Here is a 60,948-nt window from a genome sequence, read left to right as displayed (position 1 = left end):
TTCACACTCATATTCATACCTATGGACAATTTAGAGTCGCCAATTAACCTAACATACATGTTTCTGGAATGTGGGAGGAAACCGGAGTACAACAGCACGCACGGGGAGAACATGCAAACTCCACATAGAGATTCACTCTCTTTCTCTATAAGTAAAAAAGTTATAAATTAAATCGTCCTGCAAATAACTCCTGCTAACTTAACATTAAATAACATGAAAATGCATAATATAATTATATAAGTACTACATCTTGTATAAAACACACAAAAGAAGCACACTTTTTCGATAAGTAAACTATATCTGAATATTTTTACATCCGGTCACGCCCACCAGCACTGGCACGCCTATCCAAGTCTGTTGTCATAAAGAAAAGATGGCGTCTGTGTCAGAAATGTACGATGTCGGCTGGGAAGGTAAGGCAAATGATAGTTGTTTCTGAAGTATTATTTGATGGTCAGTGGTTAGATGTTTATTACAGTACGCTGTTGTAAAATAGTACAAGACTGTCGTTTGTTTTATGATTTAAAGTGACAATGTGGGAAGAAGTTAGCCGCTCGTAACAGCACGGCTAGCATTAAGTGTTGTGATGCTTATGGTTGCTTATTCGAGATTATAGCGATAGCACATTAAGGTTGCTAGCTATAGTATTATATTGTGAGTATGAGTGAGTATGTAAGGGGATACATCGGGTTCTGATGGGTGCAACTTACCGTTTTCAGTCATGTTACCCTAGTTTTTTAGCGACTGCTATTGCTATCGTTAGCCCTTAGCCGCATAGTAGTGATGGTTTACCCTGCAAATATTAAATTAACATTGCGTCAAAAGTTGAGTGGTAATGTCTTTGCTAAGAATATGTGAAGTTTTTGCGTTAGTAAAATGCTTAAACGGTATTCATAACGCAAATAAATGCAGTCATTGGAACCGGATGTGTTCCCCCCGTCTACAAGTTAGCAATGAATTCCATTCACGCACATGCACTTCCTTTTATTAGATCAGTCTTTATTGCAATCGTGCATGCCTCCAGCTGTCCAAATCCGTGCAATGTTTACTGATAGATGCTGCTAATTCTTGTCGCTTTATTGCTGAACGACTGACTACTTACGTCCATAGAGATGAGAGACAAGCTTCGAAAATGGAGAGACGAAAACTGCAGAAACAGTGAGCAAATAGTGGATGTTGGTGGGGAACTCATCAGCGAACATTCATCAAAACTGGGGGACGACAGTAAGTGCATTTCTTAAGTAATTGTGCATCAGAAATTGTAAGCTAGATGCCAACTGAGATAGACTTGTATAGTTTGTTGTGTTGTTAACTGTTTGTAAACTGTATTGTTAACATAGAGAAATGCAATTCCGTGGGGGCCACTGTGATATATGTGATATAAGTATTTTTACATTTTGTAAAAAGGCTTTAAAGATGTGTGTGACACATTTTTAAAGCCTTTTTACAAAATTAAAAACATTTATTTGTACAATAAAAAATGAGCTGCAGGCCGCAAATGGCTTCCAGGCCGCGCTTTGGACACTCATGGTGTAGCGAGTAGTTTGGAAATTGTACTTGTGGAACTTGTGTGGTAAATTAAACTGAATGTGTTTGCATTTTTAGGACCGTAACCAGCCTCTGTTACACATACAGTAGGTAACACGGCTGTTGTTGCCACATCAGGTCCATAACACACTAGCTGACTTTTATGCAATCTGATAATTATATATTTGGTAGGGGTGTAATGGTGCTTGAATACATTTTTCGATACATTGCCTTCGGTTCAGTACAGCGGCGTACCAATTTCCCATGCGACAGTTGCATTCTAAGCAACTCAAGTCGAGACTCATTTGAAATAGGAGGAATTGCTGAGTTGCAACCACCTGACCTAGAGGCAGATCACATCACTTCCGTTGAGCCGATGTGGGTCATACAATAACTGTAACCGCATCCATTCCACACTCAGTATATTATACAATGTTTGGCAGATTAAAGCGAATAAGGGTGCATGTCGTTGAAGTTAATTGCTTTCCAGCTGAGTGTACATGGTGTGTTGCATGAAAACATGAAAACAATGGTTAAAAACAAGGCAATCAAACGGCTCCGAAAGTTTATCTTCCACGTCAGGCATTATGAATGGCAGGTGAAAATAATGCGTCTAACTAAGCATGCATCGACCTATTGTGCCGATTTCCTTACTGTCACTGTCCCCTTTTGCTCTGCCAGACTGACAGCTAGCAACCGGGCCTAGAGCTAAAGCTAGCTGGAGCAAAGAGCCAGGCAGCGGCTCGCTGTTAGAACTTATGATCAGTGAAAACAGCAAAGCTACTGTAAATGTGGGTTTCAGGATGCCCGCTGATATCGTTGAAGTTTGGTATAAATAAAGGACGGGGGCCACGGCTGCAGGAGACACAGGGGTTCTCTTTAGCAGCCATCAAGAGACCTTCACAACACACACAACACACTTATGGCTTGCCACATCCTGTTTACTTGGGGTAACAAAATAAGGATGTCACAAACAGAAGCTTACACTTCTATGAGAAAAATTTGGGAGTTCATGGCATTGGATGACCAGCCAATTTCGGTCGCTGTGCACTTTATTTTTGATAAATCATGTCTGCAGTGTAACCTGTAACCACATTTTACAAACAATTTGGTTTGTTTGTAAAATGTGAAAAATAAAAGCCTAAAGGAACTGATATGATTACGTAGTTCGGACAGCAAATTTATAAACTTTTCATTCATATTTGAAAGAACTACCTCAAGGCCAGTTAAAACAAGTATGTATTGTTTCACTGGTATTGTTCAATGTTTGTCAAGAAAATAAGATTGGAACTTTGAAGGTATATTCTGTCACTTATTTAAAAATAATCTGTATCGGCCAAACTCGGAATCGGCAGGTCAGGCTTTTTAAGGATCGGTGGTTTTCCAGAAGATTGTAATGGTGCACCCCTACTTCTAACATGTCTCTCTGTTTTTACACCAAGTCAGGCTGCATTAATACATTCTTGTGTGTGCCCTCCATTGTTTTGCTGCACTGTTTTTCCAAGAGGGTGTTAATTGAATAATTCATTTGTTTTAAATAACAAGGCCTATCACAATAATTGATAAATCGATGAATCGAACGATAAAAAAACGTCCTTGATAAATTGACATGTGCACGTATGCGTGTGTGTTTCATCTGCTCCTCTCTCTGTGCCACACAGGCTGGGTGACAAGAGGGTTCATTCACTCTGCATCTGTCTGTGCGCATTAGTTCCATAGTGGAATGAACAGAGAGAGTGAGCCCTCATCTCATTCAACCTCTTTGTGGAGGCAGGGCTACTAGTGAGTGGCTGCAGAGGGTTAGCGGTTAGCCTCGTGAGACAGCATAGGCTAACATGAATGAAGGCGCAGAAGCAATGGTTCCTGAGGCGAATGCCACAGCCAACAGCCCCAGTGTGGGAATATTTCGGTTTTAAACAGAATGAATAAAGGAAGCGCATGAACACAGACGACCAACGCGGAAAGTTTTCTCAAGTTTTCTCAACAGTTTTCTTTTGTGAGGCAATTCTTTCTGCATTTGCTATTTTCATGATATTTCAACTTTGGGTTTAGTAAACATTTTGCTTATTGTTGGTCACTGCAAACGGTAGCGTGTACAGACTCCATTAGATGCAGCCATATATATGCAATATTTTCTCTCTGACCTTACATGACTTCTAGCTAGGAGTATGATTCGGTGCCCCCCACCCCCAGCTGGCGAGGACTATAGCCAGATTTCACATCACGTGCAATCCAGCCATACTAAACAGCATGCTGCTTTTTGCCTCCTGAATACAAAAGTGAAGGCTTCACAATCTACAGACAAGCAGCAACAGAATGAGGCAGCATTGAAGGCCTGGAAAGTACCCAGAAAAAACCAATGCAAATACTGGGAGAGCATGCAAACTCCTCACAGTAAGGTCAGAGCCGAGATTCCAACCCACCACCTTTAACTTTAAGACAGACGTACTAACCACATGCTCAAATGTGCTGCCCAATGTGGAAAGTTTATTTCAAAAATACTTTGGAGCGTTTGGTTTTACGTCATGGAAGGTTGCGTGAGTTCAATTATGTGCAGCATTTGGGTTAAGAAGTCTTGTGTTTTTATGGGAATTCTAGAGTTCAACATGTCGCATTTCATGTAATGTTGTATCAAGCAGGGCAGTGGAAAGCGTGTTAACACAGCATCTCTTGTCTGTCTCTCTCCTGCCCAGTATGGATAATTTATGAGCAGGTGATGATTGCTGCATTGGACTGCAGTCGGGACGACTTGGCTTTGGTAAGTTTTTATGGCGCTTCCTTCCACACCCAAGAAGAGCCTCAAAAGTAATCATTCTTGCTCTTACAGCCATTTTCACTTGTAGTAGCATCTTTGCCAAATGTGTAAATACAATTATTACTTTATCGTTTGGAAAAAATGATTAGTTTAGGGTCAGAATAAAAGGCTGTAGCACATGAGTACAGGTAAAATCTGCCAAAAAAAAAAAGACCATGGTTAATGAAATGGCTAATTTCCAATTAGTATGGATGTAATCATTCCTTTTGTTGGCACTGTTGTCGCAGTTGTCAGTTGACATATTACTCACGTGGAGGGTCACCGAATGTGGAGAGGTGATTGAGAAGGAGACCGGAGTTGAGGAAAAGTTGTAGAAAGAGTTACTCCACTGAACAACAAGCAACAACTACTTAACGTTTCAGTTGCTAACAACAATCACATGACCCAGAAACTGAAGTTTTTGGAAAAGTGTGACCTACCACTATGAAATAATAACGTAACATTACGAGTTAAAAAAAAAATATGTTTATGTTGTGAACTTCTTGGGCCACTTAATTGTATTTATTTCAATTTTGCTTTGTGTTTTTTAATTTTTATTTTATTCAGAAAATATATATTGTATTTTATTTTATTCAGAAAATATATATTGTATTGCGTCTTGAGTTGCAGGATTAGCCACAGTAGACTGCATTGAGAACTGCATTTTATTTATTTAGAAAGAATTCAGTTATTTTATTTTGAATACATATGTTCCACTTTCATCGTGTTATATTATATGGTTTAAAAATTACTCAATATTAAAAATTAACTTTCTTGAAGTTTGAGTTAATTTGTACTTGGTGTAGAAACCCTTGTTGGCGAGCACAGAGGTCAGATGTTTCTTGTAGTTGGTCACCGGGGCTACAAGCATCTCAGGAGGAATTTTGAACCACCCTTCTTTACAAATACTCTCCAAAGCCTGAAGGTTTTGACTCTGTCGCATAGCAACTCAAAAGTTTCAGCTCTCTCCACAGATTTGCAATGGGATTAAGGTCCGGAGACTGGTTAGGCCACTCCAGGATCTTAATATGCTTCTTCTTGTGCCACTCCTTTTGTTGCCTAGATCATATGTTGTGGGTCATTGTCATGGTGCAAGACCCATCTGTTACCTGTTAATTTTAGTTGACGGCGGGGGGGGGTTTCATTTAAGATGCTACGCTACATGCCATCATTCTTCAGCCCTTCAATGTAGTGAAATCTTCCTGTACTCTTAGCAGAGAAAAAGCCCCAAAGCAGAATGTGTCGAACTCAATTTTTGACAGAGGAAATGGTGTTCTTGTTGGTTGGTAAGAATCAAATTCTTACTTAAATCAGTCATATAAAAATTGATTTAGAACCTTTTTATTTAATGTTTTTTCCGATGTTTTTGTTGATATTCTGAAGTTGTCCGTTCACTTTATAAGTTTTAAAATAAACTTAGCCTAAAAATATAGAATGTTACAAAATCAACCGAGGATCAACTTATTTCTCCCACGGTATGTTCCAAAAAACCCAAATCAGTTTAAATTAATTAATTTAATTTATTGAATTAATTCTATATGTTTCACATTTTTTCATACCGTATCAATAACACCACAATAGGCGGATGCCTGATGAGATACACTATGGTAGTCTGCAACCATACGTTTTTAGTTTTCTATCACAAACAGCATGTGGGTGGGCTGCTTTAAAGACAAGGGGTAGAAGGGTTCCATTGGCACTCAACCTCACATCCATTCCAGCTGAAGACAAGTCTAGAAAACCAGGTCACCATGTCATCAACATCTATCAGTATAATGAAAGATGGAATCTGACCTTTTTGAAGTAAGAGTGACAAAAAACAGACCTAATAGAAAAGGCTAAATTTAGCCGGCCAGGCTCCCTATGGGGATGACAACCCTAGCTTGCATCCGTATGGGCTGTAAAGGGGGAAACCCTGTTTCCGTCACAGGAGCGAGTGGCTTCGGTCCCTGGTTGTATTTGGTTTAGGTTGACTGCCCAAGCCATCTCATCTTGTGTGATCTACAGTGATGCCTTCACTGCCGCAAGAATGAGCACTTGAGCATCCACAGCATGAAATGATTAGCCTGAAACTGCATCTTCAAGGCCGCCTGGTATTCTTATTCTGCGTCTGCAGACAACCATCAGATGCTGATTCTGTATATGTTATATTTTTACAACATTGATATTATCCAAGAACACCACCCAAAGTTAGAAGTCATTGTACTTGGGGATTTGAATGCCCACGATGAAGTTTGGTTTGGAACCAAAAAAACTGATATTCATGGGGAATATGCACAAGAGTTTGCTTTACCCGATAACCTCCACCAACTTGTAAATGACCCTACCAGATTAGGGAAAGATGGAAACGGCTCCAAACTGTACCTCTTCTTCACCACTTCTCCGGGCAACCATGTTATCACTGTCTGCGCTTGTCTTGGTTCATCTGACCACTGTGTTGGATACTTTGTGGATAACTACACGCTTCTATCCTTGAGCAAAGTTAGCAAGCTCAAAGTTTGGAACTGCGAGCCAACTGGGGTGGATTGCCTTCATACCTGGCTGATGCTGAGTGGACTGCTTTCTCAAAAGGGCAAAGTGCCAATGCAGCATGGACCTGTATGAAGAATAACATCCGCAATGCCATGGACTTCTTTATACCTTCAAAAACAACTATGCATCGGTACTCTGACAAATCCTGGTTCAATGATGAGTGCCATGTAGTAGTTCAAAAAAAAGCTGAAGGCCTATAAAAAGTGGCAGAAGGATCACACAAAGGATCTTGGATCTTGTACATGAAGTGAAACTTGGAATGCCAACGTGTACCATATGACGTGTTCGTACCCAGTTCTCACAGTAGTTAGAGTATAAATTCAAATATGCAAACAACAAGCAGTGGCGGAAACTTGTCAATAAATCTGTTACCGACAGTAATAAATCCTCTGCTGTTAACTAATAAGTGATGGTCAATCTCTCAGCGAGGCGAAAGACGAGGACAAGCTGCTGAACAACACCTTTTGCTGCTCATGCTCATCTTGATGACAGTGGCAAGTGTCCCTTGAGTTTACCACTAAAAACTAGTGAATCTCTCGGTACCTTGAAATTCTGGCCCAAAAATGTTCTCAGTAAACTACGTTCCCTTGACACTTCTAAGGCCAATGGTCCAGATGAGATCAGAGCAACAGTATTTAAAAAATGTGAACCGGGCTTGCTCCAAAACCTGACAAGATGTTCTAGATTTCTTTTGACACAAAGACCGTTTTTTCAGACTGGAAATCTGCCCATATGATTGCCGTACCAAAAAAGGAAACAAACAAGATCCTTCAAACTACAGGCCCATATCTCTGCTGCCCATAATTTCCAAAGTCACGGAAGGCCTCATTTGTGATCATACACGAAAACATCCAGACAAACAACAGCTTCTTTGCGAGACTCAGTATGGATTCTGTGAGAAGAGATCTACAATTGATATGCTTTCTTACATCACTCAGTGGTGGAATAATGTTCTCGACTCACAACAAGAAATTTGCGTTCTCGCATTAGATGTAAAGAAAGCTTTCGATCGTGTGTGGCACTGTGGCCTTCTGTCAAAACTGACGTCATTTGGCATTCAAGGAGACCTACATTGCTGGATTTCATCTTTCTTAGCTAATAGACAACAGCATGTTGTTCTAGATGGATTTGCTTCTTCAGCATCACCTCTATTTGCTGGCGTGCAACAAGGGAGTGTACTTGGCACGTTACTTTTCCTGATGTATATTGATGACCTGGCTTCACACTTAGAAAACGACCTCCACCAGTTTGCAGACAAGTCATCTCTTCATGTGACCATTAAAAACCCAAAGCTCAGAGACATACTGTATCTGTATAAAGCTTGCAGGGAGACTTTGATGGCATTGAAAAATGCGCTTCTGACTGGTGCATCACTTTCAATGCCAGCAAAACTGAAGAGATGATCATTAGCAGGAAACGAGAGCAGAATCACCCTTATGAAAATTAAGCTGATTCCAGCAAAAAGCATTACTGTCCTCGAGATCATCATTACCATCACCTTAACATGGACTCCTTGTATCAAAGTAGTTGTTAAGAAAACTGCTAAGAGATTATACATCCTGGGACGTACGAAAAAACCTCCTCCCTCTCTGAGCACAAATCACCATCTACAAGACATACTGTACATACGACCACTTATGTAGTACGCTTCTGCTATTTGGAGTGGAGCAGGCAGCACAGCACTTACACTATTAGGCTGCAGAGGACAGCCCTCGGATTACTAAAATCAAGGAACCACTCACAGCACGAATTCTTCCACTTGAACATAGGTGGAAAGTTGCATCCCTTTGCACTTTTCACAGACATGAAAAACTTCATGAAACCATCCATTGAAATAGCTTGAATCCTACCTGATTAAACAAAAAATGCACACATAACTCGATCTTCTGCAAGTAGTCACCCCTAGGTAGTCAATATTCCCAAGTCCAACACCCAGTGTCATCTTTCTTCCTACATCCCAAGAACAGTTAGGTTGTGGAACTCCCTCCCGCCAACCATGTTTCCAGAGACTCCTAACATGAACTGTTTCAAGTCAGCAGTTAATGCACATTTCTTTTTGAACAATATTATTCGTGAATGAAATACAAATCGGCTTTTTGTTTTGTGGCTATTTATGTATATTACATTTTAGGGCCACTTTTCAGCTATGTGATGGCACCACCAGGCCTTGAACCTCCTTAAAAAAAAAAAAACCCAAAAAACTTAAGATTTTTTTATTTTAGAGTAACTAACAGATTTAAGCAAACAGTTACTGCGGACAGCAGGAAAAATTCATTAAGTGGGCAACAGGGTAAAAAAAAATGCAAAGATGTATTTGGTTATACAGAAGTTATACAGCTTCTGATGAAAGCAAAATAGGCCTTTTCCTTTCCTTTTCCTTCTTTTTGTTGTGTGTGTGTGTGTGTGTGTGTGTGTGAGAGAGAGGGATAAAGTGGGTGAATGGAGCATAAAATAGTAGATGCTGCCAAATATAATTGGTGTCTCTCATCTGGCCACATCCTTGCAGACCTGTCTACAGGAACTGAGGAAGCAGTTTCCAGATAGCCACAGAGTGAAGCGATTATCGGGCATGAGGCTGGAAGCTTTGGAAAGGTAAGCACAGGACACCAAATTTGGGGAAAGAAGATGGGGCAAAAATAGCATCACTTTTGTGAATTGTACTTAAGGAGGCTCAAAATGAGAAGCAATTTCCAGATTATATGTCAAACAATAGTCCTGAGTGTGTGCATGTCCAAAAAGAGTTGGGAGTTGGGTGTGTTTATGTTGGAATACCCAGCATTCATTTACAGAATTGGGTAATGCAGAAAAAGCTTTGACGTTGGGTTGCCCTATATAGCCCTTGAGTCTGTGTAAGGGATTCCCGGGAAGGAAGTGGTAATATCCCACTGTTTTTGTTGGGGTCCCTCAGTAGCTGATTTCGTAACTTTCTTTCCTGTCCGGTTTTGGTCAAGCGAGTGTCTTGGCCCTGTAAATGTTTACATCACTCGTCACAAGTGTTTTCTCTTCCCACAATGATTTGTTTTATTTACAAGTATATGGAGTAACATTTAGCTCTCAAATTAAGTAGGCTGCACAGCGGAAGCTCATATGTAATAGACAAAGCTAAGTAGACTTGAGGACAGCTTCAAACAGTGCTTCCCAAATACCCCTCGACCTTTCCAAATCACAGTGGCTTTCTGCCTTGTGCATCTAAAATTTTCCAAAGTGTGGCTGAGCAATAAAGTGAGTGTGAGAGAGGCAGCAGTGCTGGAAGTGTGGTGGTACAGCGCTAATGGAAACCAGAGTTGCTTCTGTCTGTTGTAGTGTGTTGGGTGGGACACAGTCAGTTTACTGACTAGACCTTGCCTTTTGACAGCTAAAATTCAGGTTAAACTGTGAGAGAAAAATGTTTTAAAATGACCCTTGTGTACCTAAATATGACAAGTGAAGAGCACATGACTGCTTATCTTTCTAGTTTCGGTTACTGTACAATTTTGATGTTTTTAGCTTATAAAATTGGCCTTTAAACATAATTATGTTGGCTCAAGCCACCAGTATTGGGTGCTCAAGGTTGCTTGTGTTGTGGTATTATGCATAGTTCAAGACACAGACAACTTAACAACTTGGCTGCACATCTAAGCACATGTCAAAGCAGCAATCTGATCTTGTTTAAAGGTGACTCAAAGTGGATACAATCAAACACACTGAATATTCAAAACATAGAGCTTTGTTTGCCATGGATTTCATGACTCATTGTGAAATGATACAGACTCGCACAAGGTTGGCTGTATGACCAGCAAACTACATTTACATGAGTGTTTATTTCGCCCTTAAGATCACCACTGATTACTGTATAGCCTTACTGTAATCATAGAAACCTCCCATTCTGTATACAGAAACTTGATTATCTCGAGCTCCGTTGGATTTCTCCACCACCTTATTTTACAACATTGAAAAAAGAATTGTGTAAAAACAAAATATTTTGTCTTTTTCCTAAGGTACGATGAGGCCAACAAGCACTATGATGCCATTCTTCTAGAAGACCCCACAAATACGGTAAAGCAGATAACTTTTTTTGTTTTATTTACTTTTGTGTTGTACCCTGAATGCTATGAACATTTGAGCCATAAATGTTGATGTGTCACCCCTTTCCTCCTCACTGCTCGGTTCTTCCAATTGCCCACAAAACTAAATTTAAATGAGTTTGAGGGAGAGGTTTTGGTGAATAAAGTGATATTTGTGGTTTTATTTAGTAGAATGTGTTTGTTGGAAGATGTAAGAAGAGCTTTGAACTTTTGAAGGTGATTTTCTGAACGTTGGAGGTGTAAGTGATGAAGTCATAGTTAAACTGAAAAATCAAACCAAATGAGTAAGAGAGACATTCGAGGAGCCATCAAAATCAAACACATTCTTCAGGAATCCACATGAAAAATCAGCAACACTTTGTAAATCTTTAGGTGCAGTTAGATTATTCAGACTCATGACCATAGAACAGTCAAATGTTTTTTGTATGTAATAATGGACGCCAGTACAAGGTGGTCACGTGACAGTGTTTCAAAGCGGCAAAGGAGAAATCGGTCAGGCATATAACATTTCAGTTCATTATGAAAATCAAGCCTTGGTTCAAGGCATTGTTAAATAACTTTTGGTAAACACTACAGTATACCCTCCCATATACAGTGGAACCTTGGTTAGAGTCATTAATTTGTTCCTGAAGGTCCAACTCAAACCGAAACAAACGTTAACCGAATACATTTTTCCCCTAAGAAATAATCAAAATCAATTTTTTTATTTAGAAGTAGTTTTTTTTTTTTTTTTTTTTTTTTTTTTTTTTTTTTTTTTACAGTGCCTGGCTTCGGGAGTTTTTTTTTTTTTTTTTTTTTTTTTTTTTTTAAGTATTTCACCTGCCTTTGAAAATATCCTTTCACGAGGCAGAGATGAGGTGGGTGCATAGCACACACGACACGTGTAATAAACCGAAATCCACAAAATGTGAGATGACAGGAGACGTCCATTGCCTTTTGCAGACGCTTTCAATTTTGCAATGCCTGCCAAATCTGCAAACCACTTCCTGAGGCGGTCATGTGGTACAGCCGACCAGTGACGCTCATCATTTCGGGCTACTTCCTTAAATGAAGCAAGCCTTGAAGCCTCAGCATATCTCATAACATTATGACCTTGAGCTGCAAATAACATTACTGACCCATAACTTTCGCTGCTAACAACCCTATTTTACAAAAGGTACAACAGTACCTTTTCCACGCCTCCCCTAATGTAGCCATGGGGGGAAACACTGAAGCGGTCTTGTCAGTTCTTCCTTGACACTTGTGCATAGGCGGTTGCTCTGTCAAGCCATTGGGAATGGAACAAAACATTGGTTCTCTCTTTTGTGGGGTGTTCACTGTAAACCTTTTTCCTATCATCCTTGTCCCATGTGACAGGGTGTAGTGACTGAGGGTGGGGCAGTGATTAGCCTCACCATTGAGTCAACTGTCTTAAGGCAAGGGGTATCTCACGCATTTTTTCCTGCATGTTCAAGAATCAGCAGGGAATAGGCCTTTTTAGAAATTGGAAAATTGGTGACCGCAAGGAAGACTTGCAAAGCATGCCAGCAGAGATTGGAAACTAAGCTGTTGTAATTACAGGCTGTGGAGTAGATGTGGTACCCATTAACCAAAATTGTGGAATCAACAAAAATTGCAGAAGTTTTTTTTCTTTTCCTTTTTGCCATGGTGGTGTCCAAAAATGTTTAAAACTCATTGCTTTGCTTAAACCTCAATTGTCTACAAAGGTAGATATATTTTTGCTCAAAATAATTTACCTTTCTTCGAGTACATATTATGATGGCTTCAGCCTTTGTGTTGTATACCAATCCTTCATTCATCTAGCTTTTTATTTGATGCATTTTCATCACTTTTTTTACACCACAAAAATAGATACTCGGCGTTCCACCCTTGTAGACATAGCAGTAATAGTCAAGGCAGGTTGTTGCCGATCATATAGCCAACCTGGATAATAAGTCATCCACTCCTCAAACCTTAGGTCTCCACAGAGCACTAATTAAAAAATGACAACAGCGGTCCCACTGCTAGTTTTCAAAATTAATTTAAATAGAGGAGACAGGGAAGTGGTTTGAAATTGCCTTTCATTTAATTTCATTCAATAAACTGCTGCTTTTTCAGCTTCCAACTTATATGTCTTCCTTTCAAACCCAAGTGGTTCTTTATCTTGGAAGGAAAAAAGGCTGTCATGATACCAGGATCACACGTATACAATTTAGCATTGTGCCAAATTGCACCTGCATGCCATTTATTCTGAAATAAGTATAAATTCCACAGTCTTTCCAAATTTGAAATGTACATAGTGTAATTTCATTTGATAATGTAATAGTTTCCATTGACATTGGTGCAAAGATATGTTATGATATGGGCACAATGTTTTATGCTTGTTCTCATAGACCGGGTCAGTAATAATGGGATCAGTTTTGCAATGAAAAGTGTCATGTTTTTGGCTGCCCATTTATATAGCAGCAGGAGACACTTTGAAAATAGCAGATGTGCATGTGTGTAGGCACGTTGAGTGTTCACCCGAACATTATTCTAGTTTTGTGTTCTTATAGCACTTCTCTTCCAACATGTAGATTTATTACATTGTTACCATGTCTGGCACAGTTGCATTACTTATGAAAGCCCCCATTCACATGTTTTGTATAGTGTGTTTCACACTGGAGGACAAGCAGTCAGTGTGCATGTATGCAATGTGTCATTGCCAACTACTGGCCTGGCATGCATGTTACAGGTTTGGTAGCTTTAAAAACTTAAAAGAACGTTATTGCATTTATTATATATGCCCTAATGTTATGTACATATGCCCTAAAATATTGCTGCTCTGTTGTGGGATGAGTGGAGACTGCAGTGCCCCCCCTGCAGGTCCCTGTCCCATCTTGATGGAAAAGTGGATTCCTTTTGTTGACATGTCAGAAAGAGGCCTAAATTTACAGCCCCCTTGACATGACTCATAGATTTCTCCCAATGGCTTTGCCAATGAGTGCAGGAGAGGAAGCCCCACTCAATCAAGTGCCAGTCCATAAATAAAGCTGTGGCGACGCAGTGCTGTTCTAATGGAGCAGCAGCGTCTTGTTAACGTTTTCACTCCCTTACCATGAGGAGGAGAATAAGGGGAGTACAACATGGAAAGTCAGAGCAGTGGAAGTAATACTTGATTGAGAACCTAATCCACCTTAAGGTTTCAACATGAAAATGAAGCGAAAAGCAGTTTTCAGCTAATATAAGTTGGGCTGGTGAAATCCTAGATGCATGCAGTGCCAGTAGGAAGGCAGGCATTGGGGTTTAGGAGAGTATGCAGTTTTCCCAAATGATTCTGGGATGACTCACCACTTTATCTTGGCCTGTGAGCTCATTTATTGGACATTGCCACTATCTCCTCTAATGTCTTGGCTGGCTTCTTCATTTAAAATGCTCTGGTAATGGAATAAATAAATTTTACAACGTTAATCTGTTGTTTGTGGCTTTTCCCATTTATCTTCATGTCTGTTGTTGTAATGCACCGAATTGCTGATTTTGTTTTTCGCTTTAATTTATAATTCTGTAAATATTGAAAGTTGCTGTACAAAGAAAGGGGACGTGTAATGTAAACATGCGGTATACAATCAGTTACTCTTTTTCTCACCCCTTCAGACACACACTTCACTTCAGTTCACTTCCCAAATTGTGTTTGCTGTCTACTCTTCAGGCTGCAAGAAAACGCAAAATCTCTATACTGAAGGCCCAGGGGAAGAGCACTGAAGCCATCCGGGAGCTCAATGAGTATTTAGAGCAGTACGTATCCGTATCTCCATTTGCACAGCTTTTATTTTAATTGCCGTAAAACTTCATTTATAAAGCAATTTAACGACAAACATTAGAGATCAGTAATATATAAAAACAAACAGCATAATAATCTATGGCAAAAACCGAAAGTAAAACAGATTTTAACCCACCTTACACAATGCCTGAAAACAACTTCTTACTTTATAAAGAATTGGAAGACACTTATAATATATGTATACCATATACGTTTAGAATGTAACTAAATACCATGTTTTGATTATGTTTTTGATTCTTACTAAATACTTTCTGTATACAAATATTTTTTACATTTATGGAGAATGCAGCAATGCAGTGATTTGTACATGGGCAAACTGGTCTCCTTTTAACATCAGTGTGTGTATATATCTGTTATTAATAAAGCTTGTGCATGTTGGGACATGGCCCTATTCAGATTAGGTTAACTACAGTTTGCATGACAATGTGTAGTATTGTCCTATTTTCCTTAATATTTTAATGCATCTGTTCATGTAAACATAGGTAGTTATATGCTTGATGAACTTGTGTATAATAAATATAACGTGTATAATAAAGGGATCATTTTGTGTCAACAGGTTTGTTGGGGACCAAGAAGCATGGCATGAGTTGTCAGAACTATACATAAATGAACATGAGTAAGTGCATTTTCATTATTAATGCAAAACAGATTTTTAATAATTACTTTCAATGTGTTACAATTTCACAATTGAATCTCATTATGTAACAAGCAAAAGCAAGATAATATCAGGGATTCTGTCAACCGCAGCTGACCTAAGTTGTGGTGTCAAACCCTTCCTACTCTTTAACACAAACCACTCAGCTGTCCCCACCTCTCACCAAAAAGATATACGCCACCCGGATTAGCAGAATCGTGGCGACATAAGCCATTGTCCACATAACTTTCGACATAACAGAAAGTAGCGAAGTCTGGTGCATTTGGGGGTGTGGACTCTAGAGGCAACCTGTGAAGCTCTAATGAACTCTTGACGCCCAAGAGAGTAACAAGTATACATGACAATTTGGAGTTGAACTCACTTTTGATGCCAGCGGGTTAAGACATTAATGGCTGTGTAAGTTATTATGAGGGGACAGTAAATGTACACCTATACCGGTACAAGCTGTACGCTGACTACTTTCCATTGTATCTGTCATTTTTTCAGTGTTGTCCAATGAAAAGAAATTTTATCATATATTTAATATCTACTATAATATAATACAATTGTATCTCACTTATACAACAGCAAAAGTAGCAGGTACTGTGTATCTGATCATCCCTAACTTGCATAATTTAAGTAAATTAATAGACTCAAAATAGCCCACAAATTGGGCAGGCAGATGTGCGTGCGTCTTTATGATATAAAAGCGATTTCTGTAAAAACTGCGATTCCCCTCTCAGCTAGGGGTTTAAATCGAGCTCTGTCCATGTTTATCACGTAAGGGAAGTGTAATAGGATCCCCTATGTATGAGAGCAGAAAGATGCTCTGCCCCTCTACTGACATCTTTGTTACCAAGGTGAGTGCCTAGACAGACACTGAAGTGGCATCTAAAATTTGCTTGTGTGCGCTCATGCTAGCTCTATAGTGTCTCGGTTGCTCTGGTGTTAAGGCAGTGGCAGCAGGAATGCGCAGAACAGTGAGGAGGCTACTTATTGGATATTTCATGCTTTTGTGTGAGAGGCTTTATTGCTGTAGTAGCCAGAGGAAATCCAGGGGTGATCGGATTATCTCCCAGCATATCCCAACACTTCTAATATCGCACTATTCACTCCCACAGCTCCTTGTCTCCAGGCGTGTCAATTTCTTTTTCATTGTTTTCTTTATTGCCATGTTAAAACTTCATGTTTCCCCTCCCCCTCTTCCGCATCAGCATCATCACTTTTTTCCAGACGGAAAGAGAGCGCACTTGCTGTGAAATTCTCAGGAGAGGGTGGTGCACTTTTTTTCCCCCAAGAAAAAAACGAGCCTAATGAAGATGTAAGGCTGGAGAAATAAAGCCTCCTCCTGCAACACAGTGGGACTTAAACATAGACCAATCACTTTTTTTGTTTTGTGACATTAGCAGGGTTGGATCAGACATTGTTATAAATGTAATTATCAGCATGGTTGTAAAGTATAAAAAGTTTATCAAGTAAATTAGTGATAGTAATTTTTGTTTCAAACACGCAACACAATCTGAAGATATTAACAGTCAAAATTTGGGCATGAAAGTGAGGCAGCATGGTATTAATGACTTTACTAACCTCCAAAAGAAAGTAAATATTATAGTGGCTACGGACTTGCTCTACCTGTGGTAGCACATGCACTTCAGAGCAGCCATGGAGAGTAGCTTGGAGATGGTTAGGTTAGATGGCTTAGAGAAAAGTGAAGAGGTAAGAGGTCTGGCCCGGTTTCAAGATTCTTGTTGGAGCTAATGGAACACTGTTGCAGGCCAGGGCCACTGCACGCGCACATCTGAAAGTCTTTATGGAGAGGAAGTGGTAATTGTAAGCAGCCCCCAATTTTCTGAGCCCTCAGATCTCCTCCTCTTTGGAACCCCCTCCCCTGTTTATTTCTTTCATTCTCTTTCCCCACCTTTCTTTCCCTCCTATTCTGTTCTTTCAGCCACTTGCTGTGGGAGGCTTGAAATAGACTTCTTCATGTTGTGGCAGTTGAAGCTGGGCGGCATAACCTCGAAACTGTTAGAGAGTTGGACATTTCTAGTTTAAATTTTTTCTATGGGAAACATTTTTTTGAAATCCAAACAAATCTGAGGCCAACCAGCACCCAGCAACATATTGGGTTCAGAGATTGGCACCTAATATCTTAGATGTGCAATAATGTGTACATTATCTGTCAAATCAGCACTCAATTACACAGAGCTACGGAAACATCATGACTGTTTTTTTCCCCCCCGGTCCAAATTAAATAGAAATTGTCTCAAAAGAAAGCACGAAACAATCAAGGAAAATGTCAGCGTGAGACCATTTTTAACTTGAAAGTACCTTCCGAGTGATTGTTTTTAGTGAATAGACGGGGTGTCTATACACAGATGCCGCTCTTGGTTATTGTTCTATATGTAAGATTTATTGTGAGTTAATGAGTTTCACTTGTCCAGGGCAAGTGAAAGAAAAAATCTATTAAAGGTAGGGAGTCAGCATTAGTGTGACATCATCACTTAGCTGTCTGCTGAGAAGTGATGTCATTTGAGTACCAGCACGGTGTCTCAGCTGGGACTGTAATGCTGACTTCAGGAAAATAACTATACATTAGAGACTAAAAACACACACAGACATGACTGAGCCTCCCTTGTTGGCCTATCACCACATTAGATTGGCTTGTAACTGGTAAATTAAACAATATAATATAGATCATTTCTGTGTAAAGATAACCTTGCTCACAGTTTTCACTTCACTACGCTATTTCACAACTCACAAATCTAATAAATGACATACCCACAGCTGTATCAATTCTGACTCTTTTTGTTTTTCTTTTCACAGCTATGGAAAAGCTGCATTTTGTCTTGAGGAGCTGATGATGACCAATCCTCACAATCACTTGTATTGTGAGCAGTATGCTGAGGTAGTTATCCATCTAAACTTCATCTAGCATTGCATAGGAAGTAATACATAAGAGTGACACCCACACTTAATTTCGGGTCATTGCTTATGCAGATGTCATACGGTCATTACTTACTACTCGTACACACACAGCTTATGGGCTATGTTTAATTGTTCCTCACACAGGTGAAGTACACTCAGGGAGGGCTGGAAAACTTGGAGCTGTCAAGAAAGTATTTTGCCCAGGCTCTCAGGCTGAACAACAGAAACATGAGAGCATTGTTTGGTCTGTACATGGTGAGTATTGCTTTGCATGATGAGAAATGGGGAGAGAAAGCGAGAGAGAAGAAACACAAATATACATTCTTTAGTCCTAAAGTTTGTCATTGTTGAGGCTAGCCACTAAGTGTGGCAAGTTCAAGTCTAGGTACAGTTGTGTGTGCATGTGTTTTTAGGGGGGAAGGAGGGGCTCTCAGACAGGTTAAAATCATTGCTGACTCAGGTGGTGAACTCAGGCAGTGGAAAGTCTTCCCCACTGGAGCTCTTTATTTAAGTAATAATACCCCTTTGCTGGGACCATTTTTATGATAATGACTTAAAAAATATAGTACTCACACAGTGAAAGGAAGATCAGCAGCACAGAACATCTAGCCAGCATTTTGTCCCAAGCAAATGATCCAACCAGGTGCCACTTAGATTGTAGTCTTGGCTGAACAGCACTCTTATTTAATTTGTTGAAAACCAGACTGTGTTGCAATGCATCATCTGTAAGTGAGACCTGACATAAGAACACAAACGACAGGGAGCTTGGCATTAAAGGTGCAGAGGAGAAGCAGGTCTAACACAGAGAGCTCATGTTTCCTCTTTGCGGCACTGGCATTTTTCATACAATCACCTAAACACCGTAAAACAGCTCACCCTCTGAAACTGCTCTGAAGGGTAAGCAGCGAGTATAAAAGGAGAAAAAGTAGGATCACATGGAAACATTTGTTTCCATTAATTTATATTTACATGGCAATAGAGCAGACCTTACATGATTCCGTCATCATCTGGTAACACTTAAGTCTTGTAGTCAGTAAATATTTTAAGTGGTATTTAATTCTCAGCTGATGATGGATTTGATACTGTTGTATTTTGTCTGCAAGTCTTGTGCCACATCTTGACAGGTGCAAAAAGGTCAGTGAAAGTGCAGGGAACTTTCACCGGCTTTCACCAACCTAGACATTTCCACAGACAAACTGGCAGCACTGACCACAGTTGGGCTGCGGGTAAGTTATTTACAAGTGTGGGGATTCCCCTCCATAACAGTGCACTTTGTCATGCAGGGATAACCTGTCTGGGTTGACATAATCTAAACTGTGGTTACTCTTGAGTTATAACGAAATAGGAATGGAGGAATGCTTACTAAAAGATCCAGACATTTAAAGAAAATAAGTGTAAAAAAGGACACTGACAGGTGTGGAGTTAAGGTTTCAGCGTTCTGGTTGGGATGACTTTAAACTGCAGACGAGTAGATGATGGCAGGAACATAGGAAAGGCATGGTATCTGTGGTTAGGAGGGGACATACTTTATCAGGCCAAGTGTAGTGTGACTGTGTTTCACACGTTGCTTCGTTGATTTTTTTTTTTTTTTAACCAGAGACATTTAAAGCTTGTATCATCAGGCAAGGCTTGCTCCCCCCTGTTTCATTTGAAGTGTGGTAGATAGAGGGCAAGGACATAACTGTTGCCCAGCATATCTTACTTCCACATGTATTACTCTTTGATCGTGTTTGAATAGAACGACACATTATCTTCCTGTGCTTTTTCATCTAGTCTGCAAGTCACATTGCTGCAAGCCCAAAGGTTAGTGCCAAGGTGAAGAAGGACAACATAAAGTATGCTGCTTGGGCTGCCACTCAAATAAACAGAGCATATAAGGTGAGTGATATCACAAGTGTTCATTGTATTTGAATGGTTAATCACTTCATCCTATTGCTTTTGTCCTATTGATATTTTCAGTTCTGTGTGGCGCTGAAAACATTGTTTTGTTGTTGTTAAAACATCACCATCACTCAAATTATTTTGAGTTTTTTGTTGCTGTTGGCTTTTATGAGGCATGTTTATACAATACCCTCAGCTTTTAAAAATTAGTCAAATTTGCATTTAATTAATAAAAAACTCAATACATTTACTTTTGCCGACTTAGTCATGATCAAAGTTGTGCTCACTGACTTTGAACTGAAATGAGTGGATACATGGAAGTGAAGTATGTAGAGAGAACATAATCCAGGGGGATTATTTTCTGCAAAGTATGCACATTTGACTTCATCCTCTAGTTGGAGTTTGTTGGCTCACTACAACATAATTGTATTGTTTTCTGGGTAGTTGATTGCAGATGAACAGTATTAGAATAGTTTGTGTCTCCAAGTATGCTTGGATGCTTGCAGTTTCACAAGCATCTTATTTGTACATGATAGAATAGCCCCACTGTTGTGATAAATAATAGGAAACAATGTGCTCGAAGAGTGTTTTCTTCAGCTTTTTTGGTTCTGAGAGATAAATGTTAAATTTGACTTCTTAATTAAAAGCAGAATTTGTTCAATAATTGATGTGACTGAGGCTTTTTGAAACCGCAAGTACAAAAAACAGTTGACAGCGTGATATATAATACTCCAATATTTTTGAGAAATACAAACTAATTTTTTAAAAAACAATGTTTTGACCATGGGCAATTGCAGCATTTTCTTGAAGGAACACGATTTGAGAGGTGTTCTCGTTCACAATGTGTTTTGTTTACATTTCCTTATTTGGGCTTGCACAGCTGGGATTTATACAGTAGGTGCTTGCGATCCCTTCTCCACATGTGTAATTTAGGATGTGTGTGTTTTTTCATGGCTGTGTCAGACAACTTAAATGACAAGGTGTAAGGTTGCCTTCTTTATTTTTTTCTTCCTTACCTCCCATTAAATGACTTCAGTGCTCTTTTAAAAAGGAGCAATGCTGTGGGCCTCTGTTAGACAGCTGCAGGCTGCTGTGGGTACGTGCTGACTGATTGATGGCTTCTTTAAAGCGTTGCTTGTGTCAGTCGTCCACATTTATTAGACTTCGGTACCTGGTGATTGACATACCTCAGTGTGAGGTGGGAAGGTGGGCAGGTGAGTGCAAGTGGGAGTGGACGTCGGCAAGAGGTCATGCTGGCTGGGGCCCATTTATTAAAAGGAAAAAAGTAATTAGCGGTGGGGTCAGTTGACACGTTAAAGACCTGTAGACACGTGGATTGTTGTGGCTGCATTTAAAGAAGCCTGGCCATGCCCCTCCCCCCTACTGCAACTCTTCAAACTAGCTAATACAGTTTGTACTTCCAGGCAGCAGCTTTTTAGATTTTCTTAATAGTAGTGATGTCTTGATATTTGGTAAGGACAAACCTACAGATACAGTTGTCACAAGGGATGCCCCGATCTGATCTTCAGGATCTGGATCGGCTGCCGATCCACTGTATTTGTGACGATCGGATAATATCGGCTTCGGCCACGAGATCGGGCCAATCCGGTTGCTGTATCACATTCCTAACTCTGAGCCACACTCCAACATGGTAGGTGCAGTAATACGCCACCTGCAAGAAGAAGAAAACGCATTACATTAATTACATTGATAATGTGATTGGAATTGCACCTGTGACTCCATCTTCCGCCATCACGAGCACGTGCATTACAGTTTGTTGAAGATTTTGTAGCTATATGTGCTGAGGCTGACATACCAGTTAGCAGCTCCATCTTTTCTCAATTGCTGGACAAAATGGGCCAATGTTGTATTGCATCAATAAATGTAAGGATTTTTCACTAACCCAAATAGCACACACTCTATGCTGGTAAAATAAGTGGAAAAGGTAAAAAACTGAATTCTAAAAAATTTACATGGAAAAAACAGAATTTGCTAAAAACTTCAAACGGATTTCATAGGGCCCTAATAGAGTTAGTTAAAAAAAAAAAGCAATATAATCTAAATCACACCACAAATTAATCTATAATCATGTCAAATTATTAGTCCTACCCTAAAAGTATTTTGCACGCCCATTTTTTCCAGTTTTATCTTTTATAGGATGGACTTTTATTTGATCTTTTATTGGATTAGGGACCTGACTCACAGAGGTTTGCAATACTTATACAGCAATACTTGGGTTTCATTATTTTTAATGCTTTGGAAAGCTATTTTCATAACCATATTCAATTCCACAAATTCACATTTGTAACAAAAGCTTATTATAAAAAAAAAACAAAAAAATAAGTCTGGATTGGATCAGCAAGACTATTAAAAAAAAAAAAAAAATCGTATCGGAAGCCAAAACATGTGGATCGGGACATCCGTAGTTGTCACATAAGTCGTTCTTACCTCCACGTGTACACAAACTACAGTTAAATCTAAATTTATCATAGATATCAAAACTAATCTATTATCTCTATCGGCCTTCAGAAGCAGTAAGTTATCGTTATCAGTTTGTAAGAAAAATATTGTGCATCTCTACTTTTAAACAGACTTTTCAAGTAATTTAATTTGCAATAATTTCGCAATATGATAAAATGCAATGTTCGGATCGTAGGTGCCGTCTTGAGCAGGGGGACCTTGCGGGCACTGTAGAATCTCAGTTCATTACAACAAGTGAGAAAATGACATTTTATGCCAAATGTATTTAATATTATCTTGGTCATTCATTACATGTTGGGTGCGGATTAGATGATTTTTCCCAAATCGTTTGCTGCTACTGATGAGGTCCTCTGTCACGGACCATGAACTCAAACTGCGTCATGATACTATAATCAGATGCTCTCAATAGATGTTTTGTCTGCTCCGACTGCTGAACAGGGCAGAAGTTAATGTGGTGGTCACGCCTCAGGCTGAAGAGATAATTGACTACGGGACTACCTGGGGTAATAGCGCATTAGGCAGCAAGGCGATGAAATGCAATGATCATTATAGCTACACACCCTAAATCCAGCTGGATGAGTCACAGTCACTATATTTATATGCACCAAAACAGTCAGATTTCTGAAATAACTCTCTCGGTCTCAGCCAAACGCTAAACGCCATGTGCTTCCGAAACACTAGGGAACGATTTTGGTCATTTCAGCCTCTTTGGCTATGTGAGTTTCTCAAAGAGGAAAAGAATGCTACATGTTAATGGATAACTGTTACTGATAGAAGTCAGCAGGTCAAGTTGGTACCAGCTTTCTCTAGCTCAGACTCTACTGTGTATAAATGACATCTGCCTTGTCTGTTGTAGTTATGGTGCTCCTCAAGCATATAGAAAAATATCATTGACTCCTCTAAACTACAATAAAATACTCCTGTCTACAATACATTTGATGCTTCATATCCTTCAAAGCAAATGCTGCAACAGTAAATGTGCTGTTACTGAGTGGATGAAATAGGTTTGGATGGATCGTGTAGGAGACAGGTTTAGGTTGCTGTCTGCAGAGTTGTGGAAGCGCCGGTTACATGGGCATAGGGGGGCGGAAATTATAATGGGCGCTCGCTTGTAGCAAGGAGGAGAAGGAGCGAGGACAAGTGGGGAAGCCACACTGTTGTTGACTGCTATTAAACGCTATATTTTGCCATCATACTTATTATTTTAAAAGTTTTCCATCCTAGTCTCTACTGCAGTCGCTTAATACATGCATGAAATGCATTCTGGGCTTCAGCGTCTCCAAGTGTGTCTCACTACGAACCATGCTTCAAAATTGCTTTGACTGACTATATGAAAACAAACTTTCCGCTGCGCAGTTAAGTATTTTTAAGGCATTCATGTCAATGACGTCTATGGGAATTGTGAGTGTTTCCCATACGTTCATTCATTTGTGGTGGCATGGCACAAATAGATCTGCTGCACAAATAAATGTTCGCCCGTGCTCATATGCACTTCGTAACATACCTGGTCTGCTAGAGAATAAGTTTAGGGACTGTTAATATATTTAGCGAGTAATCAGATCCTCTACAGACTCTTTTTCAAAAAGGTGAATGGCAACAGATCGAGTGAAGTGGCCTCCTTCACAATCTGAAAGCACACATCGGTGGATCTGTCTTGTTTGACATTAAAAAAAACAACAACAACAAAAGTAGCAACGGAAGAAAATTTCATTTGTAGCTCTAAACCTATTTGGTTGGGTAACTTTTTGCATGATTATGTCAGTACGTAACAGTTCCTATTTGAACACAGCGTCTGTGTGTGTTCGTGTATGTGTGTGTTCATCGTCGGACAAATGTATCGTGTCTCTCGGGGCTCATCTCTCACCTTGGAAGACTGGCCGATTGTGCTCTCTTGCTCAGGAACACAATTTAATTGTCATTTAATCTCCATCTTGAATTAATCTGCTGTGTTCCACTTTGGGTCATGGTACTTTCATCAAGATTTCCTAGAAAGTCACACAGGGTGTTGACAGACTGTTTTTATCTATATATTCGGTACGAGAACCATCATTTGTCTTAGGAGTTGCTCTTAACTGTGCCTTAACCTTCTTGAGGTACCACCACTCGGTCAATATCAATAAAATGAGTTCAGCTCCACTTTGCAGTCAATGTTATTTAATGATGACTCTTGCACCCTTTTAAAGTTTTGTCATTTGAGCTCATGAGCTAACAATGTGTTTAATGACCTGTTGTGTCCAAATAGATTGAAAATATGAGCAAAAATTGCATCTGATCAGTCATTCAGAAAGATGTGTGTGACTCATAATAGTAGCCATTTTTCATTTAATTGGCCTGACCCTTTTGTTCTGTCCTGAGGTTAAGGAAGGCCCAAGGTGAAGGATGTCGACATTATCATTTGATATTTTTTGAGGATACGCCCCAGTCTGTTGCAAAGTTTAATTGGGTAGAGAAAAGTGTGCTCTTCTACAATATGTCCATATGTGTCTGTTTTTGGATTCTAATCTGGCGACATTTCCTGTGAAGGCCATCAGAGAGCAGTGTTGTGTGCTTGAGGTCACGGAAGAGCTTTGATCCTGCCTAAGAGCTCACACGCACAGACCTAAAATAGCACTTATGCAACAGTTAATTTCAACAGTTAGCTTTACGTCTTTGCTTATCAACTGATGTGTCTCATTTGTGCCTCTTTACCAATAAGGTTAAAGGTGGATGTTTCTGCTTTGGTGCTAGGTGTGTGGTTTGTGTGTGTGCGCTCTTGGGCGGCATGGCTCAGGTGGTAGAGTGGTCGTCTTCCAACCTGAAGGTTGTGGGTTTGATCCTCCGTCCTCGCGTGATCGTGTCGATACTGAACCCTCAGTTGCTCCTGATGCTGCGTCATCAGGTAAATGGGTAAATGTGCTAGCAGTGTCAAAGAGTGCCTTGGAGGTGGAAAAGCGCTATACAAGTGAAAGACCATTTACCATCACGATTGTGTAAGATCGATAGATACTTTTATTTTTCTCCAAGAGATATGCTTTGTTTTAGTATGAAAAGCCCTTCCTTCACTATTTTCTTTGGTGGAGAGAATTGTATTGATTTTACTCTTTTCCCCCCCTCCCTTCTTTCCCCCGTCCCATTGTCGTTCTCTCACAACTTTTCTGACATGCAGCTGGCTGGCCGTGGTTCCAAGGAGAACAAGTGTTCCTTAAAGGCAGTGGAGGAGATGCTGGAATCCATGCAGATCACCATGTCCTAGATACCTTCCGTCATTCTGTTGGTGACCACACACTAGCGCTATGACCTTTTTAAAGCTTAACTTTAATTATATATTTTTTTGTTTTGTTTTTTTGTGTGTCCTTTCAAGTTTGGAGCTGGCAGTTGACTGAAATTTATTTGGACAACGGAAGATTTCCCCCACTCATGTTGTATTTTTAGGGGCAACTTCCAAGTAGTTAAGACAAAGGCTATAACAACGTAAGCAGTAAAGATGGCAAGCTGTACAGTGAATGATATTTATACAGACGACCCTGATGGAAAAACTTGCCTTTTAGTCAAACTTGTCAAAATGTCTTAATAAAAGTTGAACTCATTACATTTTCTTCTTGGGTGTTTGCATTTGAGTTATTGTGGCTCTTGGTTTGGTTCCATATATTGAAAAGGTTCCAAGGGTGAGGCTTATTGATATTTAACCTATCCTGCTATCCTGGAGCAGGATTGGAAACATTGCATGAATAGGCTGCTGATTCCAAAATTTTTCCTTTCAATTATCCCAAGCGGCAGCTGAATCAACTTGAGCACACTGTATAACAGCTCTCATTTTATTTGGAATACTGCAGAGAACAGTCAGCCATGGATTGGAACGCGCAAATAAAACCTCGTTCTGGGAACATTCGCACTGTTCTTAGGTTCAGCCTTGTACACCCAGCTGTACATCGAAATGGGTCCAAATGTTCGATTGACCCCAATTATTTGTGACCATCAAGTCTGTAATCCAATAATGCCAGTCTTTCAATCTCGGAATCGAGTGTTGAACGTATGGTGCTGTAAGGCCAAAATGCCATTTGTCAAGTTTTAATACCTTTTGGGTCTTTGTTTGACCAGAAACACGATCATCAGAGTCAGGCTTACAGCACATGTAAAATCAAATGATCCCTGCTTGATATTGAGGCCATTCATTCAATTTTGTCAAAAGAGCTAAAAGTAGGGACGCTCCAATCAGGGTTTTATGCTGCCCATTCTGATACTGATCATCCGTGAGTGAAATTGCAAAGGGGAACCATAGTCACCTTCATTTAGACAAAAACATATTTTACTTGCTTTTTTAAGAGAACATACATTACTGGTGAAACTTACAGTAGATTAGATGCCTTCTTTAAAGAGACTTTGGATGTGAGAGCACATAGTTTGATGGTGTTCTACCAGGGCTTCCACGGGTGAGTGTCCAGCATTGGCTACATTAGCTGCTGTTTGACTGATGATCACATCGTGAGCCTCAAAGTCACCATACTCTGTCAAGTGTTTGTTCTTCCAATGCCGTCTTAAATGACAGCTTTTTAACGTGCTACCCTGGCGAGATATTTTTCGTGGCGTGTTTTGCAGGGTGCCACATTTATATCACTCACAAACGACAGGTAAGTACCACACGGCAGACATGATTATTGGGTTTGGCACGCATGCGCAGTGTGAAGGAAAGGAAAGTGGGCAGGAGACGTTTGCTACAGGCTACTGGCCCCGATAGTACGAGCCAGAGGTGATCGGCATTGAAAGACATTTTTCGTCATATGCCGATTATGTGCTTTTTCACGGAAATCGGACGACTTTGACCGGTGGCTGATCGATTGGTGCATCCCAAGTTAAACATTTGATTGGTCACCATGGGTGACGACAAACATACTGAGGCAATAGTGCCATCTGTAGTCTGAATGAAGATCTAATGAATGCAGGTGGAACCTTTCAGTGACGACTGAGTGATGCTGAAATATTCATTTGGAAGCGGGCTATTGCCGCCATACTTTTAACCCGCCATCAACACTCAATCAACAAACCAAACCTGGACAAACCCTCTTTTTGTCTGCAACGCTCCCTGAAGACAAACAGTTGTCTCAGAGGGAAAAGACTGTTTAGCAATCTCTCCATTGGGACAATAGTGTCATACCAAATATCAGATGCAGGCATGGAGAAAGAGACTTAAACCCTCTCAGCCATTGGCTGATTCTTTGTGTGTGAAGGAGTTTCACTGTTAGTGCTCCCTGTTATTTTGGATTCCCTGGGAGGTTTGCTCATCTTGTCCTTGGCTGCTCTTCAGTCCAATAGGATGTCTTGGAGCTGTGTGTTGGTGTCAAAGGTGATGACAGTGGTCAACATGAAGCTCAAAACTTCCAATTTTTGCAGTGCGACTTCACTTCCCTCTCCTCCTCTGCACAGGCTCCACGCTATCCATACAAGATCCATGATAGACATGTCCATGAGGATAATAAAGAGCGGGGGTGTCCAAAGCGGGGCTCTTGGTTGTTTTATTTTTTTATTGGCCCATGGCATATTAAAAAAATATAATTAAACAAGATTACAAAAAAATAGTAAAAATGAAAAAATCGGCAGTAATTTTAAAAAGATAATCTAAATATTAAGAGAAAAAGTTGTAATCTAATGAGAAATGATCATAACTTTGCAAGAATAATGTAAAATGAGGAAAAATAACATTAGCATAGTTGAAATATGAAAGACATTTTTTTTAAATTTAAATTTGTAATATGATAAACAACAAAGTTGTTTTTGGAAAATTAGCTTGTGAAAAAAGTTACAATGTTGCAAGAATAATAGAAGATAATATAGGAATGAAGTCATAATTAAACACAATTTACAATATGAAAGATTAAATTCTTGGAAAATAAAAAAAAAAAACAGAAATGGAAAAAAAACAGCTGTAATGTTAGGGGGGAAAGCCCTATTCTAACAAAAAAAAAGTCACAATTTTATGAGAATAAACTTGTAATATGAGGAAAATGTCATTTTATTAGCATAGAGTTGAAATATGAAAGAAAAAACAATGTGTTTATTAAAAGAGAAACAAACTAAACAAAATAAAGTTGTAATTTTTGGGAAATTAAGTTTTGGAAAAAGTTATAATATTGGAATAAAGTCCAAATATGGCAATAAAATCATATTACAAAATGAAAATGTATGGAGATTATTTAAGACGAAAGTTGAAATATTTGGGAAAATAAAAAAAACATGGGGGGAAAAGAAGTGAAGTTCAGACTAACACGTGTTTTCACCTACAGTATATGACAAAGCTGTTTTTCTTTAAATATATACAAATATAAGTTTTCATATCTACATGTGTTGGTTGACAACATATAAAAGTGGCCCTTGCATTCTTTTATTTTCAAAATGTGGCTCTCTGTGAAAAAAAAAAAAACGCCTGGACACCCCTGACATAGAGGGTACTTTGGCCTCCTTTAACATCTTCAAAACCTATGATCTGCTTCTATGACCATACTTATGATCTAACCAACTTTACTTGGAGAATTTGATTGTATAGAAATTCATATTTTCCAGAAGATGAATCTCGCAGACTTGGTGGTCTACTCAGTTACTTCTTCCACAAAAACAATATTTGGTCTTAAAACACAGCAGCAACTACTGGATAATTGACGATGAATTTTGATACTCTCATTCATCATCTTGTAAGGTTAGATTGTGAAAGCCTAAGTGGTTCTCATACTTTTCATCGAGTGCCATCATGAATTAATTCCATCAACCTTTCCCAAACTCAGGCTCAGGTTGCAAAATGTGTACCAGGTCACTTTTTAATGGGTCATCTTTGCGATCTTTGGGATCGTAAACTAGGCACACATTTTCTTAGCAAGGTGTTGTCATGTTTGTTTGTAATACTGCAATAATACATGTCAGTTTTGTTTTTATGCTTCACTATACAGGTGGTCCTACGTTCCTGGACTGTGATGCAAGTTGAGTTTTAGTGTAAGCGAGGACATATAAAACACAGTCATTGAAAGATTTAAATGAAACAGTAATACAATGAGAACAACTGCTTACTTTTATGCCTTTGGTTGTCTTATACACTGGAAGGGGCCTTGCATTGAAGGGAGAGATTTACCGACTGATGACGCCACACCAGGAGCAACTGGGGGTTCAGTATCTTGCTCAAGGATACTTTGACATGGTTATGAGAGGAGTGAACCCTCAACCTTTAGGATAGGAGACAACTAATCTACCACCTGAGCCATGCCGCCCCCGGGGTGCAGGATCACTTGGAGGACACGAAAATATTCTCCCAGGCTTGTCTAGAAGAGATTTCCTTCTAACAGCGCACACAATCCATGATTCTGATCATCAGCATTCAGGAATCTTTATCCTTAATGATGGTCACGACAGTCAAGTGGTTGGGACCAAGAGGGCCGACAATACTGGTGGTTGTTTCTTCTCTCTCAGAGCTTTTTATGATGTTCATTTTCACTTGCATGGTTATTATAGCTCTTGTTTTCTTTGGTGCACCGGTTAACTAATAAACTAACTTATTTGGTTAACTAATAAGCGATTCTTCCTTATCCTTCCTCAGTGTCACTGCGCAGGTACATACTGTAACTACTTCTCGAGTGAGGCTTTTACATTTATTTACGGGAAAATGAAACTTTGTAAGACGGAACGTCGCACATCGAGGACTACCTGTATTAATATATTTTGTAGGCGTGCAACGGTGCCTCGACTAATTCAGGTACCTCGATTCCAAAAAATAATCAAAGATTTTTTTCTGCCTTGAGAAACTGCTCACGTCACCAACACGCTTGCGTCACAAACGCAGAGGACGAAGAAGGAAGCGGATGTTTGAAGGCGCGGGAAGATTGAATAGAGGCAAGAGAAAGTGACAAGGCAACGAAGGACAAGGAAAGCAAAATGTAAAAAAAAACAGACAAAGATTGTGGCTGAACAGCAAGTGGAACACCGTGACATGTATCCGTTGTAACACGGCACAGCACATCATCTCCCGAATGGAGCGGAAGATCCGAGACAAGGTAATGTCAACATAGTGCAAATCGGTGAGATTAAGGTTAATGTATCTTACTAACATAACGTCAGCCATGTGGAGGGCTAGCTTTCTGTTAATTATTATTATTATTACGATGATAACGTGGCTTCATACAGTACAGTATTTATTTCATTTACAAAAACACAGCGCTGTGAGTTAAGAAGATGGAAAATAAAAATGTTTTTGGCTCACTAATCAGTAGCTGCTCAGACAATACTGTGCAATGGAACAAGGAAGTTCGTGTCTCACTCACTTAGTTGAGAGTAGTGTGTTCCATTACAGACGGTGTCCTCGTTTTACTTTGCAAAACACTGCAAAAACTCATGATCTTTGAAAGAATATTTGTCTTATTTCTACTCAGCCTGTCTTAGTTTAGGATTTATAAATGCACAGCAATCAACATAATGTAATATGTAATTTAGTCTTAGTAATGTCTTAGTAAAGTAATCACTATTTCTCTCCTTTTCCAGTAAACAGTTACAGTCCGGGATGGATAAATCTACAAAAGCACCAACATGTCGTCCATCAGACCCAAGAAAGTACAGGTTGTTCCTATGCACAATGTGAATTTAAGAAGTTATTTAATTACATTAAAAAATGTAACTAATTGGTCTTCCATTATTTAGTGAAATGTATTATTTTCTTTCTGTGTATATAGAATTGTTCTTTAACCAAGCAAAAATACGTTTTTTTTTCCGATTACTCAATTAATCAAAACAAACGTCAGTAGAATGCGCGATTACTAAAATATTCGATAGCTACAGCCCTAATACTTTATTATAAGGTTTCTTATAGTTTATTACTTTGGGTGGCAGGTAGGGATCGCGTGTGTAATCTTTGGTCTTGAGTGTATTAGATAATATGCATACATGTTTCAGTCCCATCACGTTAAGATCTTCGTTGTCAGTAAAGATTTGCAATGAGAAATGAAAATTGACAATTTAACAGCATCACATGGAGGTGATTTTTGACTACCTTATTTAGGTAACCTTTGTAACACTGATCCCTTCTTCATGTTTGCACAACCTTTGAGCGAATATAAATGCAAACCTTTTGATATTGGGAAAAATGTTTCACTCAAGGCAAGACAGGCTTGCTGAACCACAGTGCATGGTTGTTCAAGTTTGATTATGAAAGTGTAAACCATACGCAGGCATGCCATTGTGTCGGCCTGGGCTGCGCGGGGTAAACGTGATTGAGTGTGAGACTGAGTGTGGTCATGTCAACAATGTAAAGAATACGGAATTAAAAGAATTGGCGTCAAGCAGCGAATATACCCCTAAGCCTCTTGAACAAGAGGCTCCAGACTGTTGCAGTCTTCTCCTAGAAGATATTCAGCGGAAGTCTGTTAGGCCCTTTATAGTTGCTGCGCTGGCTCCGCAACTCGCGGCTTTCTGACAGAGTTCTTGGCCATGCATATGTCGGAGCTCTTCTGAGCTCCCATCTTGTCTGAGAACTTTGTCACTTTGTAGGACATGGTTCAAATCAGAGAAAGGCAAGTTGCTGGCTCCAAAACACAGCTGTTTCTTCCAGCCAAGGCTTCCCAAACCACAAATTCCCATCTCCGAGGGTCTTCTCAGCCAAAATGCTCAGCCTCATCCCACACTGCCTGGAGCCTAATTACAAAAGGAGGGAAACCAGAATTGGCTACTGATTGAGCTTCCTGGGTGAATGTTAATAGCAACCACAGAATGATATTTTATACCCCGAGAGGGATGCAACAGAAGATGGGACTATGAGGAAGTAGGGGAGGTTTGGGGTTGGAGACAAAATTTTACACGGCTGTGTGCATATGAACTATCTATAACATGTTTTGTTCCATAGCCACATGAAGACATCCCATATGATACATTTTTGCCAAGTATTGAGCAGTCATCTCATTGTGACTGCAAAAAATGCAGCTCAGATTCATTTACACTGCGTCTTCACTGGAGTGAACACTTGCTTCACTAGATTTGGATAAAGTACATTCCACACTGTCAGACATGGACTGCACCTAAAATGTTTCATGCAACGCTGTGTGTAAGTTAAATCTGAAACACAGTGGAACCCTTTTCTGTCAGTCAGCTGGTAAGAGGGTTGATGACAAAAACAAAATCGAAACGGAAAATAGTCATTGCTTGCACATTTACGTGTGACTTGTGACATAAAGAAAATGATCGATAAAGGATTTATGAACCTATTGCAGTTTGGGATCATTTTCCTCCATTTGGGCATATTTTTATTTTGATACTTCTGTTTTCACATATTTCATACTCTTATCTAATAGGACTTGTGAGATAATTTTGTTGTATGTCTTGACTACAATGACAATAAAGTTTTCGTATACAGTAATCCCTCTTTTATCACAGTTTATTGGTTCCAAACCCGACTGTGATAAGTGAATTTCCGCGAAGCAGGATTCCTTATTTATAAATGAAATATTTTCATAGTTAGAGCAAAGAAAACCATTTCCCTCTGGACATGAATTAACACCCCCATAGTCACCTTTACACTCAAAAGAATACATAATAAAAGTAAAAAAGTAAGACATAAATAAGACTCATGCTCTTGTGTGTTGCTAAATGTGCACCCTGGGGGAGCGGAGCGGCAGGCTGACAGGAAGTGGAGCTGGTGGTTCTGAGTTGAGTTTTAGCTTGGCGTGACTGTAAGAGTAGCCCGTGTTTTTATTAGGGGTTATTGTGTCTGTTGTGAGATAATTCAAACCTGCGACAGAAGCCTGTTATCCCAGCGATCAAGTCTGGTGTGTGTGTATCTTGCCGAACATTACAGTAACATTAATGACACCTAGTGACCAGTGTAGAATACTACATATCATTCACAGCATTATTGTATGTGTATTCTGAATACCTTATATCTGTATTTTAGTTCATTTAGACATTTTTATGCTTGGAAATACATCATTTAGGCAAAAACGGTGTTACATTTGCTTCAATATGCATATTTTGACTAATAATAGACCAAATTCAACCATGAAACAGCATGAACAGAACACAACCTACTTTGCACTGAACAGAAAGTAGTTGAAAGTGTTGTTGTTTCACACTGCTTAGTGATAGTAAGGAAGTTCTACTTAGTTCTGTAATAGTAGCAATATACAGTATAAACGGTGCATATTTACTCTATATTTTTGGAGTCATTTTAAGTTCTTTTGTGTTGACATGGATATTTCCTGATACAATTCTGTGTGGACGGATTTTGAAAACATTAAAAAAAGTTTTTGTGGTTTACGTGTGGACAGGGCCGAAGCTGCTTGCTTCAAGTACTCTTCAGTTGACAGATTATGCTAATAAGTCATTGTAGCTGCTTGCCAAGTGTTTTGTTCTCCATCTTTAATACATACGATACATAATCACATCCACATGGGGTTAGGCTTACCCTGTCTTTGACACCGTCCGAAAAGTGCTGCTCTTGTTAGCTACCAGCTTCTGCCATATTTCTCAGACATTGAAGTAGGTTCTTGGATTAAAGTTCGAAAAAGCTCGGTTTTCATATGCCCCCGTTTGTGTATGATTAGGTTTTTGACGAAAATCATTGTCACAAAAATGGCTCTTACACTGTCTCTTATCATGCGGCTAAATTAGTCGAGTGCCCAAACAAGGCATCTACGCATTGGTGACCCAGTCTCTGTGAGGAATCATGGACAGTAGTTCTTTAGAGTTGTGACACTTTAGACAGATTCCATGCATGCTGGAGCCTATCCCAGCTGACTTTGGGCGAGAGGCGGGGTACACCCTGGACTGGTCGCTCAGTCAATCACAAGGCACATATACTGTAGACAACCAAGCAATCATTCACACTCACATTCATACCAACAGTATGGACAATTTAGAAGGAACTCATAGCAAGCTACAATTTTTACCATGTACGCATTGCAATGATGATAATGTAAAGGTTCCTAGTTGGTTAGGTTGCACAGGGAATGGTTTAAAGGAGACACATGACAGAAAGTGAGCCAGGCAAGTGTGAGTAATGATGATCGTACCTGCTGCTGAAGTTTACAGTAAAGTTCATGTGAGCAGGTATACAGCCCTAACTGTCCACTCTTTAACGTTACATTTATAACGGTGTGTTTACTAGTCTTCAATGAAGGTGAAAGTCATTTAAAATTTTCATTTACTCATTTAATTTGTCATTTTGCTTTGTTTTCTGCGGGTCAAACTGTAATTATTCTCGATGAAATCTCTATGAAGTTTTGTGTTCATATTTTTGGGTGTCTGGAACGAATTAATGGCATTTACTGTACATTATTTCTTATTGGAAAAATGTATTCGTTTTTTGTATTTTACAGTTTTCGTTGGACCTTTTGGAATGAATTCATGACAAAAACTAAGGTTCCACTGTGCACAGTTCTTACATGTTAAGCTTTCCACCAACATTCCTAGATAAACAGTTTCAACCATCGATTCCTTTATTTAGGGCATCGCTAAATCAAAATCTTGTTAGAACCACAACAGACACAGTACATGCTTTCAGGATTTAAGTAATTACATAAAACAACCAATCACCCTGTTGCAGTATCTTGTCAGAATCTCTTATGCAGTGTCTGTATACATTCTCATACAATACAGTACATGCATTACATTTCCCTATCGGCACTCACATATTTTCACAGTTGACATGTTTCTTCCCCCACATGTTCCTTTATAGTTTATTCTCTCTCATTGCTTCTTTTATTAGGATACCATAGGAGGAATGTCTTTAGAACACATTCAATGATCACTGTGTTCTATTTTGAAATATCCTTCAACAGATCACGTCTAATCATGATCTGATATACCACCTAAATCAAGTTCGAATATGTGTTGTCGTTGTGGTGTTAGTTACTGTTAGAAAGCCCATAATTTACCATGTTTTGTGTTGTTTCTGCTCCACTGATCATGTTTAGATTTGGGCGTTGTTTTGTCCCACTGTGTTCGGCTGTCAGTGAATGCACCGCAGTAGTGTGATGTTGCGTCAGTTGAAACGTCTTTTTTATGACTTCTCCGACGCTGAACCGTTCCTCTCCTTCCTTGCGCCTCATACTTGTTTTCCCACTTTAATGCTGTGCTTGAATGCATAAAGGTGAGGTTTTAATTCAGTTGTTAGATCTGTGTGAGTTCTATTGTACACTTTTGTTTAGTGTAACTCTTGTGTTCATTAATGCTAACATTAGCATTCAAGCTAACTGTATGGCGATTTATCATATTAATAAGCATCATATTGACTTAATTTCCTTATTGAGTTCTGTATTTGATGTGCCTTTGGCTAATCATTATGTTTATGTATAATATTAGTTACATTCATTTACTGTTTATTTATTCAGTGACATTTTTGTATTCTTGTATATTGGTATAGTACCACAGCATAAAGCCTAATAAAGACCAAAGTTTACCAGTGCAGGCTGCCACTGATTGAAATAAATCCACCAAACAGAGGACAACTTGCCGTGTTCTTTGACTTGAACACACATTTATACCTTTGACCACTCCAAAACCAGTGCATCCTTGGAGACATCTCAACACCGTGAGAGCCCTCTCCGTTTCAGTTACCCATCACACCAGTCTGTACTGTAGTACTGTACGGGGTATCAACAGTCAGTGTCAACAACATCACAGCAGCAGAACAAAAATCAGGATCATATCTGATGTATCAAATTCTGCAAGGCCCAATAAAACTTCTCTTCGGCAACTGAGACTTCTGTGGTCCTGCTCAATACTCTTATTTGTCACTACCTGCTCCTATTAAGCTCCAACATACAGTATGGCAGTGCAACACAGACCTGCAAAAGATGTGTGTAAGTAATACAGTACAATACTAGTCAGAAGGGTTATGTTACGTTGTGGTGATTATTTGTCAATATCTGCTTATACCAATGGAAAACCTATCTAGCGTTGATGAAGATTAGTTTTGTTTTGGAGGCTAGCCTTACTATATATATATATATATATATATATATTTTTTTTTTTATTGTTGCCAGGCAGAATTCACAGGGCCCGAGCAATATTGTCTGAAATAAATAAATATCAATTTCATTAGGCTATTCAAGTCAGTAGCAGACTAGGGGAAGTCGGGAAGACACACACAAAGAACAAAAAACAAAACAAAATGGCCTGTACAGTGTCTTTTCTACCTTCAAAGTACTCAAAGCGCTTTGACACTGTGGCCACATTTACTTAACTGATGCCACAGAATCAGGACCAACTGGAGGTTCAGTATCTTGCCTAAGGATACTTCAACATGATCACGAACCAGCAGTCTTCAGGTTGGGAGACAACCGCTTTACAGCTTGACCCATGTCGCCCAAGAAAAGAAAGAAAATGATTCCAATACAGCACTATATGAATAAGAATAATACAAGCTGATTTACACACATTAAAACTCCATAATGAAATTGCTGTTTTGTATTAAACATGAAATAAAAACTAAAAAGAGTAACATAGCACTGCCCTTTAACTGGACTTTGACAGATCAATATTAAAACAATCAAGTTTAACACACTTCATTGCCAAAACCACTAAAAGAGGAAGGGCAATGAGGCTGAATTGTCTGGTACGGAGTCAAATGAGTGAGGGCTGAGCTGACTGCAATTTTCTTGCTTCTTTCTCTCAAGAATTAGCCAAGATTAATGGGCCCAACTCAGACCAACAGACCCAATCCCACAGACACCGCTATCATTCAAACCGACAGATCTATCAATGGCACTTTAGTACGACGTCGTTTGAATAAATAACACCCCCTTAAAGACACACTCAATCTCATTACACAGTTTTACTTTACCACCAGTGACGTCAATGTAGCAAAGGGTCCTTTAGGACGCAGAGAGGCCACAGTTCAGCCCAGTCTGTATGATGTAGACCTGAGGGTAGTGTAGTGAGGCACCTAGCTGACTTTAATGTAGATGGTTGTTTCTCTGTCATTGGACCATTCACAATAGCAAAATAGGTTGTGGTTTGCCTTTGGGCCTCAGTCAACTAACTCCAGGATGTCTGGACTTTCAAAGTCCCAGTGTAGCCTTGACAGGTGGAACCAAACAGACATAAAACCAGGTCCAGATGATGTGTCATACTGATATTTTGGAATATTGTTTTGGAATTGCACCTCCAATGTGGTTTGGGACAAAACAAGAACAAAGTTAATCCACATGTTTGCAAGGACAGCAAAGGTTTGAGAATTGGGATTTTCTGCAGCTTGCTGAATGCTGGAAACTGTGACACAGTGGACTGGTTGCAACAATTTCTATGTTTCTGTTGCATGAGCAGCTCTAAGCTGTCCTTTCCTTTAGTAAATCCTTAGGCTCAAGACGGGAAGTGTTTGTAGATCCAGCAGGATTTGAATGCTGCTTTGTTTACATTGACACCGCCAAGCCTCCCTGGGGACAATATAGTCTTACTTTCTCGGAATGGCATTTGATATTTAAGACACTCAACCATGGGGTCCAACCAAAAGACCAGTGTGTTTTATCTCCAAGTACTTGATCGACTGACAAAACCAAAGTCCACTGTTAACCTCAAATGCCCTTGGATGGAGACACTTTCAACAGAGGCTTGGCAGTCATTTTGCAAATGTTTAGAATAATGTGATCATTCTGGAGCTATGAGCAGATTGTTATTTCAAAAATCATGTTTGAAGAGCTACACTGAATGAAGCTATTGCCTTTGTGGTCGTGGCAGTGAAGTTTCATATCCTTACATCTACATGTGTCCTGATGTCAAATTTAATTGAATCATCTTGAGTATATAATGAATTTTTGGGTGTACAAAACCAGTCAGTGGCAATCAAAGTACTCATGATTGTGAGAATTTATCATTTATTGAAGATCTGTTATAGTAGGTAATTCAGGGTTGACATTGCAACATATATACTGTACATTCACTGTTACAGCTTTGGGTACACCTACACAACCGAACCACCGATCTACAGGATCAGGATTTGGGTGGATTGTCCCTTTTTTGCTCTGACTGCTTATTTTCTATGACGTGAGTTTAGAATAGAACGGGTATGTTTGGTCAAAAACTTTGCCATTTTTTATGACTGCCACAATCTCTGAGCATATACTGTAACTGGTTTTGTGCTTTGAGAGGGAAGAATAAACATAAATGAGTGTCAGTTCTGGGTGGACAGCACTGTCCACGTTTCTCTTCTTAGATCACCACTCTCACTTGTCTTGCTGTCCTGTCACTCCTCCACCATTGCCGGGAGCATCAAGCAAGCCGAGGGGACATATCTCTTTTCACCATAACTTTCACTTGTCCCATTGCCCTTTTTATCTATATCTATCACTCACTTCTATCTTCTGTCCCTGTGTTTGTCACTCTGTTCCGCCATGTCACTTGCTTTGCTTGTCTCCTCTTTCATCTGTCTCTTTTGTAGTTAAAGTTTCAATGTTAAGTGCCAATGCACAGATTTGATTGGCTGAGTAGCATCACGTGGGATGGTTTAATTCAGTCCAGTGGTCAGTGGATTTCCCGAGCTGCACTATCAGTACTGTTAAGTGTAAAAAAGATGCACCAGTTAAAATAGAAGCGCCCTTTCAAAACTTCTATCCATCCGTTTTCTATGCCGCTTATCCTCATTAGGGTTGCAGGGGTATGCTGGAGCCTATCCCAGCTGACTTCGGGTGACAGGCGGGGTACACCCTGGACTGGTCGCCAGCCAATCACAGGGCACATATAGACAAACAACCATTCACACTCACATTCATACCTATGGACAATTTAGAGTCTCCAATTAACCTAACATGCATGTTTTTGGAATGTGGGGGGAAACCGGAGTACCCGGAGAAAACCCAACAGCACGCACGGGAGAACATGCAAACTCCACACAGAGATGCTCAACGGGGATTACAACCCAGGTCTTCCCAATCTCCTGACTGTGACTGTGTGGCCAACATGCTAACCACTAGATTACCGTGCGGCCCCTTTCAAAAATTAAAATACTTAAATAATTTGTTCACCAAAGGTCTAGGTCCATATTGGAAAGTGTCTGGGTCAGACTTGGACCGCAGTCCGCCAGTTAGTAAAGTCTGCAGCTTAGAACATGGGTGTACATGGCCTGCAGTTTGTTCTTTTGTCGTTAGTTGATTTTCAGTAATATAATTATTAATTATTATTTATTATTAATTTATTATAAAGGAGATATCCGTCCATCCATCTTCTTCTGCTATCTGATGTCGGGTCATGGGAGCAGCAGCCTTAGCGGAAGAGCCCAGACTTCTCTCTCTCCCCGGCAGATACTAAGGTGTTCGCAGGCCAGGTGAGAGACATAGTCTTTCCAAAGTGTCCTAGGCCTTAACACAGGACGGGCAATATATAAAAAGACATATTATTAAATATTACACAAATGTACTTTGTCATCCATAAGACTAGGCTAAGATGTTGATCTATAGCTTGGTAGCATATACTGTATTGACCTACAGTACAATGGACTGGTTTTAGCATCTTTACTGCGCAATATGCATCCTTAAATTTTTCTGTATGTGACCCTCGATGGAGAAAGTTTGAACACCCCTACCTACCAAATAAACAGTTATAGATAGCATTTTAATACACCTGTGTTGGATATATCAGTATATACTGTACTGTATGTTTGTAAAGAAATGCAATCTTCACCAACTTCTTCAAACCTCTGACTAAACCAAGGCTTAGCGTAATCAGTCTCCTTGATGGATTAGGTTGAAATAGAGAGATTGCGGAGAGGGACCAATGGTAGAGAAAGAGAGACGTAAAGTATAAACTTGAATTTTGGGGAGGGATGGAAACACACAACATGCAGTCATGTATACTGTCATGCAGTTGTGATGGAGGTCCACTACGAAAAGGACAACAGTGATTGGCTTGGTATGAAGTTAGCACATCAGGAAGATTTGAGGGAATTGTTAAGTTAGTATTTCCATTCCATTACATAATACTAATAGTATATAAGGTCGGATAGACAGACCATCCTAAGAGTAACATCATTTGATAATAGAAACACTTTGTGGCTAATTCTTCTCTCACGTAGACAGAAGAACCTTCAAAAGTCACCTTGGATGTGATCTTACGGACAACAGCAGTTACTTGAAAGCATTCATGACGTAAGGCACTTTGGGGACACATTGCATCTTAAAAGAACTCCATGACATCACATACTGCGGTTGGTGAATGAAGCCCGTGGTGGAGAGAAGAGCTCGGCAAGTCTGGCCTTTTTTCGAGCCTGGTTCATCTGAACACTGACTAAACAGAGGTGCGTTGAGGTGGTCGAGTTTGAGAGACCTGTGAGGCGACAGGGGTATTGTGGTAGGAAGTTGCGGTGTACAGAGGGGCAGGCAAGGGGTTTGGGAAGCGTGGAGACCAATGAACACGGTCCACTGTTTAAACTTAAGAAACTGATAAATATGTGGACATTTCAGATTCATCACATTTGAAAACCCCAGAAGAGAGCGGATCACGCTATCTTCCCCCAGCAATTCCACAATACAAACAAACACCATCTGTAAACCTCCTTTGTCGTATTTGTTTTTTAAACGTTGGAACAAATGTTTTCTATACCAGCACTGTATATTTGTATTAATCATATCAGTATAAACAGCTTGCTAGATATCATTACACGGTTCAATTGACTAAATGATTGATCCATGGTGATTATGGTGAAAAATATGTTGATTCAGCAGTTGGTTTTATGTTGATTCGGACTCTTCTAAAAAATGTCTTAGCTGCTATTGAATATCGGTAGAAAAAATATTTCATCATTGTTTGCAGATATGTGAACTCATGACCATTGATCTTGGCTGAACGCTGGGACAAAATTTATTTCAAAATAAAATTGAAATGTATTATGATTTTCTGGTTCAGATTCAAGCCATCTCCCACAGTTATTATTTGAGAAATGGCAGTCGGCAGTCAGCTTGAGGACGGAGGAAGGAATTTGTTAAAACACTGTCAAGTTCCCACGGCCTTACAAAATTAGTAAAAGATATTTATTTTAAAAGTGTAGTACAAATATGTATGATCACAAATATGTAGTAAATAGCAAATATGTAATATGTAGCAAATATGTAATTTTGACAGTTGTTAGGTGTGTAAGGAATATCACAGTACAGAAGATCCTCACATACTCGTGAGTCAGCATTCATGGCCCCCGCAAAGTTGCAGATTTTTGGTAAAAAAAACTTTTTTTTTCACAGAAAATCTGTCAGTAATCATTTATAATATGGTGATCATATTTTGATGACCGAAAACAAAAAAACAACTTCCTGTTGTACAGAAAGGACGCTCACGGAAAGAGCTCCTTTTTTTATGACCAGAGTTTAACCTTTTTGGGAATATTCCTAACCATATCTTGTGATCACAACTCTAGAAGAGTGTGCTGACATCTCTGCCTTAATTCGGACTAGCGAGAGGACTGAACTCACCAAAACAAACGAACAGTAGGTGCCGACAGCCGTTACAGGCAAGCTATCAGGCTCGCCGCAGCTTTGAATCGGCGGCTCTTCACGAAGCCAGACAAACTCGCTGTTAAAACGCATATTAAACACCGAAGGCAGTGCGAGACAAGCTAACGTGCTAATCGACAACACGGCGAGACAGTGTTGCTTAGCAACCGCAAAAATGCCAAAGAGAAAAGAAGCGGATCTGACTATCAAATGACTTTGAAAATAACACAACTGGTGGCCTGCTAATCAACGACAACAGGGACCGTCTTCCAGTGTTTAGAATTTACAACGAACATTATAATAAAAGCCAAATGAAGCAAAAGAAAAATAATCAGCCATGGATGACAAAAAGACTGAAATAGAAGAAGAATACAGGAAGTGTATCATTCAACAAACTAAAAAAGCAGAAAAAATATAATACATATAAAAATAATTTCACGAGAGTGTGAGAGTGTGTAAGAGGGAAGATTATAGTCAATTAGGTATCATATTTATTTTCAAATTTCACTTGATGCATGTCAAAATATATTCACAACAATAAGGGACCAAATCTTTTATGAGAAATAAAGTAGTGAATGGCTTCTCAGGCATGTGCAATTCTACTGTATATAATAAAACACAGCCTTGTTTCTTTTCCGGCATCCATGCTTGCTCATCTTTCTTACTGCCCTACAGGGAAAAGAAGAACATCTGACAACAGTCAAAAGGGAGCTTTTTCAGAGGACGTCTTGCTAGGGTCCAGCTGATGGAGCTATAAAGTATAATGGGGAGGGTCGTAATATCTGAAGGGTCTTGGCAGGATGATTCTGAGTTATTGGTCACAACAGGGCTCTCATTCTGGAGCTAACCACACTTCATTGGGATCATCTTCCAGCCTCATGAGGCTAAATTCCACATGTGCATGTTTGTTTGTATAACTTTTAAAGCAGGGGGTCATGTCAATTTGTAAAAAAAAAAAAAATAAAAAATGATCATGGTAGTCCTTTTCACCGGGAATCAATCAATGGTTTGGAACTAATGGAGTGAAATGACCTGGAATAAGATGGAAGATAAATAGACCGGAGCTGGTACATACTGGCAGAAATGCATCCATAAAACTTTCACAATCTGATTGTGGCATTCTGTCGGTCAAAGGGAGTCTGAATTTGGATGAGAGCAGGGATACACCCTGATGATGAGGTGAATGCTGAATGCCTCAACATTGAGCCGAATCTTAAGTGCACTACTTTTTTCAATAGTTTTAATTTTAGAATTAACCATTTACATGTATGTGCTTTTCTTAAGAGAATACATGATCTGTCCTCTCAACGAGACACACATCAAATAAGTAAACAGATGTGCAGTCAGGTTTATTCTCCTCCTCAAAAACAGTATATAGTAGTGATTGGTCGGGGAACATCGATTCATTGGAGCATGCGTCGAGCTCAAAGGGCGAAGCCCTGTGTCGGTGCGCGTATCACTTCAAGAAAAAGTCTTGTGACCGACAGAGATGCTGTTTCGCCTGTCAATGAGATGCCAAACTGTGTTTATAAGGAAGCGAGTCGTCGTATTCGTTTTGCTGAATTGTCCCCTGTAAAGGAAAGCATCGCATCAATACACACAAGTACAGTATACAAGCATTTTACTACTTCCTCAGGCGTAGTTGATATTCAATTAAGTACATTTTTTATTTCAATTTACAGTATCAATTTGCTTTTGGTTTTACTTGGTTTGAATGCCAAGACACTGGAAAAAACTCATTTTATTGAATAAAACAATATTTAAAAACAAAAATAAAAAATCCCCTGCCATGAAGAATACTTTCCTTTTGATTTCCACCTGTTATATCATGCGTTCACATTATTTATTGACTATATAGTTTAAAAAGATATTTAGAACTTTCACTCATTCATTTTCTATACCGCTTGTCCTAACTAGGGTCGTGGGTATGCTGGAGCTAATACCAGCTGACTTTGGGCGAGAGGCAGGGTACATCCTGGACTGGTCGCCAGCCATTTGCAGTATTTTGAACTAGGATTAAGATATAAAATGATACAATCATTGAACTATTATTGGATACAGTCAATGAATCAGTATGTGAGTTGAGTCTTTCGACTATGTTGCCTGCAATCAGAGGTGGACTCGGAGAAAAACTCCCTCATTACAAACGTCCTCTTGTTTATAAAGCAGCTGCCCAGTGTTGCACCACCATCAACTGTCAACAGACCTTTCTGCATAGAGTTTTTGTGGCGTGAGTGCAGAAATGGTTAAAAAAAAGGGTTGCCCTCCAAGCATAATCTCCTCTCCTCCCCTTCCCTCTTTGCAAAACTAGGTAAAAGTTGTGTTAAATGTTCATCATTTGTACTTATGCTTGCATTATTTTGTGCATATAAAACTATAATTATTGTCTATAAAATGTGTTTTGTGTTAACATTTTTGGGTGTCTGGAACGAATTAATTGGATTTTCATTATTTGCTATGGGAAAATGTGCTTTGGTTAGTGTCCGTTTTGGTTTGAGAACTTCTGGAATGGATTAATGACGTTAACCAAGGCGCCACTATACTACTGTACATACTGTATAAACTATTTTCAGCCCTGCAGTTTTCAATGGCTTCTCCAGAAAGTGAGGCATATTCATAGAATATGTCAAATGTCAAATATTCATAGAATATGTCAAATACACATGCATATATTTTTCATATGCACTGTAGCAAACACATTTGAACAACACCAAAAACACTTTGTAAGAAAAAGCTAATGGTCTTTTTTTGGATGTAATATTAATCTCAAAGATATTTTTGTAAATGAAAAGGAATTTGGCTAAGAATTACAGACAGTTATAATAAAGTCAATAACATCCAATCATTATGCTGTAGTCACGCTATTTTCCTTTGATACTTGTACCAAGATTAGATGATTGCTGACATAAATGGAGGTTTCACTCCAGATCAAGTGCCTTGACTGAAAAACATTTGGGTTTTGTCAAGCTGTATGTATAATTTAACATTAATTTATTAATTGTCCCCTGCTTATCCTGTCGAGGGTTACTTAAGGTAAGGGGCACTTTCAACTGGTCCACTACACTTTGGACTGGTCAATCACAGGGAACGTATAGACAAACATATAACCAGTTTAGAGTGGGGTCTTGAAGCAGGAAACAGGAGTACCTGGCGTAAACTCATACAAGCACAAGGAGAACATGCACACTTCACACAGAGAGGTCCAGGCCAAGAGTTGAACCAAAGATCACTTGGCTGTGAGGCCACATACAGTTTAATATGATACAGTCCAAAAACATCTGTAGTATCTCACATAATATCTGCTCAAGGGACAATAGTATAGAAATGAAACTTGGCTATACACTCAAGGAAAATATAAAAGCAACACGTTTGTTGTTGCTCCTATTTTTCATGAGCTGGACTCAAAGATCTAAAACTTTTTCTAAGTACACAAAAGGCCAATTTCTCTAAAGGCTTAACTGTATTGAGGCGGTGGGTAGCCAAAAACTGGTCAGTATCTGGTGTGACCAAATACCGTACACAATGATCCAGAGCCTCTCAAACATGCTCAACGGGTGGCATGTCCAGTGAGTATGCTGTCCAACAAGAATTGAGAATTTTTCAGTTTCCAGGACTTGTGCACAGATCCTTGCAACATGGGGCTGTGCATTATCATGCTGCAACATGAGGTGATGGTCCTGGATGAAAGGCACACCAATGGGCCTCAGAATCCTGTCACAGTAAAATGCACCTGTGTTGCGGATCGAGTGGCCCATGGTGTTGTTTGGGGTATGGTATGGGAAGGCATATGTTACGGACAGCAAAAACAGGTGTATTTTATTGATGGCATTTTGAATGCACAGAGATACCAAGTATGTTTGGGATGCTCTGGATGGGGGTCTATGGTATTTGAGGCAAATGGTGGTCACACCAGATACTGACTGGTTTTCAGACCAGCCCCCGATACAGTTAAACTGTATTTTGGAGTATCAATTTTTCCAGTAAGAAATAATGTAAATCCAATTAATATGTGAAAACAAAGCATGGTTTTATAGTTTTACAACTAAGCTTTTACATTACATGCGGAAAACAATTAGTAATGCATATACATGATTAGTGAATGGGATGAATGAACATTTAAGGTTACTTTAACCTTCACTGAAGACGTGATTCTTGATGTGACTGTTCCCAAAGACATGATGTGGCAGTGAGACACCACACGGACACCACTGTCCTCTTTTGCTATGAGTTATTTCTTGAATTCAAAGAAAGTTTTGATTAAGAAGGTGAGAAACACTATGGAATTCAAGACATAACGCATGACAAAAGATTCAAGATTCAAGAGTCTTTGTTGTCAATTCACCATATATCAAGGACACACAGAGCATCGGAATTACGTTTTTTCTCTGTACAGTGCAATTGCAATTAATAGTAAAAATAGGGAAAACAGGAGGATAGTGTCCGTGTGGTGTCTCGCTGCCACATTGTGTCTTTGGGAACAGTCAATATCTATGTTTTACTTGTACTTCTGTGTCTCATCTAAGTGATCATTTTGCAGTCATTATTTTTTTACTGGCTTTTAATATTGTCTTTAAAATACCAGAGGTATTACGTAGTTTAATTCTCAGGCATGTGCTGGAGACTCATCTAAAGCTCAGTTACATTTTGTTATTCCTGTAGCTTTGACTTTAATATCCTGCTTTCAACACATCCAGATTTATAGGGGAGCCATTTGAACATCCATGAGAGGTTTATGAACCCCAGTAAAATGTTATTCTGTTCAGTCTTCCAAATGGTCAGACCACAAACCATCCAATCGCAGCATTAACAGTCAGGATTGACCTGTTTTTCTGCCGCGGCCTGCTCCCATGGCTTCCAGTCAAAACACAGAAGACAGGCCTCCAGCACAAACCTTTGCTCAAATGGGATCGCACACTGAGCCAAGCACTTTTTATTCCACAACAATCCAGCAAATATGGATATGGCCCATTGTCTTTTATTGGTTCAAGCCCTTTGAACCTGTGCCTTGAACACGGCATGTAGCATTCTGACCAAGGATCACATTAGGTCAGATATTTTCGGTATTCTATGTGGTCTTTGCTGTTCTGTTTGTCTACGAAATGAATGTGGATATCGATAGACATCTTGACTATCCCGCCGACTTTTATCAGTTTAATGTTGAACAAAGTTTTCAAGTCATCATAGAATTCCACAATAACAACTTATGCATTAGTGGTCATTATTTAATTTAAATGAAATGTTCTATCGGAGAACACGATTTAATATAAATGTTTTCATATTGGCTTTTGCTTTATCCAATTAATATTGTTTTACTGCTTTAGACGTACACAGAACTATTATGTTGCATATGCATACTTCCTTGTGATTCATGCCCAAAATGAAGCATTGGTTTCAGACTGATGGAAATCACATGGCCACAGTATTGGTTCGGATGATCGTGGGATGCCCCTATCCGAATGTGACCTTAAATAAGTTACAGCGGTACCTCGATTGTCGTCATTAATCCGTTCCATAAGGTTAGATGAAAACTGAAACTTATGAAAACCGAAGCAATTTTTTCCACAGCAAAATGTAAATTCAATTACTCCGTTCCAGACACCTAAAAATATGTAGGGAAATACATTTTATATATAATAATGATAGTTTTACATGGAGAAAATAATGCAAAATATTTATAAATGATGAATGAAATTGATAAATGAACATTTAATATCATTTTTACCTTTACTGAAGACTCTTGTTGGCAGACTACAAGGAACACCACCAACATTAGCTTCCTTCATTCCTTATTTCTTCACCAGGATGGAACAGTTGATGCAGCAAATGGACGAGTTTGTGTAAAATTCTCATTTGATGTTACTAAATGAAAGTGCCTTACAGTATACCGTAGAGTTGTGTAACCTATGTATTACGAAATTTGATGTTGGGTGTGTGATCCAATTTGTTACACGCAATAATGTACAATAACCGAGACTGTATGAGAACCAAGGCAAAGTTTTGGTGAAAAATGTTGTCAAAAACCGTACGAAAACAGCAGTGGCGGAACGACTTTCGAAAGCCAAGGTTGGAATGTATATTGGATTATACGTGCATGCTTCTGGAATTTAGAAACAATGTCTGGCAAAGTTGCTCATATCTAAATGATCAAGAAAACTACAAAAGGAGATGGACAATGCCATGCAGTATAAATTAGTTAAAAATTACAATAAATTACAACTAGGCCGCACAGTGGCCTAGTGGTTAGCATGTTGGCCTCACATGCAAAAGATCATCGATTCGTATCTCCGTTGGAACATCTCTGTGTGGTGTCTGCATGTTCTCCCCGTGCGTGTGTGGGTTCTCTCCGGGTACTAGTGAGGACAACCGGTATAGAAAATAGATGAACGGATAGTTTTATGTTTGCATGCTAAATAGACACGCCCTTGCTAGCACACACATATACTTGATGAAATGAACATATTGATTTTTACCACTATATCTCTGCATGTTATCTATTGTATAACTATTAGATTGTAGCATAGCATGCAAGTGGAAATGGTCAGGTTTAAAGTGTCGCACATAACCACAAATACAGTTAAGGTCGCGTTAAGGCGCTAGGTTGTATTTACATGCAGGAAAGAACCGATGGAGCCAGGACAAGCTAGCCCACAATGTGTTGCCATGGTAACCCCAAGCCAAATGGAAACATCAAAGACCCCTTTTTCCTTGACCGAAGGGGGGGCAGGGTCAATATACAGTAAGTGTTGTTGTGACATGAAAGCGGGAAGAAATCTTTGGAAGAAGCCGTGAGAAGATGCAATGTCTACTTTTTTGGAACGACCGCCTGAAATTGTATCTTTTTGCGTCACTCAATCACATTGTAAAACAAATTAAAAAAAATTAAAAGTCAGTGATTCTAGAATTGACAGCTGCTATGTGAGGTTTTTTTTTCGACAATGAAAAAAATCTCGCGCTAACGTTACTAAGCAGCCAGATCTTGGAACGCTCACGAGCAAGCAAATGTCTTTAACAAGGTAACAGCTGACAAGTGAATTGCTTTAAATATCGCTTACCTGACTGCTTTTATATTCAACTCTTACTTTTTATGACCACTTTTCCAGCAGTACTAAATATAAGCTATAAATCAAATAATCAGATACGTATACTTCACAAAAATGTTGTTACTTATACGGATTTAACTTCACTTGTGAATAATGTCTTTTGCAGGCCACTGCAGTCGTGTACAGTTTTGACTCAAATGCATTAACTGTACTTGCCTAACACAGCATGCCATATGATTGGTTTCCCAAAATGCTTCAAGATCAAAGTAAAGTGGCATGGGAAAGGGTATGGAGGGTGATTTAAAATGTACATTTTATCAGTCACATTCATGAAAGGGACAGCTAAGTCATAATGACATACTGTATAAAATGCGGATTTGGAGCTTGCAAGTTCAGATGATGACAGAGCTCAGCTAAAATTCAACTAGTCCAGTTGTCATAAAACTGCAAGTATGTCATCATTCACGGTGACGTGTTTACATTGTTTACAAACTTGCAGCTTTGTTTACGATACATCCAAGCTGTGCTCGTCGCATGCCACCTCTCCAAAGTACGTTGATTCGTACAGTCATTTTGTTTTCCCAGTCTTTACTGGTTCAAGCCCAGAGTTGGTTCCAAGCAAATTATATTTTTTGAAACACAGTATGTGCTGTCCCATGTGTGCTTCCTATAGGCCTGTGGGCATTGGTAAGGATTGCCAAGGATTGTTCGAGAGTCCTTATGACTTCAATTATTTAATACAATATAGGTCTGTCCTGTCATAATATTAAGCTTTATTTTTTTCATCTATTTTACTGTAGGGCTTTTGGCTGTTCCACTGGGTTTTTTTTCATAACTTTACATATTTTAAAGTGCCTTATTTTAAGCACAACATTAGAACAATACAAAATGAAGACTTATCATCCAATAATCGGAATCGATTTTTTGTCATTAAGCGACTTTATTTATAATTTAAAAAACGCACATCGCATTACAGGTTTTATGTAAAAGTACGAAGTGACAAGTTAGAGTAGTAGGGTGGACCATAAACTGCAGAAGCACTTTATACACCACAAACACCTCTCACCAACACACGTTTGGCTCCAAATAAGTCCCGGGAAACATAGTAATGGTACCACTAACTGTGACAAGTACATTTCCGTACGTTTTACAGGAAGTGCAATAAAAGTGATATGAGACTCTTAGTGCAATAAATACTGTGTATAATGGGTGTGAAAAAACAGATATGGGTGAATGGGACAGCCATATACTGTATATGGTACTTTGGTCCGGTTTTCCAAACAAGGTAATGTCTGTTATGTTGGTGCACTAATTGAATTACCCCGTGTGTTAAGCTATGAAATAGATAAATATTTTGATATTTAACAGTTACAGCCACAGCTAACGCTTGTAGTATTTAACTTAGATCTTAGCCCAGTAGCCCCATGCCGTCAAGAATGACATCTTCATCATAACTCACATGACCCTTACTGAAGGCCTGACCACAAATTCTAACAACAATAACTGGAGGCGCCAGGCTGCAAGTCACACTGATCTGGCCACACCTATTTGTACTTATGGGGAGGCTTAATGGACTCTGGTCATTCAGACAGAGGGTGGGAATTGACGTTCTGGAGACCACTGCACTGTGGGTGGCCCATTGGAAGGCAACAAATTACCTGTCATATTTGTACCCACATCTTTGATTTCTATTAAATAATATTTAGGTTTCTGGTAACTCCTTAATGTCCAGTCCAGTGTGTTGTTTTGGCCTCCAAAGAATGTAAGATGATCAAATATTGCCTCAAATCCAATGAGAACACATAAAAATACCTCAGGACTGAACATGTTTTCCCTCCACTTTACTTCAATGCAGCGTGGAAGTTTCATTGTTTTGTAATATATTCTGAAATAAGGGTAAGAAACAAAATACAGCATGCCAGAATTGTGAAAATTCTAAATTACTATGTAAAAATGACTGGTAATGCGGTTGCTGATCGTGTAGTGGTAGCCTGGTATTCCTTCTCAATATCTTACCGTATATGTGAATGCTTGTTTTTTTTCTACAGTATGTCCCCTGTGATTGGTCCAGGGTGCAGTCTGCATTTCTTCCCCATCACCAGCTGTGATAGGCTCCAGCTTCCCTCAAACCCTGAACAGGATAAACGGCAGAAAATGAATCGTCTTGTGCATGAAACATGCTGATGCGTTGTCCAATCTTTCTTCAGTTTTAGCTTCCTTGTTTACTTGCTGGTTTCCCTAGTTTGTTAAAGTTTTTGGAATTTGCTTGCACAGTTAAAACTAATTTGATTGCGTTGTCACAAAGGATTTCTTAGGTGTTCCACTTTTCTAGAACTTGAAAGCTACAACGAGCATGCAAGATTTGTCAGTACAGTAATCCCTCGTTTATTGCAGTTAATCGGTTCCAAACCCGACCGTGATAAGGGAATTAATTAGGTTTCTTTCTTTATAAATGGAATATTTTGGTAGTTAGAGCATAGAAAACCGGTTTATGACCTCCTATATAAGGTTTATTAGAGCCCTCTGGACATGAAATAACACTTTTACACTCGTATTACCCAATATAATAGACATAATAATAGTAAATAAGACAGAACAGAAAATAACATAGACTCACATGCCTTCCAACTGCAATCAAGCGTTTGTGATAACTTGCAATGAGTGCCTTACAGCGCTGCGGAGGAATTTTGGCCCACTCATCTTTGCAGAATTGTAATTCAGCCACATTGGAGGGTTTTTGAGCATGAACTGTCTTTTTAAGGTCATGCCACAGCATCTCAATAGGATTCAGGTCAGCACTTTGACTAGGCCACTCCAAAGTCTTCATTTTGTCTTCAGCCGTTCAGAGGTGGACTTGCTGGGGTGTTTTGGATCATTGTCCTGCTGCTGGTGAGTCGGATATTTCAAACTCCTTTCAAAAATGCACATTTACTCCACTTCGGTGTTAAAAAAAAAAAAAATTTGAATGTCACAGAGAAATTATTTCTGAATGTGCAGTTTTCATGTGATTCAAAGTAAAAGCTCTAAAACGGAACTCAGCTGGAGTCTATATTAAGACCCTGTCATCTGTCTGCCGAGCTAGCAAGTAGAGACCACACGTTAGCCGGCACGCGCTAACTAGTAGTCGGCTCCAAGCACTGCCGATGCAGTGGAAGTTACTAATGCTCAAAGTTACTAGCTGGAATGAAAGTCAGGTGTATTGGTGATGATGTAATCAAAGAGAATGCCGCCCTGGGCCTTTGCTCATATGGCCCATAGCTAGAACCGCCACTGTCTGTCGGCCCCACTGAAGGCCCAGGTACGAAATGCACCTCTCACAACTGATATTACTACACAGGCCTCCCTCGCTACATCGCGGGTCGAACATTGCTCCCCTACTCTATCGCGGTTTTTCAAAAATTAATAAAATCATAAATGACCGCTATTTCGTGGTTGACTATTGACCCATTGTTAGTAAAAAATGTTGAAAGACAAGTCAAAATTAGTATTCTGGTCACTAGACATCAGTAATGACACAAAACACTGACGAGATATGACATTATATTACATTACCTTCACACTGTATGTCGTCAGCAAACTTGTTAGCTCGCTAGCACGTTATGCTATGCGTCTTGTGTCTCTGTCCTGTAGCCTACGCATTAGCAACGTGGTGTAAAAAAAGAATAATAGGAGTGTAAAGATGATAATAAGGGTGTTATTTCATGTCTACATGGCTCTAATAATGTTTAAAAAAAACGTATTTAGAAAGTCATAAACAGCTTTCCTATGCTCTAACTAGGAAAATAGTCAATTTATTAAAATTGAATTCTACTTCACGGAAATTCACCTATTGTGATCGGGTCAGGAACCAATTAACCACGATAAACGAGGGAGTACTGTACACTGCATATGGCCATATGAAGTGTCAAAAGTCTCAAAACACATCAGCGAACCTCCAGACATGAATTGGCCTCAGAAGCCACAGAGGCATTAATGCAGACACCAAAGCTGTGTATGAACAAACACTGTCAAGGTCACAGTGCCATAGTACATCCAGGAACATTACCATGGGAAGTGGGAGATGTTGAAACAGATGTTTTTGATATTGGCTTTGTGGCGTGAAGTTGATGGCTGCTCTGTTGCATTAACGCAGCACGCTGTGCTGTTGGTGGAATTCAATTTCATCGGTCCCTAATTACTCACAATTTGCGCCTCAGCATCATTTCACATGACTCGAGAGCTGTGCTGCCAGGGGAGCCATCATCCATCCCTGTACCTTTCCATGGATAATATTAGTGGGTTTCAGTGTCCTCTGAAGGTCTATTAAAAAGGCTTCAACACCAGCGTAATGCAAATTTACATATGAAGCTCAAACAAGAAATGCAAGAAAAGGATACGTTACCCATGAGTAATGGAAACATTGACAGTCTGGAAGTGCTTTAGTGCTTTCCAACTTAGACTTCCTGTTAAAGATGGTTGCGGTGAACACTGTCTTGGACCTTGGCATGGTCACGAACATGGCATTAAAGCAATAAATAACCAACAGCTCATATATAAAAATATCCAATTGAGGTGGACGGATTTGCCATCGTACAATTTTATCAAGAAAATGACTTTGTCCTTACACACGCAAGCATGCTAATGTCACGTTCTGTAACAAAAAGGACAAACTATTAACAATTTTAAGGAGCCCAAAGCAGTTTGTCCCCAGCATCTTTGTCCTGCTTTGACTCCTATGGTTTCTAGAATTAAAAATGGATTGCTTCCAAACTACCCGCTACCATCACCACTGTGGTGCTAAAAAATCTCACCCATGTTTGAAACCCAAGTTCCTCCATCATGCTGAGAGGTACAGTATGCACACACACACACACACACACACACATACACACACAGATAAGGGATATCACCTGCAGCAAGTAACTATAAAACCCTAATATGGAGACAGAGGGTTTGTTGGTGTGTTACAGCAATCATGCAGAGCCTCACCTACCATGTCCATGTCATGATGAACAACAAATATCCAATGAACTGCATTATAAATGTATTTTCTGTATAATTCCAATAGTTTTGAACATTTTCTGAAGAAAAAATGGCTGAATTTGCACATTTCCTGATCCGACACTGGGCAGAAACCTAAGATGAGGCTGCCGCAAGCGTCTCTGCTCGGCTTATTGTGCAAGCCCAGCCTACCAAATTGGATCATGTCAGCATGTCACCAATAATATAACGTTGCAAAAACATTTATTAGAAACTGTGACTTTTTTACAGCCTGTGTAATGTCATTCATGTAAGTGTGACATCATTAATACTGAGAAATGCCATACGGGGGGCACCTGCAGTACTCTCCTCATCCTGATGGCGGGGGGTGTGAGCTGGAAGGTACTTATCACTGCCATCCATCCATAGAGAGCAAAAAACAGTGTTGTTTTTGACAGCAGCATCACCTGGCAGCAAGTCATATGAATTAAATGTATTTTTGGGTTTGATTCTCCCTTGGGCATTTCTGTGCGGAGTTTCCATGTTCTCCCCGTGTGTGCGTGGGTTTTCTCCGGGTACTCCGGCTTCCTCCCACATTCCAAAAACATGCATGTTAGGTTAATTGGAGACTCTAAATTGTCCATAGGTATGAATGTGAGTGTGAATGATTGTTTGTCTATATGTGCCCTGTGATTGGCTGGCGACCAGTCCAGAGTGTACCCCGCCTGTCACCCGAAGTCAGCTGGGATAGGCTCCAGCATGCCCCCGTGACCCTAATGAGGAGAAGCGGTATAGAAAATAGATGTATGGATGGATGGGACTAAGAAGTAAACACAATTTTTAACAAAAGTTAATTATTCTCCTCTTTTTTCTTATCCTCTTCATGAGCAAACTCTATTAACATAAAACCAAAAATCTATTTATGTATGAGGTTGCGTGTCAAAAAGAAGTGACGACCACTCTTTTTAAGCCAAGGTCAATGGACTCCCTGAATGCAACAAGTACTGTCCTTTTCAAAATAGGCCAGCATTCTGAGCCACCAGCATGCTGATATAATGCTATGCAGCATCTTTATCAAGAATGACTGCAGTTTGTTGGAGTGACTCACCATTTTGACCGAACATCGTCAGCATACGTCAGAGCCCTCCTCCCCTTCGCCATCAATCTTTCACCCAAGAAGGTTAGATTTTAGTTCTGTGTAATACGTCAGCAGCCCTCAAGCCACACAAATGCTTCTTATTTTCACTTCAGCCTCTCCATGTCTCTTTTATGAGGCTTCTGCCAGAGCAGGATGGCTCTTTGGGTTTAGGGATGAAAAAGCCGCTGCCACTGCCAGAAACGATCATTATTTGAGACGATGACTCTTCCAGTGTGATTCTCACTATAACCCTTACCCCTAGTCCTAAATTTAACATTAACCCTAACCCTCGCCACTTCTCACGTCTTTCTATTTGTCTCATCATAGTCACTTTACTTCTGTTGGTTGTCACTTTTGGCCCATAAAACATTGAGATAAGCTGACAAACATTTGCCCACTTCAGAGGGAAAAAAAGCAGGACAAAATGAGGACAATACTTTAATTGTTGCAAGAATCTAGACAGTTCTAGTCAATCTGTTATGAAAAATATGTTTCTGTTAGGACAAGAGACCAAGCTAAAAGTGTTGATGGGATCCAGCAGGCTCTGATATGCTGCCCTTCCACTTCCAATGTTTGCTAGACACGCTGAGCTGCGTGTCATGTGGGTCGTGATGTGGATGGTAGTGGTTATGTAAATGGCGAGCCAGGGGTAATTGTCACTGACAGATGCAAAAAGGAGTCACTGTGTCTTTTAAGAAAGATGATGGCTACCACTAACACGAAGTCACTCAACACCCAAAGTCTGATAATGCCGTGCAGAAAAAGAATGTATTCAGATGTCACAGAATACATTTTAGAGGAACAAACCTGAAAAATATTCGGGCAACATCGGAATAATAACCACAGGGAAATGAAGTTGGAATGTTCTGGCAGAAAAGTTGTAATTTTACAAGAAAAAGACGAATGATAAAGTAGTCGCATGCATAAACATTTTACAAGATAAAGTATCCATTTTCACAAGAGTAAAGTTGTACTTTCAAAAAGGGAGTTTAAAAATTGCCTCCAAACTCAATGCTGCAGTCCGAGCAACATACAGTAGATGTGTTTTTGTCCAAATGTTGAAAAATGTCTCTCAAGGGCCACATGCTGAAAAATGAAAGGATGCAAGTGACAATTTGATCATTTGTAAACAGATATGCTACAAAGTTGTATATATTTCAAGAAAAAACTGCATCTCAGCTTTGTGACATCCATCCATCCATTTTCTATACCGCTTCTTCCTCATTAGGGTCACGGGGAAGCCTATCCCAGCTGACTTCGGGCGACAGGCGGGGTACACCCTGCACTGGTTGCCAGCCAATCGCAGAGCACATATAGACAAACAACCATTCACACCTATGGACAATTTAGAGTCTCCAATTAACCTAACATGCATGTTTTTGGAATGTGGGAGGAAACCGGAATACCCGGAGAAAACGCACGCACGCACGGGGAGGGCATGCAAACTCCACACATCGAACATCGAACCCAGGTCTTCCCGATCTCCAGACTGTTACTGTGTTGGCCAACGTGCTAACCACTAGACCACCATGCAGCCGCTTTGTGACATATAGTTGGAAAAACATATTATTAGTGTGAACTTCACTCTTTTTCTTATTTTTCCCAATTTTTTGCTGTTTTTTTTTTAATTTTCCAAATATTTCAACTTTTTCCCTAAATCATTTTCGTAAATGTACTTCTTTTAATAATATAACTTTATTCTCATAATATTACAAGCCAATTTTTCAAAAATGACAACTTTTTAATGTGTCATGTCCTGTGTACGTCCCCCTGCTGCCGCCTGTCTGCCACGTGTTTCACTGCATGCTGCTGCTCTGATTGAGCTGATGACGCACACCTGTGGCCAATTACGGGACACTTTATCAGCTGCTGCTGGACTACAGATCAATGCCAGTTATTCCTTCGCCTACCTGTGTACCGACAGCCATTCCCGCTCCTCCGGTGGCTTCTAACTGGCCTACCCTTTTCTTGTTGTTACCTGTACGCTATTGTCGTTGGTAACACAAGTTAGTTCTGCTACATTTTTGTACTACAGCTTTCTCAATTTTTCCCGTGTGTTTTTTCCTGCCTTTTATTTCCACGGCAGTGTTTTTCATTTCCTGTTTATACCTGGCCTTTATCATTTTTCTTTATTTTGTATATTTTGAATTTTTTCTTGTAAAATTACAGCTGATTGTGCCATTTTTTTTTTAAATATAATTTTAGAATGCGCAGCGGGCCATAAAAAAAAAAGCCGCGGCCCGTAAATAGCCCACAGGCTGCACTTTGGACACCCCTGCCTTACAGCGTCATAACATTAATAACATTGTTGATATTCCAACAAATTTCACTCTGTTTTTGTCCCACAAACCATACAAACACCATAATCTGGTGTTGATGCACCAGAAGACTTAAATGAAAGATACTAAATGTGACCTAGATCCTTTAAAGTCCTCATCATAAAGCAGGCAACAGGCTGGTCCGCAAAAATCTTTGCCTTTATTCTCACAATATTACGTCTTTTTTTCAGAAAAATTACGACTTCATTTTCATAATATTTTAGTACAGACATTCAATTAACTTAATACTCCTAATACTTTTTTAGAAAAAAATCTGCAGCATTAATTAATCTTTTCAGGACCTGATCGAGGCGGTTTTAGTCATATGTTTTAGTCATTTTTCTGACTAAGAAAGGGGCTCGAGCTCACCCCTTCAGGCTAACATCAAGAGCTGTAAAAGGAATTACCACTGCGGTTTTTGTCCACAAACCTTGGAGGCGGTGTCATTCACTTTTACTTTTTGACAGAAAATATATAAATAAAGTGCAAAACTGTACCACCGAAAGCCTACACATTCATACACTTCTCCAGAGTGAAGATAGAACACCACTTATTTCGGTGGGTTTATTGAAAGAAACGTGCGGGGAGAGCAAGATTAATGGCTAGAACTTTATCTTGGCAAGTCACTTTCCAATAAAGCTCAAAAAGAAATTTGAATCCGGCCAGTGTGAGAATTAAATTGCGATTCCAAAAACCTGCAGGTGATTGTTATACAGCACTGATATCCAATTCAAACGGTTTTATTAGCAGAAAATTGTTGATACAGGGGCCCAAACATCTAAATGTGTTGCTACTCACCTGGAAAATATTCTGGTTTTGTGCTTTAGTGTTCTGCAGGATTCATTTTGTATATGAACTCTCTATTTTAGCAGAGTAGTGTAATGCATTTGACATCACATGCATGGTTAATGTGAAGCATGAGAGCAGCTCGGCGTGGTCATCTCTTAACCCAAAGGTTGTGGGTTGGATTCCCAACTTCCTGGACCTGACCTGTCAAAGTATTCAAAGCAAGACACCTAATCCTCAGTTACTCCTGAAGCTGTGTCATCAGTAGTACATGTTTAAAAAGTCATTAGTTTTAGTTGTTGTTTAGTTGTCCCAAGAAATTAAATGAATTAGTAATGGGATTGGTCCTTCTACCAGGGAAAGTGATTATTGTGTTACTTTTTTGAAAAAAACCTTCAAATATGTAAAAGAATTCCGATTTAGTGGCTGTGCTGCTGAGAGATGTTTCATGAGATTAGGGCTGGGAATTGACCCCGTGACTTGCAATTCTCTACCAAAACATTTTGCCTGAGAGTGAGCAAGTACTCTTTGACTAACTATTTAGCTTCCTGTTTAGTAGTAGTAGTAGTAATGGTGGAGTGTTAAGCGACATCCAGATCACTGATATACATATCAGTGTATAGTTTTGGGCCACATTTCACTGTTGGTGAATTTCTGTTATACCGTTTCTGCGATATCAGAGGTCCAGAGGTCCACAGTGTGGACATACTTTGTCACGTCCTGCGTTATCCTGCGCAGTCGGAACTGGTTTTCGATGTGTTGAAACCATGGGCATGGACTGTGTTGCCAAAAGTTGGGCAACTTAACCATTGCGGCTTGATAGCATCGAGCAACGCCAGTACAGCCACGCTGTTGTCTCCGTTGTCGGTCGACATATTATTCACATCAAGGGTCACCAAATGTGGAGATGCGATTCAGAACAAGACAGGAGTCAAGGAAAAGTGGAAAAAACGGTTTACTCTTCACTGACCAACAAGCAACAACCCCTTAGCAACAGCTCCGTTGCTACAACAATGGAAGTGAAACCTGGGACCTGTTTCACAAAACTCGGATAAGGAATTAAGACGGGATATCTTGGTAATCCTGTCTCAATTTATTCATGATCTATTTGCACAAAAGTGGGATAGTGGAAAGTGGGATATGTTCTAACATAAATTACCATGGAGATTTATTCTGTGGAGTTAGCCTGCTCCAGACCAGGCTAAGGTCCAGGATCTCATTCCCTATCACAGTCAGCAGTCACCATAAATGGAAACCAATCATTAATCCACTGCCCACTACACATTGTTATCACATTCAACTACACCCACTGTCATTATTTAAGCATTTGGGATCATTCATTTCAATCATTGTAGATAAATGGTTTTAGATGATGTTGCAATCAGTAGCGGAGCCTGATATTTTTCATTGGGGTGGCCAAGGTGAGACCATTACTCACACAGGGGTGGCAATATGTTGAGTTACATTTTTTGGCAGTACAATGCTATAACTTTTCATGTAAGAACTTAAGTGATTTTGGTTATTATCAAGAAAACCACGGAAGTTGATAGATATCAGCTCTTAAATTCTCATGAGCTATATTTGTTATCATTAAATTTGTCTGAACAAATGTACCTTTAGTAGGTAGAGAGTTGCCTTTCTTTTTTATTTGCTCTTTTGCCTCCTGGTAAAGCTCTATGGCGATTTCCGCCTCCATCAGGGGCTCTCGTTGCCAATCTGTGATCGATAGTGGGCGCACTGATCCGGGATTGGTTTAACCTGGTTTGATTAAGTCGTGCCTACTCAGTCAGGCTTGGGCTTTGTGCAACCAACTAAGCCTAGACATTCTTGTTTTGGATTGGTTGAGCTCAGTTCAGTCTTTTGTCCTGGATGTCTCGATCCTGCTCTTGTGCAATGGGCCCCTGGGGAACGTCTTAACTATGTTGTGGGTCACCACACAGACAAAACTCAGCCAATACACAATCCAACAACTCCAAAACATTTTGTAGCAAAGTGGTGACCTGCATATTCACCACAATATGAAATAACAGTGTTACATTACAAGTTTTTTTTTAATTATTAATAATTATTTATGTTGTGACTTTCTTGGGTTCGCTTAGTTATTGCACGTATTTGCAGTTTGCTTTTTTTTGTACTAAAAAAATATTTATAGTGTGACTTAGGTTGCAGGATTAGTTAAATTGAACTGCATTTTAATTATTACTTATTTAGAAAAAAAATCTGTTATTTTTTAGTTATTTATTTTAATAGATATGTTCGACTTCCATCATGCTCTATCATTTTTATTTTTTACATTTTTTCTCGTCTTTTCAATAAAGATATTTCAAAATAAGTTATCCCACAATTTAGAGCTATAATTCTAATACAGTGAAACTGTGATATTTTTGCTGAAGGATTTCATACGGTCAAAATCTCATACCGGCCCATGCCTAGTAACACCATTATTTTTAACACTGTTCCTCCCAACACTGGTCATCCGTAAACATTGTGGGAATGAGCTGTTAGTTTCCTTCCATGACAATGTATAACATTCATCATTGTGTGACTGGGTGACTGTAAATGTCTTTTGAGTACTTTGACATATAACTAGTGAATCCCATTTACCATTTGTCTTTTCTTGATTCTTAATTATCTTGGTAAGTAGAACATATTTTG

General features: G+C 39.4%; 1 protein-coding gene across 2 annotated transcripts; it reads left to right on the top strand.

The window, feature by feature from the left end:
- The first annotated feature begins 277 nt into the window (after window positions 1-277).
- emc2 (ER membrane protein complex subunit 2) lies at window positions 278-26,207 on the top strand. 2 transcript variants are annotated; one of them, XM_054781987.1, is made up of 12 exons: window positions 278-413; window positions 1,111-1,224; window positions 4,221-4,285; window positions 9,360-9,445; window positions 10,831-10,888; window positions 14,585-14,670; window positions 15,273-15,332; window positions 18,174-18,255; window positions 18,420-18,530; window positions 20,049-20,153; window positions 25,783-25,886; window positions 25,978-26,207. In XM_054781987.1, the coding sequence occupies exons 1-11, from the start codon at window positions 374-376 to the stop codon at window positions 25,867-25,869; spliced, it is 894 nt and encodes a 297-aa protein (XP_054637962.1). In that variant the 5' UTR covers window positions 278-373; the 3' UTR covers window positions 25,870-25,886; window positions 25,978-26,207. The 2 variants fall into 2 exon arrangements, with proteins under 2 accessions (XP_054637962.1, XP_054637961.1); XM_054781986.1 differs by having other exon boundaries at window positions 25,783-26,207.
- Window positions 26,208-60,948: the final 34,741 nt, after the last annotated feature.

The sequence above is a fragment of the Dunckerocampus dactyliophorus genome, chromosome 7, assembly GCF_027744805.1.
Source record: "Dunckerocampus dactyliophorus isolate RoL2022-P2 chromosome 7, RoL_Ddac_1.1, whole genome shotgun sequence".
NCBI classification, from domain to species: Eukaryota; Metazoa; Chordata; class Actinopteri; order Syngnathiformes; family Syngnathidae; genus Dunckerocampus; species Dunckerocampus dactyliophorus.
This window is presented reverse-complemented; position numbering and strand designations above follow the sequence as displayed.

Coding starts and splice junctions, on each gene's coding strand:
- emc2 (XM_054781987.1), top strand. CDS start 374: ATGGCGTCTGTGTCAGAAATGTACGATGTCGGCTGGGAAG. Junction 414..1,110: donor GTACGATGTCGGCTGGGAAG/GTAAGGCAAATG, acceptor TTACGTCCATAG/AGATGAGAGACAAGCTTCGA. Junction 9,446..10,830: donor AGGCTGGAAGCTTTGGAAAG/GTAAGCACAGGA, acceptor CTTTTTCCTAAG/GTACGATGAGGCCAACAAGC.